Source organism: Zea mays, chromosome 1 (assembly GCF_902167145.1).
Source record: "Zea mays cultivar B73 chromosome 1, Zm-B73-REFERENCE-NAM-5.0, whole genome shotgun sequence".
In the NCBI taxonomy this organism is placed as follows: domain Eukaryota; kingdom Viridiplantae; phylum Streptophyta; class Magnoliopsida; order Poales; family Poaceae; genus Zea; species Zea mays.
Genome location: NC_050096.1, coordinates 23,668,693 through 23,740,781, shown reverse-complemented (window position 1 = coordinate 23,740,781; position 72,089 = coordinate 23,668,693). Strand labels below are relative to the sequence as shown.

General features: G+C 49.8%; 2 non-coding genes and 1 pseudogene across 2 annotated transcripts; all 3 read left to right on the top strand.

The window, feature by feature from the left end:
* Nucleotides 1-45,388: 45,388 nt before the first annotated feature.
* On the top strand, nucleotides 45,389-45,461 carry TRNAF-GAA (transfer RNA phenylalanine (anticodon GAA)). Its single transcript has one exon. It is a non-coding gene; the product is annotated as a tRNA-Phe (tRNA).
* Nucleotides 45,462-47,258: 1,797 nt separating this feature from the next.
* Nucleotides 47,259-47,331, top strand: TRNAF-GAA (transfer RNA phenylalanine (anticodon GAA)). The gene has a single exon. It is a non-coding gene; the product is annotated as a tRNA-Phe (tRNA).
* Nucleotides 47,332-50,961: 3,630 nt separating this feature from the next.
* On the top strand, nucleotides 50,962-51,612 carry LOC109943601 (uncharacterized; annotated as a pseudogene).
* The last annotated feature ends 20,477 nt before the right edge of the window (nucleotides 51,613-72,089 follow it).

Below are 72,089 nucleotides of genomic sequence, written 5' to 3'. Positions count from 1 at the left end.
GCTGCACGCCGCGCGGCCCAGCCGACGCGCCCAGCGCGCCCTGCGCGCTCGCGTGGGTGCCTGCCGCCCCTGCTACAGCCAGGGCCCGCGCGTCAGAGAGCTAGCGCGCACTGTACTTCTTCCCGAACCGGCTGCGCGAAATTTCAGAAAACCAACCGCCCGACGCGCAGTTTCTTCCGCCCGTCGCCCACTTTCTCGCCACGATCTCGCCCTCCGACTCGCCGAACCGCCGCCGGAGCCACGTCTCGCCCGGAGCGCCGCCGTTGTCGCCGTGCGCGCTCGCTGCGCCCGCTGCGCAGCGCCTCGCTGTCTCGCCACCGCGTCGCGTTGCCGAGGTGAGCTCGCCCTCCCTTCCTCTCTCCCCTTCCTCCCCTGCACTGTGCCGTCGCCGGAGCTCTGCAGCGTAGGTGAGAAACTCCCTTCTCTCTCTTCCCCAGCCTTCTTCCCCGTAGCAGCCGTGCCGGTGAGCCTCGCCCCTTCGCGCCGTGGCCTAGTCGTTGCGCGCTCGCCACACGCCCAGCACCGTCCCCAAGCCTCTGGCCGCCGGAGCGCTGCTGGCGCGGCCGACCGGGCTCAAGTCAGCAAGCCGCCGCGCGCCCAACAGCCCCGCGCGCTCTCGTCTGGCCAGCAGGAGCCACCTTCGCCTAGCGCCGACGTAGCAGCCACGCCCCTGCACGTCGCAGCCGAGTCGCTGCGCTCGCTGCATGCCCAGCTCGTCCCCGTGCCTCACTACTGTTACTTAGCGCGTCGCGTACTCGTCAAGTCTCACGCGCGCGGTTTCGCACGTGATCACGGGTATTGCGCGCGCCGTCGTCGTTGTTTGCAGAGTCCTCGCGCTGTTTCGCGCGTGTCGCGCGCGCAATCTGCGCGCATTAGTTAATCACTTCGCTATAATCGTCCGTACGCATTAGTCAATTAATTCTCGTATTAATCATCGATTAATTGATAATTCATTTTATCTAAAATATCCCACACAAGTAATTTATGTTAACTAAGTTGAACCTAGAAAAATATAGTTTTCGCGTTTAAGCGTAATATAGGTTGTCTGTTCGTCACGTCATTATTTAGCCGCGGATTGTTAACTATTTGATGTGTCGTGCGTCGCGCAACTAGTGCGCGCGCTTGCGTTCGCTTGCGCGCAGTGCGTCGACGGGACTTCGTCTACCCCCCGTCTACCCCCGTCTATCCCTCGTCTAACCCCCGTGTGCACTCGTGTCGCTCGCCATCGCCCGCGCGTCGCGCAATAATTTGTCGCGTGCTATTCGCGCGCGTTGCGCGTGCTGTTCGCACGTGTCGTCGTGCGTTCTACGTACGTTAATAATTCGCCTCACCTAGACTAGCTCGCGCTAATTAAATATATATTTAAACAACAGTTACGCGAGTAGCAAATTAATCGGGATTAAGTAGTGATTTTACTTAGCATACGATTTATGTCTGTCAATATGATTAAGCCGAATTAAATATTATAATTCATATTCGCTTAGTGTAAACGTGATATCCCTCGACCGTAGCGTCAGTCGTCTCAGTTCCGTTCTCGCGTAGTCGTAGATGCGAATTCTATGTCGCGTGCTTATTTATTCGATCTATATTGTTGTATGGTGTATTGTTTCCTTCCGTTTCAAGAATGTTGGATGTATGTTTGCACTCGCGTAGATATCGGACCGTTCGTGGAGTCTGAGGGAATTGCAGGAGAAGACCCTGAGCAGCAGCAGCTTGGTGAAGGCACGTGTCCTCTGTCCCATTATGTCCCATTTACTTTATAATACACTGTCCCGCATACTATGAACAATCTAAGGATTTACTAGCTTTCTATTTACCTTGTCCTTGATTTACCTTTTGGGTTACTATGGTTAACTACATGCTAGCGCTTTACTCTAATCAACGAACATGATGAGAATTACTTTATGATACGATGTTTTTATTCTGGATACGATGGTGATATACTTGTGGCATTTTAGGGGACTCGGGTTGTTTTCCGAGTACCTCTCCGTAAGGACCTGTTCGTTGAGAGACCACCCAGGATAACAGTGCAACCATGAGGGTGAAATGGGATGCCCTTAGCTAATTAATTAGAGGAACTGGAGGTGTAGTTGCTTCGCCGTCGTGCCGTCAATGGGGTTCAGGCACAGTGCTTGCTCTGCCGAGGCTGAGTGCCGAGGTTCTTCGTTTTGCTTTTGTTAGTCACCCTCCTGCGGGGAGAGGTACTATGTTTATCAAACTGGAGAAACCTAACGGGCGGTTATTACCTCTAGGGAATCTTTGTAACAGCTACGTAGTGATACCCTGCCGGACCACCTAGGAAGTGATCAATGGGGATTAGCTCTCCCCGGGCAGAAAGGGAATCATAGCTCATGGGTAAAGTGTGCGACCTCTGCAGAGGGTAGTGAAACTGATATATCAGTCGTGCTCACGGTTAAGAGCAGCCTTGGGATCCTCTTTGATTAGAGATACTCCGGATACACCTCAGATGACGACTTTAATGATGATGGTTAAGGATGGTGACTTTAATTATGTATTCTAGTATTTCCTCTCTGAGGAGGTATTTTTGGGACTATAACTTGGGCTTGATGATAAAATCTGGCTTCTACTAACAATAAATACATGACCAACTAAAAGCAACTGCTTGAGCCTCACCCCACATAAAAGCTAGTCCACTTCAGCCAAACGGGGCATTTGCTGAGTACGTTGATGTGTACTCATCCTTGCTTTACCACAAAACACCAGGTTGACCACATTGCAACTACTGCTCAGGAGAAGAAGAAGCCGTGGAAGGAGACTTCCAGGAGTTCCAAGACTACGATGAGTTCTAGGTGTGGGTTGGCGGCAACCCCCAGTCAGCTGCCTGTGAAGGCCTTATCTTTACTGTGTTTCGCTTAGCACTTTGATTTATCCGTTAAGTTGATGACTATGTGGATGTCTCTAACTCTATGATGTAATAAGTTAATACTCTTTTATGTTATTATTCGAGCACTGTGCGATGATGTTCATTTATGTAATCGCTGTGTACGTGAGTTCTGATCCTGGCACGTACATAGTTCGCATTCGGTTTGCCTTCTGAAACCGGGTGTGACATAAGTGGTATCAAAGCCGTGCTGACTGTAGGACTGCTGACCTAGAGTAGCACTGGTCGTACTAAGGACTATTGACCTTCATTCTCACCTTGACCTCTGGTGTCACTTCAAAAGTCGGTCACCTCGACCAACCCTATGTTTTACTACATATATATATTACATTATACCTTGCTAAAATTTTATTTTGTTATGTCTATGGTTTACTCACTTGTCATATTAGTTCTGTTCTTACTGAAAGGGAAATGTGCCCTTGGGCCATTTCTAAGTATTTTGGTGATTGAGTGCCAACACAAGTGCTTAAATGTGAATTTATGCTCATGGATGGACAAAGTGCAAATCAAGAGTAAAGGTATGTTTCTAAGCCTTAGTACATTGGTTTTGTGTACTAATATACTTGTCTAAGTGTTAGAAACAGAAAGAAGAAGAAAAGAAAAGAGTTGAAAAAAGCTTGGCTGTGTACAACCAAGACTCAGCTCAGTCTGGCACACCGGACTGTCCGGTGGTGCACCGGACAGTGTCCGGTGCGCCAGGCTGACTTGGCGCGAAGTGGCCGCTCTCGGGAATTCGCCGACGGCGTACGGCTAAAATTCACTGGACTGTCCGGTGTGCACCGGACTGTCCGGTGAGCCAACGGTCGGCCGGGCCAACGGTCGGCCGCGGAATCTGCGCGCGACACGTGGCCGGGCCAACGGTCGGAAGGGGGCACCGGACATGTCCGGTGCGCCAACAGCTCTCTGGCCGCCAACGGTCGGCTTCGCCATTTAAGGAAGGAAATCGGGCACCGGACACTGTCCGGTGTGCACCGGATTGTCCGGTGCGCCCGATGACAGAAGGCAAGAATGGCCTTCCAGATTTGCTCTCAACGGCTCCTAGCTGCCTTGGGGCTATAAAAGGGACCCCTAGGCGCATGGAGGATGACACCCAAGCATTCCTACAACATTCCTAAGCACCAAGACATCGATTCCGCGCATTTGGTTCATTGTGATAGCATCTAGAGCTCTTGTTGAGTTGTGAACTCATTGAGTTGTGTTGCGAGCTCTTGTTGCGACTTGTGTGCGTGCTGTTGCTCTGATTTTGAGTCTTGTGTGCATTGCTAGTTCCTCCCTTACTCCGTATTTCTTTGTGAATCTCAAGTGTAAGGGCGAGAGGCTCCAAGTTGTGGAGATTCCTCGCAAACGGGATATTGAAAGGCAAAGCAAAACACCGTGGTATTCAAGTTGGTCTTTGGACCGCTTGAGAGGGGTTGATTGCAACCCTCGTCCGTTGGGACGCCACAACGTGGAGTAGACAAGCGTTGGTCTTGGCCGAACCACGGGATAAACCACTGTGTCATCTCTGTGTTTGATCTCTTGTGGTATTGTGTTTTGTTGAGACTCATCTCTAGCCACTTGGCGATTATTGTGCTAACACTTAACAAGTTTTTGTGGCTATAAGTTTAAGTTTCACAGGATCACCTATTCACCCCCCTCTAGGTGCTCTCAATTGGTATCGGAGCCGTTCTCTTCACAAAGGGACTAACCGCCCGAAGAGATGGATCCTAAAGGGAAGGGAATCGTGATCAACGACAAGGAGAAGGAGTCCTTCGTCAACGAGCCAAGAGATGATAAGTCCAACGACTCAGGCTCGGGCCACAGACGCAAAGATGGGAAGAAGAAGAAGACAAGACACATCAAGGAGATCGTCTACTACGACAGCGATGAGTCTACTTCCTCCCAAAAGGACGACGACCACAACGAATACGAGAGAAAGAAACCGGTCAATTCGAACTTTTCTTTTGATTACTCTCGTATTCCTCAAAGTACTAATGCTCATTTATTATCTATTCCACTTGGTAAACCTCCTCATTTTGATGGAGAGGACTACAGATTTTGGAGTCACAAAATGCGTAGTCACTTGTTCTCTCTCCATCCTAGCATATGGGAGATTGTAGAAAGTGGAATGCACTTTGATAGTACGGATAGTCCCATGTTTATTAATGAACAGATTCATAAAAATGCACAAGCTACTACTGTATTGCTAGCCTCTTTGTGCAGGGACGAGTACCATAAGGTGAGCGGCTTGGACAATGCCAAGCAGATCTGGGACACCCTCAAGATCTCTCATGAGGGGAATGATGTCACCTTGCTCACCAAGATGGAGTTGGTGGAAGGCGAGCTTGGACGGTTCGCAATGATAAGGGGCGAGGAGCCAACTCAAACATACAACCGGCTCAAGACCCTTATCAACAAAATAAGGAGCTACGGAAGCACACGATGGACGGATCACGACGTCGTCCGCCTAATGCTAAGGTCCTTTACCGTTCTTGATCCTCATTTGGTGAACAATATTCGTGAAAATCCTAGGTACACCAAGATGTCGCCCGAAGAAGTTCTGGGGAAGTTCGTAAGCGGGCGAATGATGATCAAGGAGGCAAGATATGTGGACGACGCGTTGAACGGTCCTATTCATGAGCCTCAACCCAATGCTCTCAAGGCAACGAGGAGTAAGGAGGCACTACCGAGCAAGGTGGCGCAAGTTGAGGCGGCCGGGCTAAATAATGAGGAGATGGCCCTCATCATTAAGCGCTTCAAGACGGCGCTTAAAGGTCGCAAGGGACAGCCAAGCAAGACCAAGACAAAGGAGAAGCGCTCGTGCTTCAAATGTGGTAAGATTGGTCATTTCATTGCTAACTGTCCCGATAATGAAAGTGACCAGGAAAAGGGGAACAAAAGGGAGAAGAAGAAGCATTACAAGAAGGCCAAGGGCGAGGCACATATCAGAAAGGAGTGGGATTCGGATTGTTCTTCCTCCGACTCCGACAATGAAGGACTCGCCGCCACCGCCTTCAGCAAGTCATCCCTCTTCCCCAACGAGCGTCACACTTGCCTCATGGCAAGGGAGAAGAAAGTAAGCACTCATAATACTAGTACTTATGCTTCTTCAAGTGAGGATGAGTCTAGTGATGATGATGAGATAGATTACTCATGCTTATTCAAGGGATTAGATAGATCTAAAATTAATAAGTTTAATGAGTTGATTGATGCTTTGAATGACAAGAATAGATTACTAGAAAAACAAGAGGATCTTTTATATGAGGAGCATGATAAATTTGTTAGTGCACAAAATTCTCTTGCTCTAGAAATTAAAAGGAATGAAATGCTCTCTAGTGAATTATCTACTTGTCATGAATCCATCTCTAAATTAAAAAGTGTTAATGTTGATTTGAATGCTAAGTTAGAAATAGCCAGTAAATCAACATCTTGTGTAGAAATTGTTGAAACTTGCAATAGGTGTAAAGATTTTGACATTGATGGTTGTAGTGATCATTTAGTTTCAATTTCCAAATTAAATGAGGAATTGGCTAGTCTTAATGCCCAACTTAAGACTAGCAAGAATGAATTTGATAAGCTGAAATTTGCAAGGGATGCCTACACGATTGGTAGACACCCCTCAATTAAGGATGGACTTGGCTACAAGAGGGAAGCCAAGGACTTGACAAGCCATAAGGCTCCTATCTCCGCCAAGGAGAAAGGGAAGGCTCCTATGGCTAGTAGTACTAAAAGGAACCATGCTTTTATGTATCATGATAGGAGACAAACTAGAAATGCTTATAGGAGTTATAATGCTTATGATGATTTTGACTCTCATGCCATGTTTGCTTCTAGTTCTTCCTATATGCATGGTAGAAATATGTCTAGGAGAAATGCTATTCATCATGTGCCTAGAAAGAATATTATTCATGCTCCTAGGAAAATAGTGAATGAACCTTCTACAATTTATTGTGCTTTAAATGCTTCCTTTGCTATTTGTAGAAAGGATAGGAAAATAGTTGCTAGGAAGTTAGGGGCAAAATGCAAGGGAGACAAAACTTGCATTTGGGTCCCTAAGGATATTTGCACTAACCTTGTAGGACCCAACATGAGTTGGGTACCTAAGACCCAAGCCTAAATTTGCCTTGCAGGTTTATGCATCCGGGGGTTCAAGCTGGATTATCGACAGCGGATGCACAAACCATATGACGGGGGAGAAGAAGATGTTCACCTCCTACGTCAAGAATAAGGATTCCCAAGATTCAATTATATTCGGTGATGGGAATCAAGGCAAGGTAAAAGGGTTAGGTAAAATTGCAATTTCTAATGAGCACTCTATCTCCAATGTGTTTTTAGTTGAGTCTCTTGGTTACAATTTGCTATCTGTTAGTCAACTATGCAATATGGGATATAATTGTCTTTTTACAAATGTAGATGTGTCTGTCTTTAGAAGAAGTGATGGTTCACTAGCCTTTAAGGGTGTATTAGACGGCAAGCTTTACTTAGTTGATTTTGCAAAAGAAGAGGCCGGTCTAGATGCATGCTTAATTGCTAAGACTAGCATGGGCTGGCTGTGGCATCGCCGCTTAGCACATGTGGGGATGAAGAACCTTCACAAGCTTCTAAAGGGAGAACACGTGATAGGTTTGACTAACGTACAATTCAAAAAAGATAGACCTTGTGCAGCTTGTCAGGCAGGTAAACAGGTGGGAGGAGCGCATCACAGCAAGAATGTGATGACCACATCAAGACCCCTGGAGCTGCTACATATGGACCTCTTCGGACCCGTCGCCTATCTAAGCATAGGAGGAAGTAAGTATGGTTTAGTTATTGTTGATGACTTTTCCCGCTTCACTTGGGTGTTCTTTTTGCAGGATAAGTCTGAAACCCAAGGGACCCTCAAGCGCTTCCTCAGGAGAGCTCAAAATGAGTTTGAGCTCAAGGTGAAGAAGATAAGGAGCGACAACAGGTCCGAGTTCAAGAACCTTCAAGTGGAGGAGTTCCTTGAGGAGGAAGGGATCAAGCACGAGTTCTCCGCTCCCTACACACCACAGCAAAATGGTGTGGTAGAGAGGAAGAACAGGACGCTAATCGATATGGCGAGGACGATGCTTGGAGAATTCAAGACCCCCGAGCGTTTTTGGTCGGAAGCCGTGAACACGGCTTGCCACGCCATCAACAGGGTCTACCTTCATCGCCTCCTCAAGAAGACTTCGTATGAGCTACTAACCGGTAACAAACCCAATGTATCTTACTTTCGTGTATTTGGGAGCAGGTGCTACATTCTAGTAAAGAAGGGTAGAAATTCAAAATTTGCTCCCAAAGCTGTAGAAGGGTTTTTGTTAGGTTATGACTCAAATACAAAGGCGTATAGAGTTTTCAACAAATCATCGGGTTTGGTTGAAGTCTCTAGCGACGTTGTATTTGATGAGACTAATGGCTCTCCAAGAGAGCAAGTTGTTGATTATGATGATGTAGATGAAGAAGATGTTCCGACGGCTGCTATACGAACCATGGCGATTGGAGAAGTGCGGCCACAGGAACAAGATGAACGAGATCAACCTTCTTCCTCAACAACGGTGCATCCCCCAACTCAAGACGTTGAACAGGTTCTTCAAAAGGAGGCGTGTGATCAAGGGGGAGCACAAGATGATCACGTGATGGAGGAAGAAGTGCAACCGGCACCTCCAACCCAAGTTCGAGCGGTGATTCAAAGGGATCATCCCGTCGACCAAATTTTGGGTGACATTAGCAAGGGAGTAACTACTCGATCTCGATTAGTTAATTTTTGTGAGCATTACTCCTTTGTCTCTTCTATTGAGCCTTACAGGGTAGAGGAGGCCTTGCTAGATCCGGATTGGATATTGGCCATGCAGGAGGAACTCAACAACTTCAAGCGCAATGAAGTTTGGACACTGGTGCCTCGTCCCAAGCAAAATGTTGTGGGAACCAAGTGGGTGTTCCGCAACAAACAGGACGAGCACGGGGTGGTGACGAGGAACAAGGCTCGACTTGTGGCAAAAGGTTATGCCCAAGTCGCAGGTTTGGACTTTGAGGAGACTTTTGCTCCTGTGGCTAGGCTAGAATCAATTCGTATCTTGCTAGCATATGCCACTCACCATTCTTTCAGGTTGTACCAAATGGATGTGAAGAGCGCGTTCCTCAACGGGCCGATCAAGGAGGAGGTGTACGTAGAGCAACCCCCTGGCTTCGAGGATGAACGGTACCCCGACCATGTGTGTAAGCTCTCTAAGGCGCTCTATGGACTTAAGCAAGCCCCAAGAGCATGGTATGAATGCCTTAGAGACTTTTTAATTGCTAATGCTTTCAAGGTTGGGAAAGCCGATCCAACTCTTTTTACTAAGACTTGCAATGGTGATCTTTTTGTGTGCCAAATTTATGTCGATGACATAATATTTGGTTCTACTAATCAAAAGTCTTGTGAAGAGTTTAGCAGGCTGATGACACAGAAATTTGAGATGTCGATGATGGCCGAGTTGAACTACTTCCTTGGGTTTCAAGTGAAGCAACTCAAGGACGGCACCTTCATCTCCCAAACAAAGTACACGCAAGACTTGCTGAAGCGGTTTGGGATGAAGGACGCCAAGCCCGCAAAAACTCCGATGGGGACCGACGGACACACCGACCTCAACAAAGGAGGTAAGTCCGTTGATCAAAAAGCATACCGGTCAATGATAGGGTCTTTACTTTATTTATGTGCTAGTAGACCGGATATTATGCTTAGCGTATGCATGTGTGCTAGATTTCAATCCGATCCTAAGGAATGTCACTTAGTGGCGGTGAAGCGAATTCTTAGATATTTGGTTGCTACGCCTTGCTTCGGGCTCTGGTATCCAAAGGGGTCTACCTTTGACTTGGTTGGATACTCAGATTCCGACTATGCTGGATGTAAGGTCGATAGGAAGAGTACATCAGGGACGTGCCAATTCTTAGGAAGGTCCCTGGTGTCGTGGAACTCTAAGAAACAAACCTCTGTTGCTCTATCCACCGCTGAGGCCGAGTATGTTGCCGCAGGGCAGTGTTGCGCGCAACTACTTTGGATGAGGCAAACCCTTCGGGACTTTGGCTACAATCTGAGCAAAGTCCCACTCCTATGTGACAATGAGAGTGCTATCCGCATGGCGGAAAATCCTGTTGAACACAGCCGCACAAAGCACATAGACATCCGACATCACTTTTTGAGAGACCACCAGCAAAAGGGAGATATCGAAGTGTTTCATGTTAGCACCGAGAACCAGCTAGCCGATATCTTTACCAAGCCTCTAGACGAGAAGACCTTTTGCAGGTTGCGTAGTGAGCTAAATGTCTTAGATTCGCGGAACTTGGATTGATTTATAGCATACATGTGTTTATGCCCTTGATCATGTTCATTATGCATTTCGTTGCTTACTTATGGTGCTCAAGTTGTACAAACACTCCCCGGACCTCACAATTCCTTTGTGCAAGTGATGCACATATTTAGGGGGAGCTGTGCTACAACTTGACCCTTTGAGACTAACCATGTGCTTGAGTTTGCTTGTTTTAGTCTCAAAGGAGGTTTGGAAGGGAAAAGGTGGACTTGGACCATGAAAGACTTCCAGTGCACTCCGATGAGAGGGTAACTTATTCCAAGTTCATCTCATGTACTCTCATTACCTTTGTATTCTTATTGAAGATTTTGGTGAGGCAATGGGGTTAAAAGGGCCAACATTAATCCCGTTTTGGTGCTTGATGCCAAAGGGGGAGAAAATAAAGGCCAAAGTGATAAATGGATCAGCTACCACTTGAGAGATTTTGAAAATAGTAGAATAGAGTTTTTGTTTGTCAAAACTCTTTTATTGTCTCTCGTGTCAAAAGTTGGCTTCTTGTGGGGAGAAATGTTGATTATGGGATAAAGGGGGAGTTTTTGGAATCCTGAATCAAATTCTCCTGAAATGACTCTCTTTATGACTTAACATGTGTGTTTGACTTAGAGATAGAAATTGGAGTTTTGATTTGCAAAAACAAACCAAGTGGTGGCAAAGGATGATCCATATATGCCAAAATTGAATTAAAATAAATTTGAGTTTTATTTGAAGTGATATTGCACTTGTTCTAGTTGCTTTATGTTGTGTTGGCATAAATCACCAAAAAGGGGGAGATTGAAAGGGAAATGTGCCCTTGGGCCATTTCTAAGTATTTTGGTGATTGAGTGCCAACACAAGTGCTTAAATGTGAATTTATGCTCATGGATGGACAAAGTGCAAATCAAGAGTAAAGGTATGTTTCTAAGCCTTAGTACATTGGTTTTGTGTACTAATATACTTGTCTAAGTGTTAGAAACAGAAAGAAGAAGAAAAGAAAAGAGTTGAAAAAGGCTTGGCTGTGTACAACCAAGACTCAGCTCAGTCTGGCACACCAGACTGTCCGGTGGTGCACCGGACAGTGTCCGGTGCGCCAGACTGACTCGGCGCGAAGTGGCCGCTCTCGGGAATTCGCCGACGGCGTACGGCTAAAATTCACCGGACTGTCCGGTGTGCACCGGACTGTCCGGTGAGCCAACGGTCGGCCGGGCCAACGGTCGGCCGCGGAATCTGCGCGCGACACGTGGCCGGGCCAACGGTCGGAAGGGGGCACCGGACTGTCCGGTGTGCACTGGACATGTCCGGTGCGCCAACGGCTCTCTGGCCGCCAACGGTCGGCTTCGCCATTTAAGGAAGGAAATCGGGCACCGGACACTGTCCGGTGTGCACCGGACTGTCCGGTGCGCCCGATGACAGAAGGCAAGAATGGCCTTCCAGATTTGCTCTCAACGGCTCCTAGCTGCCTTGGGGCTATAAAAGGGACCCCTAGGCGCATGGAGGATGACACCCAAGCATTCCTACAACATTCCTAAGCACCAAGACATCGATTCCGCGCATTTGGTTCATTGTGATAGCATCTAGAGCTCTTGTTGAGTTGTGAACTCATTGAGTTGTGTTGCGAGCTCTTGTTGCGACTTGTGTGCGTGCTGTTGCTCTGATTTTGAGTCTTGTGTGCGTTGCTAGTTCCTCCCTTACTCCGTATTTCTTTGTGAATCTCAAGTGTAAGGGCGAGAGGCTCCAAGTTGTGGAGATTCCTCGCAAACGGGATATTGAAAGGCAAAGCAAAACACCGTGGTATTCAAGTTGGTCTTTGGACCGCTTGAGAGGAGTTGATTGCAACCCTCGTCCGTTGGGACGCCACAACGTGGAGTAGACAAGCGTTGGTCTTGGCCGAACCACGGGATAAACCACTATGTCATCTCTGTGTTTGATCTCTTGTGGTATTGTGTTTTGTTGAGACTCATCTCTAGCCACTTGGCGATTATTGTGCTAACACTTAACAAGTTTTTGTGGCTATAAGTTTAAGTTTCACAGGATCACCTATTCACCCCCCCTCTAGGTGCTCTCACATACTCTTATGCTTATGGTGTCTTTTGTAGATGGCTCGTCTTAGACACACTGCTCGTAAGTCGGTGATCCCTTTCCTGCCGTCTCGCCTTGCGGAGCGTCCTCTGCGCCGCACCGTGTCCGGTCAGTCGAGTCACCTGGAGAGGCTGCACCACCGCCTGCGTGAGGAGCAGGAGTGCCAGCGTCAGCACAGGGAGCAGCAGGGCTCTTCCTCTCCACCTGAGCAGGAGGTGGAGTCCGTGAGGCGCCGTTCCCCTGTTCCTCAGCTGGAGGCGCCCCCTGCACCACCGCAGGACGTCCCGGCTATTGGAGGAGCTACTGGAGGAGGTCTTGGAGGAGACCCCGACGACGACGGCTCAGACCACAGCACCGAGTCCTCTGAGCCGCAGGAGGCGGAAGGATGGGTCGCCCGACCCATCACCCGTGACGTCGCTCACGGTTGTCACTTCCACGACACACTCGACACCTTGTTGCGCCAGGCTTTCGACCGACACACCTGGTCGATCGAGTATTGTTGTGTAGTCTACCAGCACAGTCGCGGGAGGTACCCGGACCGCTGGGAGGCTACCTGCCTAGTTCGCCGTCCGGAGGATGATCTCCGGGGTGCAGAGGCCTTTTCGGAGCATTACTCCATCTCCGAGAGGGACACTGCAGAGGCGGCCATGCAGGACACAGCACGACGTGCACTCTCCCAGTACTGTTCCTTATTCGGTGGGGTGGCCGACGGTCTTAACCTTAGGTACTACCCCCGCCGTCCTACTGGTAGCACAGAGAGTGTGGTTGTCTCGCCTATTGGTGAGGATAACCCTAGGTTGAGCAGCACAGTCAACCTAGTCGATGTGCTTAACATTGAGTTGGACCACTCTCTGGACGAGCTGAGCAGGGCTCGAACGGAGATTGCTGAGTTGCGTGCTGAGCTGGCAGAGCGCCGCCACCAGGAGGGTGGTTCTCCCGCTCCTGTTGGGACTCAGCACCCTTACCGCTCGCCGCCACGTGGTCACCACACTTATGGTTCCCCTGCCTGTAAGACCAGGATAGATCTGGATCCTTAGATCGTTAGCGTCGGAGTTTGTAATAATTCTTAAGTCAGATGTCTCAGTCTTAGATAGTCAGTTTAGTTTGCTTATCAGTTGCTTCCATTCAGTTTAGTTTGCTTATCAGTTGCTTACATGCTTGTTATGATGAACTTGTGCTGGATTTGAATCTTTGTAATGACTGTTGCCAACATGTGGGTTTCCCCTGCAGTTTGGCTTAGCTAGTGATGTTAATGAAGTCAGTTATTTAGTTGGGAAACCATTTACTTCTACTTTCCTTTTTATCTGAGAAGCTGTATTGGATCATAATGAGGATCAGTGAAGTTCTTTGTTCACTCAGTGTCATGAAGAATTCTGTATTCCCTTTTCTTATGCTGAAGGATTGTAAGATCAATGCTGCTGTGTGAATGTCTTCCACAGATGTCTGACAACAGGCACCGATGTAACAGGCGTGCTCAACAAGAGCAGCGTGCCCAGCAGGAGGAACATCAGAGGCAGCCTCCCCCGCCACCCCCGATGACAGTGGAGCAGATGTTCTTGATGCAAACTCAGGCAGTGCAGGCTATTGGGCAGACTCTGGCAGCCATGCAGCAGGCTCAACAGCAACCTCAACCCCAGTTACAAGTGCAGATGCCCCAGATACCACGGGACAAGTGTGGCGAGTTCATGAGAGGGCACCCTCCTACCTTCGCCCATTCTGCTGACCCCATGGATGCAGAAGACTGGCTGCGTGCAGTGGAAAGGGAACTGCGCACCGCCCAATGTGACGACAGAGAGAAGGTTATGTATGGTCCCCGCCAGCTAAGGGGAGCAGCCCAGTCCTGGTGGGAGTCCTACCTCGCCACCCATGCTGACCCCGAAGCCATCACTTGGGAGGAATTCAGCGAGAGTTTTCGTCGGTACCATGTTCCAGAAGGACTGAGGATCGTGAAGAAGGAGTTTCTGGCTCTGAAGCAGGGACCCCTGTCTGTTAGTGAATACAGGGACAGGTTTCTGCAGCTATCTCGTTATGCACCTAAAGACGTCAACACTGATGCTAAAAGGCAGTACAGGTTCATGAGGGGTTTGGTGGATCCCCTGCATTACCAGCTGATGAACCACACCTTCCCCACCTTCCAGCACCTGATCGATAGGGCAATCATGACCGAGAGGAAGCGCAAGGATATGGAAGATCGGAAGCGCAAGATGAGTGGACCACAGTCCGGGAGCATCAGCCGCCCCCGCTTCTCAGGAAGTTCATCTCAGCAAGGCAAGCCTGGTCACCCACAGGGATATCAGCATCAGAGTCAACGCCCGTATCAGCAGCAGTCTCAGAGGCAGTACCCACAGCAGCAGCAGTATCGTCAGAACAGCCAGCAGGGAGGTAACCGGTATCAGAGGCAGAACAACCAGGCACCTCGCCTTCCTGCCCCAGCAGCAAATCAGAACAACCAAGCAGCCCCAGCACAAGGAGGAGGCAGAGGATGCTTCCACTGTGGAGAACAAGGCCACTGGGCGATGCATTGCCCAAAGAAGATGGCGCAGCAGCAGGCAAACCCCAATGCTCCGGCAAGGCAAGGTGTACCTCAACAGGCAGCAGGTAATCGTGGCCAAGCGTACAACCGTGGAAAAGTGAACCACTTGGAGGCCGAAGCGATCTAGGATGCACCAGATGTGGCAGTAGGTATGTTCTCAGTCGAATCTCATCCCGCAAAAGTGCTATTTGATACTGGTGCAACTCATTCATTTGTCACTACAACATGGGTAGAAATGCATAACATCTCAGTAGAGTCAATGATGCCGTCCATGAGGATTAATTCGGTCGTTGGTAAAGTGCAAGCAGATAAAATATGCTCAAATATAAGGGTGGAAATAAGGGGGATAGGGTTCCCCAACGACCTAATAGTAATAGACACCCCTGGGGTAGATGTCATCCTAGGGATGAATTGGTTAATGAAGTATGAAGCGAATGTTAGCTGTGACAAGAGGATCATAACATTGAAGTCCCCACTCGGAGAGAAGGTAGTGGCTGAGCTAAGGATGCCTAAAACAACGAAGGGAGATTGTCACCAGATTTCGGTTGATAGCAAGGAGGCCAACCCGCTCGAGGCTATCAAGGTTGTGTCGGACTTTCCGGATGTGTTTCCCGAGGAGCTAACGGGCATGCCACCCGAGAGAAAAGTCGAATTTGCCATAGAGCTTATTCCTGGCACCGCCCCCATTTCTAAAAGAGCCTATCGAGTGTCTGGACTAGAATTGGTGGAACTCAAGAAGCAGATAGATGAGCTGTTAGAGAAGGGTTACATCAGACCAAGTACCTCGCCTTGGGCCGCTCCAGTATTGTTTGTAGAGAAGAAAGATGGTACCAAAAGGATGTGCATAGATTACAGAGCCCTGAATGAAGTCACCGTTAAGAACAAGTACCCCCTGCCAAGGATAGAAGATCTGTTCGACCAGCTCAGAGGTGCCAGCGTATTCTCGAAGATAGATCTGAGATCAGGTTACCATCAACTCAGAATCCGACCCTCAGACATACCGAAGACAGCATTCATCACCAAGTATGGGTTATATGAGTATACAGTTATGTCCTTTGGTTTGACAAATGCGCCAGCCTTCTTTATGTATCTGATGAACAATGTGTTCATGGACTACCTAGACAAGTTTGTGGTAGTGTTCATAGACGATATCCTCATATATTCTCAAAGTGAGGAAGATCATGTGGAGCATTTGAAGATGATATTGCAAAGGCTACGAGAGCATCAGTTGTATGCCAAGCTGAGTAAATGCGAGTTCTGGATTCATGAAGTCTTGTTTCTGGGTCACATAATAAACCAAGATGGGTTAGCTGTGGATCCAAAGAAAGTAGCAGATATCCTGAACTGGAAAGCACCGAAGGATGTTCGTGGAATCAAGAGTTTCATTGGAATGGCCGGATACTATAGGCGTTTCATTGAAGGCTTTTCAAAGACTGCTAGACCAATGACAGCGTTACTAGCGAAGAAAGTTGAGTTTAAGTGGACCCAAAAGTGCCAAGAGGCATTTGAAGAACTGAAGAATAGATTGACTACATCACCTGTGTTAGTTCTGCCTGATGTTCACAAGCCATTCTCGGTATACTGCAATGCTTCCTACACCGGATTGGGATGCGTGCTAATGCAAGAAGGAAGAGTTGTAGCATACTCATCTCGACAGCTGAAGATCCATGAGAAAATTATCCCACACACGACCTGGAGTTGGCAGCAGTGGTTCATGCTTTAAAGACATGGAGACATTACCTGTATGGGCAGAAGTGCGATATCTACACAGATCACAAAAGTCTGAAATACATATTCACCCAGTCAGAGTTAAACATGAGGCAGCGAAGATGGTTGGAATTGATCAAGGACTACGAGTTGGAGATACATTACCATCCAGGCAAAGCCAATGTTGTTGCAGATGCTCTGAGCAGGAAGAGTCAAGTCAATATGATGACCACGTACCCAATGTCATATGAGTTAGCCAAGGAGTTCGACAGACTGAGTCTCGATTTTCTGAACAGTACACAAGGAGTAACAGTGGAATTAGAGCCCACCCTAGAGCGGGAGATCAAAGAAGGGCAGAAGGATGATGAAAACATCAACAAGATCCGGCAGCTGATCTTAGAAGGAAGAGGCAAAGACTTTCGAGAGGATGAAGAGGGAGTAATATGTTTCAAGGACCGATTGTGTGTTCCCGACATCAAACCTATTCGGGAGCTGATCCTCAAGGAAGCTCATGAGACAGCCTACTCCATACACCCTGGAAGTGAAAAGATGTATCAGGATTTAAAAAGGAGGTTTTGGTGGTATGACATGAAAAGAGAAATCGCAGAATATGTCGCCATCTGTGATAGCTGTCAAAGAACCAAAGCAGAGCATCAGAGGCCCACCGGACTGTTGCAGCCATTGCAGATTCCTCAGTGGAAGTGGGATGAGATCGGGATGGATTTTATAGTTGGCCTGCCTCGTACCCGGGCCGGCTATGATTCCATCTGGGTGGTTGTAGACCGCTTAACAAAGGTGGCCCATTTCATACCTGTGAAGACAACATACACCGGAGCAACATTAGCTGAGTTATACATGTCTCGGATAGTCTGCCTTCATGGTGTGCCGAAGAAGATAGTGTCAGATCGAGGAACACAGTTCACCTCTCATTTTTGGCAGCAGCTACAAGAAGCTTTGGGCACGCATCTGAACTTCAGTTCGGCTTATCACCCGCAGACAGACGGTCAAACTGAAAGAACTAATCAGATCCTAGAAGATATGTTGAGAGCCTGTGCGTTGCAAGACAAGACAATAGTTTCCAGGCCAGCTTGAAGATGTCACCGTTTCAGGCGCTCTATGGACGGAGTTGTAGGACTCCGCTGCATTGGGACCAGCCTGGAGAGAGACAGGTGTTTGGCCCCGACATTTTGCTTGAAGCCAAAGAGAATATCAAAATGGTTCGGGAGAATCTGAAGATAGCACAATCAAGGCAGCGAAGCTATGCTGACAGAAGGAGAAGAGAACTGAGTTTTGAAGTGGGAGATTACGTCTATCTGAAGGCGTCGTCAGAGGAGTCAGAAGGTTCGGAGTCAAGGGCAAGCTAGCACCCCGGTACATTGGACCATATCAGATTCAAGCAAAGCGTGGAGAAGTGGCCTACCAGCTCAACCTACCAGAAAGTCTGTCGGCAGTGCACAATGTGTTCCACGTGTCGCAATTGAAGAAGTGTCTGCGAGTACCAGAAGAACAGTTGCTAGTGGAGGATTTGGAAGTCCAAGAGGATCTGACATACATAGAGAAGCCAACGCAGATTCTGGAGTTTGCAGACAGAGTCACCCGGAGGAACACCATCAGAATGTGCAAAGTCAGATGGGGTCACCACTCTGAGGAAGAAGCAACTTGGGAACGAGAAGATGATCTGAAAGCCAAATACCTCGAACTCTTTGCTGACCAACCTTGAATCTCGGGGCGAGATTCTTTTAAGGGGGGTAGGTTTGTAACACCCTGAATTTGGGGTATAAAATTTCTTTGCTCATATTCACAAATTCAGGTGTTATTCCTCTCTTCACACCTTTCCCAATCTCCTCTTTCCCTTTTCTATAGAAGAAGAGTGGTTATTTTTTTATTTGTAATTATAATCTAGTAGGCTAAACTCTAAGGGAGTATGAATTGTTGCATCATGTTGAACCCTAAACTTCACTTTTGTTTGATGCATATGCTTGAGGGTGATAATTTGAATTTGTGGCATATTTGGAATTGAATCAAATGGAGTAAATAAAAGAAAAGGGAAAACATTTTCTGAAATAAAAGAAAAAGGTAAAGTGGCCTGCACCCCTGTTCCCCTCGGCCTTTCGGCCCAGCTGGCCCACCCCAGCCGCCCCCTTCCCCTCTCTTCTCCCCTCCCCACTCGGTCCACCACGCCGGCCCAGCTCCCAGCGCCGCGCCAGCCTCCTCCCCCCCGCGCGCGACAGCCGCGCGGCCCAGCCAGCGAGCGCCCGCCAGCCCAGCGCGCGTCGCGGCCCAGCTCCCCAGCCCAGCGCCGCGCCCCCAGCTGCACGCCGCGCGGCCCAGCCGACGCGCCCAGCGCGCCCTGCGCGCTCGCGTGGGCGCCTGCCGCCGCCGCTACAGCCAGGGCCCGCGCGTCAGAGAGCCAGCACGCACTGTACTTCTTCCTGAACCGGCTGCGCGAAATTTCAGAAAACCAACCGCCCGACGCGCAGTTTCTTCCGCCCATCACCCACTTTCTTGCCACGATCTCTCCCTCCGACTCGCCGAACCGCCGCCGGAGCCACGTCTCGCCCGTAGCGTCGCCGTCGTTGCCGTGCGCGCTCGCTGCGCCCACTGCGCAGCGCCTCGCTGTCTCGCCACCGCGTCGCGTTGCCGAGGTGAGCTCGCCCGCCCTTCCTCTCTCCCCTTCCTCCCCTGCACTGTGCCGTCGCCGGAGCTCTGCAGCGTAGGTGAGAAACTCCCTTCTCTCTCTTCCCCAGCCTTCTTCCCCGTAGCAGCCGTGCCGGCGAGCCTCGCCCCTTCACGCCGCGGCCTAGTCGCTGCGCGCTCGCCGCACGCCCAGCACCGTCCCCAGGCCTCTGGCCGCCGGAGCGCTGCTGGCGCGGCCGACCGGGCTCAAGTCAGCAAGCCGCCGCGCGCCCAGCAGCCCCGCGCGCTCTCGTCTGGCCAGCAGGAGCCACCTTCGCCTAGCGCCGACGTAGCAGCCACGCCCCTGCGCGTCGCAGCCGAGTCGCTGCGCTCGCTGCATGCCCAGCTCGTCCCCGTGCCTCGCTACTGTTACTTAGCGCGTCACGTACTCGTCAAGTCTCACGCGCGCGGTTTTGCACGTGATCACGGGTATTGCGCGCGCCGTCGTCGTTGTTTGCAGAGTCCTCGCGCTGTTTCGCGTGTGTCGCGCGCGCAATCTGCGCGCATTAGTTAATCACTTCGCTATAATCGTCCGTACGCATTAGTCAATTAATTCTCGTATTAATCATCGATTAATTGATAATTCATTTTATCTAAAATATCCCACACAAGTAATTTATGTTAACTAAGTTGAACCTAGAAAAATATAGTTTTCGCGTTTAAGCGTAATATAGGTTGTCCGTTCGTCACGTTATTATTTAGCCGCGGATTGTTAACTATTCGATGTGTCGTGCGTCGCGCAACTAGTGCGCGCGCTTGCGTTCGCTTGCGCGCAGTGCGTCGACAGGACTTCGTCTACCCCCCGTCTACCCCCGTCTATCCCTCGTCTAACCCCCGTGTGCACTCGTGTCGCTCGCCATCGCCCGCGCGTCGCGCAATAATTTGTCGCGTGCTATTCGCGCACGTTGCGCGTGCTGTTCGCACGTGTCGTCGTGCGTTCTACGCACGTTAATAATTCGCCTCACCTAGAATAGCTCACGCTAATTAAATATATATTTAAACAACAGTTACGCGAGTAGCAAATTAATCGGGATTAAGTAGTGATTTTACTTAGCATACGATTTATGTCTGTCAATATGATTAAGCCGAATTAAATATTATAATTCATATTCGCTTAGTGTAAACGTGATATCCCTCGACCGTAGCGTCAGTCGTCTCAGTTCCGTTCTCGCGTAGTCGTAGACGCGAATTCTATGTCGCGTGCTTATTTGGGTTACTATGGTTAACTACATGCTAGCGCTTTACTCTAATCAATGAACATGATGAGAATTACTTTATGATACGATGTTGTCGGGGACCATAATTAGGGGTACCCTCAAGACGCCTAATTCTTAGCTGGTAACCCCCATCAGCATAAAGCTGCAGAGGCCTGATGGGTGCGATTAAGTCAGGGATCAGTCCGTACGAGCGACTCGATCACGCCTCGCCCGAGCCTAGCCTCGGGCAAGGGCAGCCGACCCCGAGGGGTTTCCGTCTCGCCCGAGGCCCCCCTTTTTAACGGCGGACACATCTCCGGCTCGCCCGAGGCCTTGCCTTCGCTAAGAAGCAACCCTGACTAAATCGCCGCACCAACCGACCAAGCTGCAGGAGCATTTAACGCGAAGGCCCTGCCGAAGGCGCCATAAGAAACTCTGCTCCGCCCGACCCAGGGCTCGGACTCGGGCTAAGCCCCGGAAGACGGCGAACTCCGCTCCGCCCGACCCAGGGCTCGGACTCGGGCTAAGCCCCGGAAGACGGCGAACTCCGCTCCGCCCGACCCAGGGCTCGGACTCGGGCTAAGCCCCGGAAGACGGCGAACTCCGCTCCGCCCGACCCAGGGCTCGGACTCGGGCTAAGCCCCGGAAGACGGCGAACTCCGCTCCGCCCGACCCAGGGCTCGGACTTGGGCTAAGCCCCAGAAGACGACGAACTCCGCTTCGCCCGACCCCAGGGCTCGGACTCCGCCCTGGCCTCTGCCGAACAACCTTCGCCTCGCCCGACCCAGGAGCTCGGGCTTGGCCTCGGCCACGGAAGACAGACTCGACCTCGGCTTCGGAGGAGCCACCACGTCGCCCGACCTAGGGCACAGGCCCGCCACGTCAACAGGAAGCGCCATCATCACCCTACCCCGAGCCGACTCGGGCCGCAGAGAACAAGACCAGTGTCCCATCTGGCTAGCTCCGCCAGATAGGCAATGATGGCGCCCCGCTAGCCCTGTGACGACGGCGGCTCTCAGCTCCCTTACGGAAGCAGGGGGACGTCAGCAAGGATTCAACCGCTCCGACAGCTGTCCCTCCACCAGGCTCCGTTGCTCCTCCGACAGCCACGACATCACGCCAGCTAGGTGCCAAGATCTCTCCGGCTGCCACATTGGCATGTACTTAGGGCGCTAGCTCTCCCTCCGCTAGACACGTAGCACTCTGCTACACCCCCATTGTACACCTGGATCCTCTCCTTACGCCTATAAAAGGAAGGACCAGGGCCTTCTTAGAGAAGGTTGGCCGCGCGGGGACGAGGACGGGGCAGGCGCTCTCTTGGGGCCGCTCGCTTCCCTCACCCGCGTGGATGCTTGTAACCCCCTACTGCAAGCGCACCCGACCTGGGCGCGGGACGAACACGAAGGCCGCGGGATTTCCACCTCTCTCACGCCCGTCTCCGGCCGCCTCGCTTCCCCCCTTCGCGCTCGACCCATCTGGGCTGGGGCACGCGACACACTCACTCGTCGGCTCAGGGACCCCCCGGTCTCGAAACGCCGACAGTTGGCGCGCCAGGTAGGGGCCTGCTGCGTGTTGACGAACAGCTTCCCGTCAAGCTCCAGATGGGCAGTCTCCAACAACCTCTCCAACCCGGGACGGTGCTCCGTTTCGGGAGTCTCGAGTTCATGTCCCTCGACGGCAGCTACGACATGATACTCCTTCCACCGCCGCGCGACAACGACAATGGCGGTCGACAACCCGCCCGCCGGCGGCGAAATCGACGACATCTTCTCCGCGTGGTGGAAGAACGACATTCGAGCTCGCTTCGTCCTCTCCCCCGCCAACGGAGGAGGAGGCGGGGCAACCAAGGCCAGGCGGGAGGCCGCGCTTCGTCGGGCATCGACCTCGCGTTTGAGACGAAGGCGAGCGTCGTCCCCCCGCGACACGCCAATCCCGAGAAAGTGGACGACGCCAGCACGCTCGCGGAAAGCTTGCAGGACGTCGCCCTCGTACCTAGGACGACGACGCGATCAGCCCCCAACGTGACTACGTCGCTCCTCGTCGACCAAAAGGTACTGACTGATTCCCATCCTGCATCATTTTGACTCGGCCTCAACCTGCCTAGCGACCACGCTTTGGCGGGCGCTCTCGTTGAGGCGAGTGCAACCCCTCTGGGGTTTCGTATGCGGTCGCCTTGGGACCGATTGACGGACGTCTCGACCCACGGGCCCTCTGGGTCCGAGGAAGATGACGATCCCAGCATCTGCTGGGATTTCTCTAGATTTGGCAGCCCCAGTGCCATGCGGGACTTTATGGCCGCATGTGACTACTGCCTCTCCGACTGTTCAGACGGTAGCCGCAGCCTTGACGACAAGGACTGCGGCCCAAGCCGCGAATGTTTCCACGTCGAGCTAGGGGATCCCTCCGAAGACAACCGTCTCGGCATGCCGGAGGACGGTGATCTCCCTAGGCCGGCGCCTCGCGCCGACATCCCACGGGAGCTAGCTGTGGTCCCCGTTCCGGCGGGGGGTCACGACCCACAGCTCGAGCAAGTCCGCGGGGCGCAGGCCAGGCTCGACGAGGGAGCAGGAGCGCTTGAGCCGATCCGCCGGGACGTCGGGCAGGTATGGGCGGGCCAACCTCCGACCGGAGAAATACGTCACCTGCCCCAGGGTCTCCAGCGCCGCGTCGCCGATGTCGTCAGGGTCAGGCCACCACCTGCATCCAGCGGGGTCGGTCAGAACCTGGCCGCAGCGGCGATGCTCCTCCGCACGATGCCGGAGCCATCCACCACCGAGGGTCGGCGAATCCAGGGAGAGCTTAAAAATCTCCTAGAAGACGTCGCGGTCCGACGGGCCGAGAGCACTGCCTCCCGAAGGCAAGCGTACCCCTCGGAACCTCATGCCGCGACTTCCCGATTCACGCGGGAAGCCTCGGTCTACACCGGGCGCACGCGCAACACCGCGCCTGCGGCCCCGGGCCACCTCGGCAACGAGCACCATCGTCGCGACCGTCGGGCTCACCTCGACGAAAGGGTGCGCCGAGGCTACCACCCCAGGCGAGGGGGATGCTACGACAGCGGGGAGGATCGGAGTCCCTCGCCCGAACCACCCGGTCCGCAGGTCTTCAGTCGGGCCACCCGACGGGCGCCGTTCCCGACCCGATTCCGACCCCCGACTACTATCACAAAGTACTCGGGGGAAACGAGGCCGGAATTGTGGCTCGCGGACTACCGCCTGGCCTGCCAACTGGGTGGAACAGACGACGACAACCTCATCATCCGCAACCTCCCCCTGTTCCTCTCCGACACCGCTCGCGCCTGGTTGGAGCACCTGCCTCCGGGGCAGATCTCCAACTGGGATGACCTGGTCCAAGCCTTTGCCGATAATTTCCAGGGCACGTATGTGCGCCCTAGGAATTCCTGGGACCTCCGAAGCTGCCGACAGCAGCCGGGAGAGTCTCTTCGGGACTACATCCGGCGATTCTCGAAGCAGCGCACCGAGCTGCCCAACATCACCGACTCAGATGTCATCGGCGCGTTCCTTGCCGGCACCACCTGCCGCGACCTGGTGAGCAAGTTGGGTCGCAAGACCCCCACCAGGGCGAGCGAGCTAATGGACATCGCCACCAAGTTTGCCTCCGGCCAGGAGGCGGTCGAGGCCATCTTCCGAAAAGACAAGCAGCCCCAGGGCCGCCCGACGGAAGATGCTCCCGAGGCGTCTACTCCGCGCGGCGCCAAGAAGAAAGGCAAGAAGAAGTCGCAAGCGAAACGCGACGCCGCCGACGCGGACCTTGTCGCCGCCGCCGAGTACAAGAACCCTCGGAAGCCCCTCGGAGGTGCCAACCTCTTCGACAAGATGCTCAAAGATCCGTGCCCCTATCATCAGGGGCCCGTCAAGCACACTCTCGAGGAGTGCGTCATGCTTCGGCGCCACTTCCACAGGGCCGGGCCACTCGCGGAGGGTGGCAGGGCCCGCAACGACGACAAAAGGGAAGATCACCAAGCAGGAGAATTCCCCGAGGTCCGCGATTGCTTCATGATCTATGGAGGGCATGCGGCGAACGCCTCGGCTCGGCATCGCAAGCAAGAGCGCCGGGAGGTCTGCTCGGTGAAGGTGGCGGCGCCAGTCTACCTGGACTGGTCCAACAAGCCCATCACCTTCGACCAAGCTGACCACCCCGACTACGTGCCGAGCTCGGGGAAATACCCGCTCGTCGTCGACCCCATCATCGGCGACGTCAGGCTCACCAAGGTCCTGATGGATGGGGGCAGCTGCCTCAACATCATCTACGCCGAGACCCTCAGGCTCCTGCGCATCGATCTGTCCTCCGTCCGTGCGGGTGCTGCGCCCTTCCACGGGATCGTTCCTGGGAAGCGCGTCCAGTCCCTCGGACGGCTCGACCTTCCCGTCTGCTTCGGAACGCCCTCTAACTTCCGAAGGGAGTTTTTGACATTCGAGGTGGTCGGGTTCCGAGGAACCTACCACGCGGTATTGGGGAGGCCATGTTACGCGAAGTTCATGGCCGTCCCCAACTACACCTACCTGAAGCTCAAGATGCCGGGCCCCAATGGGGTCATCACCGTCGGCCCCACGTACAAACACGCGTTCGAATGCGACGTGGAGTGCGTGGAGTATGCCGAGGCCCTCGCCGAGTCCGAGGCCCTCATTGCCGACATGGAAACCCTCTGCAAAGGGGTGCCAGACGTGAAGCGACATGCCGGCAACTTCGAGCCAGCGGAGACGGTTAAGGCCGTCCCTCTCGACCCCAGTGGCGACACCTCCAAGCAGATCCGGATCGGTTCCGGGCTCGACCCCAAATAGGAAGCAGTGCTCGTCGACTTCCTCCGTGCAAACGCCGATATCTTTGCGTGGAGTCCCTCGGACATGCCCGGCATACCGAGGGATGTCGCCGAGCACTCGCTGGATATTCGGGCCGGAGCCCGACCGGTCAAGCAACCTCTGCGCCGGTTCGACGAGGAGAAGCGCAGAGCGATAGGCGAAGAGATCCACAAGCTAATGGCAGCCGGGTTCATCAGAGAGGTATTCCATCCCGAAAGGCTTGCCAACCCGGTGCTTGTGAGAAAGAAAGGGGGGAAATGGCGGATGTGTGTAGACTACACAGGTCTCAACAAAGCATGTCCGAAGGTTCCCTACCCTCTGCCTCGCATCGATCAAATCGTGGATTCCACCGCTGGGTGCGAAACCCTGTCTTTCCTTGATGCCTACTCAGGGTATCACCAAATCAAGATGAAAGAGTCCGACCAGCTCGCGACTTCTTTCATCACGCCCTTTGGCATGTACTGCTATGTCACCATGCCGTTCGGTTTGAGGAATGCGGGCGCGACGTACTAGCGGTGTATGAACCATGTGTTCGGCGAACACATCGGTCGTACGGTCGAGGCCTACGTCGATGACATCGTAGTCAAGACAAGGAAAGCCTCCGACCTCCTCCCCGACCTCGAAGTGACATTCCGGTGTCTCAAGGCAAAAGGCGTCAAGCTCAATCCCGAGAAGTGTGTCTTCGGGGTGCCCCGAGGCATGCTCTTGGGGTTCATCGTCTCCGAGCGGGGCATCGAAGCCAACCCGGAGAAGATCGCGGCCATCACCAGCATGGGGCCCATCAAGGACTTAAAAGGTGTACAGAGGGTAATGGGATGTCTCGCGGCCCTGAGCCGTTTCATCTCACGCCTCGGCGAAAGAGGCCTGCCTCTGTACCGCCTCTTAAGGAAGGCCGAAAGCTTCACTTGGACCTCTGAGGCCGAAGAAGCTCTCGGGGACCTGAAGGCGCTCCTCACCAAGGCGCCTATCTTGGTGCCCCCAGCTGATGGAGAAGCCCTCTTGGTCTACATCGCCGCGACCACTCAGGTGGTTAGCGCCGCGATTGTGGTCGAGAGGCAAGAAGAGGGGCATGCATTGCCCGTTCAGAGGCCAGTTTACTTCGTCAGCGAGGTACTGTCCGAAACCAAGATCCGCTACCCACAAGTTCAGAAGCTGCTGTACGCGGTGATCCTGACGAGGCGGAAGCTGCGACATTACTTTGAGTCTCACCCGGTAACTGTGGTGTCATCCTTCCCCCTGGGGGAGATCATCCAGTGCCGAGAGGCCTCGGGCAGGATTGCAAAGTGGGCGGTGGAAATCATGGGCGAGACAATCTCGTTCGCCCCTCGGGAGGCCATCAAATCCCAGGTCTTGGCGGACTTCGTAGCCGAATGGGTCGACACTCAGCTGCCGACGGCTCCGATCCAACCGGAGCTCTGGACCGTGTTTTTTGACGGGTCGCTGATGAAGACGGGGGCCGGCGCGGGCCTACTCTTCATCTCGCCCCTCGGGAAACACCTATGCTACATCCTACGCCTCCATTTCCCGGTGTCCAACAATGTGGCTGAGTACGAAGCTCTGATCAACGGATTGCGAATCGCCATCGAGCTAGGGGTCCGACGCCTCGACGCTCGCGGCGACTCGCAGCTCGTCATCGACCAAGTCATGAAGAACTCCCACTGCCGCGACCCGAAGATGGAGGCCTACTACGATGAGGTTCGGCGCCTGGAAGACAAGTTCTACGGGCTCGAGCTTAACCACATCGCTCGGCGCTACAACGAGACTGCAGACGAGCTGGCGAAGATAGCCTCGGGGCGAACGACGGTTCCCCCAGACGTCTTCTCCCGGGATCTGCACCAACCCTCCGTCAAGATCAACGACACGCCCGAGCCCGAGGCACCCTCGGTTCAGCCCGAGGCACCTTCGGTTCAGCCCGAGGCGTCCTCGGTTCAGTCCGAGGTACCCTCGGCCCCCGAGGGTGAGGCGCTGCGCATCGAGGAGGAGCGGAACGGGGCCACGCCTGACCGGGACTGGCAAACCCCGTACCTGCAATATCTCCGCCGAGGCGAGCTACCCCCCGACCAAGCCGAGGCTCGGCGGGTAGCCCGACGCGCCAAGTCATTCGTCTTGCTGGGGGATGAGAAGGAGCTCTACCACCGTAGTCCCTCGGGCATCCTCCAGCGATGCATCTCCATCGCCGAAGGTCAGGAACTCCTGCAAGAGATACACTCGGGGGCTTGCGGCCATCACGCAGCGCCTCGAGCCCTCGTCGGAAACGCTTTCCGGTAAGGTTTCTACTGGCCAACGGCGGTGGCCGACGCCACTAGAATTGTCCGCACCTGCGTAGGGTGTCAATTCTACGCGAAGCAGACCCACCTGCCCGCTCAGGCTCTGCAGACGATACCCATCACCTGGCCCTTTGCTGTGTGGGGTCTGGACCTCGTCGGTCCCCTGCAGAAGGCGCCCGGGGGCTACACGCACCTGCTGGTCGCCGTCGACAAATTCTCCAAGTGGATCGAGGTCCGACCCCTGAACAGCATCAGGTCCGAGAAGGCGGTGGTGTTCTTCACCAACATTATCCATCGCTTCGGGATCCCAAACTCCATCATCACCGACAACGGCACCCAGTTCACCGACAAAAAATTCTTGGATTTTTGCGAGGATCATCATATCCGGGTGGACTGGGCCGCCGTAGCTCATCCCATGTCGAATGGGCAAGTAGAGCGTGCCAACGGCATGATTCTACAAGGGCTCAAGCCTCGGATTTACAACAACCTCAACAGGTTCGGCAAGCGATGGATAAAGGAACTTCCCTCGGTGGTCTGGAGCCTGAGGACAACGCCGAGCCGAGCCACGGGTTTCACGCCGTTCTTCCTGGTCTACGGGGCCGAGGCCGTCTTGCCCACTGACCTAGAATACGGCTCCCCGAGGACGAGGGCCTACGATGATCAAAGCAACCAAGCTAGCCGAGAAGACTCGCTGGACCAGCTGGAGGAGGCTCGGGACAAGGCCTTACTACACTCGGCACGGTATCAGCAGTCCCTGCGACGCTACCACGCCCGAGGGGTCCGACCTCGAGACCTCCAGGTGGGCGACCTGGTGCTTCGACTGCGACAAGACGCCCGAGGGAGGCACAAGCTCACGCCCCCCCTGGGAGGGGCCATTCGTCGTCGCCAAAGTTCTGAAGCCCGGAACGTACAAGCTGGCCAACAGCCGAGGCGAGATCTACGGCAACGCTTGGAACATCCAACAGCTACGTCGCTTCTACCCTTAAGATGTTTTCAAGTCGTTCATATACCTCGCACCCACGCAAAGTTTAGTCATCAAGGAAGGGTCGGCCTCGCCTCGGCAAAGCCCGACCCTCCCTCGGGGGCTAAAAGGGGGGAAACCCTCTCTGCGTCAAAATTTTCCTCGAAAAAAGATCTCTTTTACCAGAATATCTTTCGTGCTTTTTGACTACTTCGAAAAGTGGGTCCTGGAAACGACAGAGTACACATAAGCAGCCAAGGCTGACCGAGCCGAGGGACTCCTACGCCTCCGGGATACGGATACCTCACTCATCACCTTCTGCGATAAGTAACTCGCGTTCGGATACAGTGGCTCCGCGGATCGAACGAGTCTTTACGTTCGGAAGCCCTTCTGCCAAAGCGATCTTTTGAGCCTTCTTGACCGAGTCGGTGACAGGGCCTCATGGACGGGTGAGAGTACGCGTAAGCGGCAAGGCTGACCGAGCCGAGGGACTCCCACGCCTCCGGGATACAGATACCTCACTCATCACCTTCCGCGAGAAACAACTTTCGCTCGCACAAACATCCCTGTTACCGACAAAAAGTCCAGATACTCGAAACGAGAGGAAAAGAGACGCAGCTTTACAACACAGCGAGGGTGTGTGTTCTGGCCTCGGCGGCTGCAGAAGGCACACGCTACAAGACGCTTTGACCCTGCAGGCTCAGGTCTTGACGCTGGAAGGGGGTAGCAACACCTTCGGCATCGACGACACCTTCGGCGAGGCCCGACCTAGCCTCGGACGGCGACGCGGTCCGAGGGTCTCCGCTCCGAAGGACAACGTCATCACCACGCCCGGGCCATCACTGCCAGGGACTTCTCCGGGAATCCGGCCCGAGCGGGCGGCTCGGCCGGTTACCCCTGGGGCCTTGGCCAGCCATCTTCCAAGGGCGCCGGCACGGTCCGAGGCCTCGGCTGATCAACTCCGGCATTGGTCCCGCCGACGGACGACCCGGTTAGGCTCCGGCCAACCAGGTTTCATTTTCGAGCCGACTCCGCCACTGTTCATACTGATACCGCTACCCCTGGCCTCGGCTCGTCGAAGAGCGGCCGAGGGGTCTCTTTAACTAAGCTAGAGGAGCCTCGGACAGCAAGGCCGACCGAGCCGAGGGACTCCTACGCCTCCGGGATACGGATACCTCACTCGTCACCTTGACACGGGGCGACTCATGCTTGGTGAAGCGGTTCAGATAATCGACAGACGAGTCTTAGCGCTCGAAAATGAGGAAAAAACACGGCTCCGTGCCGACGTTACGTACATGTTCAGGCCCCGAAAGCCGTAATGAACAAAAAACCCTGGCATTCGAAGTGCCATTACAAACGGAACTCTGGTTCCCCCCTCCGCAGGTACGAACAACCCCACTCCATGGGGGAAGGCCTGCGGAGCAACAGAAGGCTGACGAGCGGCTCACCGCCGCCCGCTCTGACTACGACGGCGACGGCCCCCACTCCGGATGGCCGAACTGCAGCAGCACAGGCCTCAGGGTAGGCACTGCTACAGTCTTGCCCTCGCCCACGCCGACGCTCGAGGGGCGAGGACAAGTACAAAGAGCCGGAGGCCTGAAGCGCGGGCGGTGGCGGTGACTCCGTCGGTGACGGGGACTTCTCGAGCCGCCTCCGCCTCGACATCGACGGCAGGGGTCATCAGCCCTCCGGCAGATCCCCACTCAAATCCTCCCGGGCGAGTGGGGCACCGGCCTCCGTGTGAAGGTGTCGTCCCGGTGCAAAGGCAGGGCCACCCCAGAACACGAACGCCGCCCTAGCGGCGCGCGGCATCTAGGGTGGTCCAATCGTGTGCACGGCGCGGCACCCGCCCTCTGGCAGGAGGGGCCGCCGGGAGCCAAGCCGACGAACCCAACACGCTGGAGGTGACGACGCCCGCCGTCGACCAGCCCCGCGTTGTCAAAGTCCGGGCCGCCCGCGGGGCCAGTGAGCGCCCTCTCCCTCGAATGCCATGGGAGAGGGTGACCCACGAACCCGCGCGGGAGGTAGAGCGCCGGCTCAGCCCGGCACCCACCCCAGCGAGGATGATGAACATCCTTGAAGCTGAGGGTGGGACCAAGATCGCAGCCCGGATTGCTCCTCCCCACCCAGGAGCTGGTGGTCACCGTCTTGGGTAACCACCAGCGGAGGGAAGCAACCGGGCTGCATGATGAAAATCCTTGAAGCCGAACGATGGCTGAAAGGTACCAACTCCCACGGAGTTGCGCTCCTCCAACGATGAGGCGAAAAGACGGCGGATACCCCCCATCCGGGGGCTTGGAAGGTGGAAAGACGCGACGCATAAGGGAGGAAGAAGACATGGTTGCCTTCCGAAAGGGGTCGCCCCCCTTTTAAAGGCAACTCTCCCTACGTGCGCCCCCAAACGCCACGGGCTGAGTCTTCTCCAACACGCTCCAAGGCCCTCCCCTGCGGCGCAGGGGCTGGGTCCCGCATGTCATGCAAACCGGCTCAGAGCAGAAGAAGCCAAAGCGCCGCGCGTGGTGCACACAACCGCCCAGCGGTTACAAGCGACCCCCCACTTTTGCCCAGACCAACGGGCGGAAGGAGTGGGCAACCATGCAGGCGGCATGCAACCGCGCCAAGTGGACACGCTTCTCCGACTCCCAACGCGCCAGCATGGAGGCCCAGGCCCACGCGTCACGCAACCGGCGCGCCGGATGCTGCATGCAGGCAACTGCACCGCCACTTGCGCCACCATCGCGCCTCTTCGGTTGCGAAACCAATGCCGCGACTCGAGGCGACCCAGCGCACGACCCAGCGGCGCCAGCCTGGCGCGACGGTCAATGCGGCCGAAAGTGGGCCGGCAGTAATGACGGTGGCAGGCGGGCGGCAGCAGTGGTCACGTCGTCAGCCAGGCTCACGTCCCATCTAGGGGCAGCAAGAGAGCCTCCTCTCACGGCGTGAAGACGGCGCGCCCGTGATCCGTCCCTCGAACGGCTCGCGCACGCACAACGGCCGCCCCGCCAACCACTCGCCCCGTCGCATTAACTCCGCGGCTGGACAGGCGGCGCTTCTGGCAGGCGCAGCGGGCGACGCTTCGCCTTCGCCGTAATAACCGCGCCAAAAAAGGTACGCCACGTCGTTCGATTTCGTATCCTTTTCCTTTTTTCCTCTTTCTCTACCTCTTGCAACAGGGACCGGGAAAGGGGGATACCCCGAAAAGGATCCTTCCCTGTGAAGGAACCGGGCTCCGAGCCCCCCCTACTGATCAGAGGTTCGAAGGCTGGCCCTCCGAGGGGTTCAACAGTCGCCTCAGATCGCGTGGGCCCTACACCCACTATTGGTCAGAGGTTCGAAGGCCGGCCCCCCGAAGGGCTCCACGGCCGCCTCAGGCTACTCAGGCTCCGCGCCCATTACTGATCAGGGGTTCGAAGGCTGGCCCCCGAAGGGTTCACAGTCGCCTCAAACGCCGAGCGAGGGATGACCAGGGGTACGTTCGATACATAACCAAGGCTCGGGATGCGCTCCCGAGGTACCCTAGGACATTTCCGAGACCAGCGGGAGCGATCTTGTAACGGAATCCCATCGGAGGGAGGCATCGAGCCCTCGGACCCCGTCGCCAGGGGACCGGGTCCGGCAGATCACCCGCAGGTACTTTTGGGCGTGCCTCTGGGCCCCTAGCCGACCCCCAACGAACGGGGCACAGACGTCCACTCGGATTACCCGCTTGCAGCTCACCGGAGACACCATGTTCGATGCCCATCGAGGGTAACATGGCGCTCTCCCCCCTCCTCCTTGCGGAAAGGCGACGTAGGGGCGTATGTAAAAAAGCCGAGTCTGTCCCTGATCGCCCTCTCGCCCTGTGCAGAGGCTCGGGGGCTGCTCTCGCAAACCCGGCTCCGGCCAAACCGTTGACAGTGTCAACATACCAGCCCGAGAACTTGGACCCCGACCGTGCACCCGGGCTACGGCCTGCTCGCATGAGGGAACAACCAGACCAGCCGAAGCATTACGCAAGGCATTAAGACCTCGAAGGAGTGAAACCACTCCTCCGAGGCCTCGGGGGCTACACCCGGCGGGTGCGCTCGCGCGCACCCACCGGAACAAAATGCAACCGAGAAAGGCTGGTCCCCTTGCAAAAAAGTGCGACGAAAGCCTCCAAGCGAGTGCTAACACTCCCTTCGAGGCTCGGGGGCTACTGTCGGGGACCATAATTAGGGGTACCCTCAAGACGCCTAATTCTCAGCTGGTAACCCCCATCAGCATAAAGCTGCAGAGGCCTGATGGGTGCGATTAAGTCAGGGATCAGTCCGTACGAGCGACTCGATCACGCCTCGCCCGAGCCTAGCCTCGGGCAAGGGCAGCCGACCCCGAGGGGTTTCCGTCTCGCCCGAGGCCCCCCTTTTTAACGGCGGACACATCTCCGGCTCGCCCGAGGCCTTGCCTTTGCTAAGAAGCAACCCTGACTAAATCGCCGCACCAACCGACCAAGCTCCAGGAGCATTTAACGCGAAGGCCCTGCCGAAGGCGCCATAAGAAACTCCGCTCCGCCCGACCCAGGGCTCGGACTCGGGCTAAGCCCCGGAAGACGGCGAACTCCGCTCCGCCCGACCCAGGGCTCGGACTCGGGCTAAGCCCCGGAAGACGGCGAACTCCGCTCCGCCCGACCCAGGGCTCGGACTCGGGCTAAGCCCCGGAAGACGGCGAACTCCGCTCCGCCCGACCCAGGGCTCGGACTCGGGCTAAGCCCCGGAAGACGGTGAACTCCGCTCCGCCCGACCCAGGGCTCGGACTCGGGCTAAGCCCCGGAAGTCGGCAAACTCCGCTCCGCCCGACCCAGGGCTCGGACTCGGGCTAAGCCCCGGAAGACGGCGAACTCCGCTCTGCCCGACCCAGGGCTCGGACTTGGGCTAAGCCCGAGAAGACGACGAACTCCGCTTCGCCCGACCCCAGGGCTCGGACTCCGCCCTGGCCTCTGCCGAACGACCTTCGCCTCGCCCGACCCAGGAGCTCGGGCTCGGCCTCGGCCACGGAAGACAGACTCGACCTCGGCTTCGGAGGAGCCACCACGTCGCCCGACCTAGGGCACAGGCCCGCCACGTCAACAGGAAGCGCCATCATCACCCTACCCCGAGCCGACTCGGGCCGCAGAGAACAAGACCGGTGTCCCATCTGGCCAGCTCCGCCAGATAGGCAATGATGGCGCCCCGCTAGCCCTGTGACGACGGCGGCTCTCAGCTCCCTTACGGAAGCAGGGGGACGTCAGCAAGGATTCAACCGCTCCGACGGCTGTCCCTCCACCAGGCTCCGTTGCTCCTCCGACAGCCATGACATCACGCCAGCTGGGTGCCAAGATCTCTCCGGCTGCCACATTGGCATGTACTTAGGGCGCTAGCTCTCCCTCCGCTAGACACGTAGCACTCTGCTACACCCCCATTGTACACCTGGATCCTCTCCTTACGCCTATAAAAGGAAGGACCAGGGCCTTCTTAGAGAAGGTTGGCCGCGCGGGGACGAGGACGGGGCAGGCGCTCTCTTGGGGCCGCTCGCTTCCCTCACCCGCGTGGACGCTTGTAACCCCCTACTGCAAGCGCACCCGACCTGGGCGCGGGACGAACACGAAGGCCGCGGGATTTCCACCTCTCTCACACCCGTCTCTGGCCGCCTCGCTTCCCCCCTTCGCGCTCGCCCACGCGCTCGACCCATCTGGGCTGGGGCACGCGGCACACTCACTCGTCGGCTCAGGGACCCCCCGGTCTCGAAACACCGACAGATGTTTTTATTCTGGATACGATGGTGATATACTTGTGGCATTTTAGGGGACTCGGGCTATTTCCCGAGTACCTCTCCGTAAGGACCTGTTCGTTGAGAGACCACCCGGGATAACAGTGCAACCATGAGGGTGAAATGGGATGCCCTTAGCTAATTAATTAGAGGAACTGGAGGTGTAGTTGCTTCGCCGTCGTGCCGTCAATGGGGTCCAGGCACAGTGCTTGCTCTGCCGAGGCTGAGTGCCGAGGTTCTTTCGTTTTGCTTTTGTTAGTCACCCTCCTGCGGGGAGAGGTACTGTGTTTATCAAACTGGAGAAACCTAACAGGCGGCTATTACCTCTAGGGAATCTTTGTAACAGCTACGTAGTGATACCCTGCCGGACCACCTAGGAAGTGATCAATGGGGATTAGCTCTCCCCGGGCAGAAAGGGAATCACAGCTCATGGGTAAAGTGTGCGACCTCTGCAGAGGGTAGTGAAACTGATATATCAGCCATGCTCACGGTTAAGAGCAGCCTTGGGATCCTCTTTGATTAGAGATGCTCCAAATACACCTCAGATGATGACTTTAATGATGATGGTTAAGGATGGTGACTTTAATTATGTATTCTAGTATTTCCTCTCTGAGGAGGTATTTTTGGGACTATAACTTGGGCTTGATGATAAAATCTGGCTTCTACTAACAATAAATACCTGACCAACTAAAAGCAACTGCTTGAGCCTAACCCCACAAAAAAGCTAGTCCACTTCAGCCAAACGGGGCATTTGCTGAGTACGTTGATGTGTACTCATCCTTGCTTTACCACAAAACACCAGGTTGTCCACATTGCAACCACTGCTCAGGAGAAGACGAAGCCGTGGAAGGAGACTTCCAGGAGTTCCAAGACTACGATGAGTTCTAGGTGTGGGTTGGCGGCAACCCCCAGTCAGCTGCCTGTGAAGGCCTTATCTTTACTGTGTTTCGCTTAGCACTTTGATTTATCCGTTAAGTTGATGACTATGTGGATGTCTCTGACTCTGTGATGTAATAAGTTAATACTCTTTTATGTTATTATTCGAGCACTGTGCGATGATGTTCATTTATGTAATCGCTGTGTACGTGAGTTCTGATCCTGGCACGTACATAGTTCGCATTCGGTTTGCCTTCTGAAACCGGGTGTGACACCTACATCAGTGAATAGACAGTTGTAGCCCATTTGACATAATTGAGATACAGAAAGCAAATTGTAATCTAAAGAATCTACAAGAAAAACATTGGAAATAGAATGGTCAGGAGATATAGCAATTTTACCCAATCCTTTGACCAAACCTTGATTTCCATCCCCAAATGTGATAGCTCGTTGGGGATCTTGGTTTTTCTCGTCGGAGGAGAACATTTTCTTCTCCCCTGTCATGTGGTTTGTGCACCCGCTGTCGATGATCCAACTTGAGCCCCCGGATGCATAAACCTATAAAACAAGTTTAGTTCTTTACTTTAGGTACCCAAATGGTTTTGGGTCCTTTTGCATTAGATACAAGAACTTTGGGTGCCCAAACACAAGTCTTTGACCCCTTGTGCTTGCCCCCAACATACTTGGAAACTATCTTGCCAGATTTGTTAGTTAAAACATATGATGCATCAAAAGTTTTAAATGAAATGCTATGTTCATTTGATGCACTAGGAGTTTTCTTCTTAGGCAACTTAGCATGGGTTGGTTGCCTAGAACTAGATGTCTCACCCTTATACATAAAAGCATGGTTAGGGCCATAGTGAGACTTCCTAGAGTGAATTCTCATAATTTTGCTCTCGGGATAACCGGCAGGGTACAAAATGTAACCCTCGTTATCCTGAGGCATGGAAGCCTTGCCCTTAACAAAATTAGACAATTTCTTAGGAGGGACATTAAGTTTGACATTGCCTCCCTGTTGGAAGCCAATGCCATCCTTAATGCCAGGGCGTCTCCCACTATAAAGCATACTACGAGCAAATTTAAATTTTTCATTTTCAAGTTCATGCTCGGAAATTTTAGCATCTAATTTTGCTATATGATCATTTTGTTGTTTAATTAGAGCCATGTGATCATGTATAGCATTAATGTCAACATCTCTACATCTAGTGCAAATAGAAGTATGTTCAACGGTAGATGTAGAGGATTTGCAAGATTTTAGTTCTACAACCTTAGCATGCAATATATCATTTTTAGTTCTAAGGTCGGAAATTGTAACATTGCAAACATCTAGTTCTTTAGCCTTAGCAAGCAATTTTTCATTTTCAATTCTAAGGCTAGCAATGGACATGTTCAATTCTTCAATCTTAGCAAGCAAATCATCTTTATCATTTTTAAGATTGGGAATTGAAACATTACAAGCAATAGAATCAACTTTAGCTAGCAAATTAACATTCTCATTTCTAAGGTTGTCTATAGTCTCATGGCAAGTACTTAGCTCACTAGATATTTTTTCACATTTTTCAACTTCTAGAGCATAAGCATTTTTAACTTTAACATGCTTTTTGTTTTCCTTGATTAGGAAGTCCTCTTGGGAGTCCAAGAGATCATCCTTCTCATGGATGACACTAATTAATTCATTTAATTTCTCTTTTTGTTGCATGTTTAAGTTGGCAAAAAGAGTACGCAAATTATCTTCCTCATCACTAGCATTATCATCGCTAGAAGACTTATATCTAGTGGAGGATTTGGATTTAACCTTCTTCTTTTTGCCGTCCTTTGCCATGAGGCACTTGTGGCCGACGTTGGGGAAGAGAAGTCCCTTGGTGACGGGCTGACGGCGATGTTGGCGGCGTCCTCGTCGGAGGAGGAGTCGCTAGAGCTTTCGTCGGAGTCCCACTCGCGACAAACGTGGGCATCGCCGCCCTTCTTCTTGTAGTACCTCTTCTTCTCCTTTCTTCTCCCCTTCTTGTCGTCGCCCCTGTCACTGTCACTAGAAATAGGACATTTTGCTATAAAGTGACCGAGCTTACCACAATTGTAGCAAACCTTCTTGGAGCGGGGCTTGTAATCTTTCCCCCTCCTTTGCTTGAGGATTTGGCGAAAGCTTTTGATGACGAGTGCCATTTCCTCGTTGTCGAGCTTGGAGGCGTCGATGGGTGTTCTACTTGGTGTAGACTCCTCCTTCTTCTCTTCCGTCGCTTTGAATGCGACCGGTTGAGCTTCGGACATAGAAGGACTGTCAAGCTCGTTGATCTTCCGTGAGCCCTTGATCATAAATTCAAAGCTCACAAAATTCCCGATTACTTCCTCGGGAGTCATTAGTGTATATTTGGATTGCCACGAATTAATTGTACATGAGTAGGGTTAAGGAAAATAAGTGATCTTAAAATAACCTTAACCACCTCGTGGTCATCCCACTTTTTGCTCCCGAGGTTGCGCACTTGATTCACCAAGGTTTTGAGCCGGTTGTACATGTCTTGTGGCTCCTCCCCTTGACGTAGACGGAAGCGACCGAGCTCCCCCTCGATCGTTTCCCGCTTGGTGATCTTGGTGAGTTCATCACCCTCGTGCGCGGTCTTGAGCACGTCCCAAACTTCCTTGGTGCTCTTTAATCCTTGCACCTTGTTGTACTCCTCCCTACTTAGAGAAGCGAGGAGTATGGTTGTGGCTTGGGAGTTGAAGTGCTCGATTTGGGCCACCTCGTCCTCATCATAATCCTCATCCCCTACGGATGGTACCTGTGCTCCAAACTCAACAACATTCCATATACTTTTGTGGAGTGAGGTTAGATGAAATTTCATTAAATCACTCCACCTAGCATAATCTTCACCGTCAAAGGTTGGCGGTTTGCCTAATGGAACGGAAAGTAATGGAGTATGTCTAGAAGTGCGAGGGTAGTGTAAGGGAATCTTACTAAACTTCTTGCGCTCATGGCGCTTAGAAGTTATGGAGGGCGCGTCGGAGCCAGAGGTAGATGGCGATGAGGTGTCGGTCTCGTAGTAGACCACCTTCCTCATTTTCTTTTTCTTGTCGCCACTCCGATGCGACTTGTGGGAGGAGGCTTTCTTCTCCTTCCCTTTCTTTTTGTTGCGGGACTCTTCCGATGAAGCCTTCCCGTGGCTTATAGCGGGCTTGTCGCTGGTCTCCATCTCCTTCTTGGCGTGTTCTCCCGACATCACTTCGAGCGGTTAGGCTCTAATGAAGCACCGGGCTCCGATACCAATTGAAAGTCGCCTAGAGGGGGGGGGTGAATAGGGCGAAACTGAAATTTACAAAGATAATCACAACTACAAGCCGGGTTAGCGTTAGAAATGTAATCGAGTCCGTGAGAGAGGATGCAAAACAAATCGCAAGCGAAATAAAGAGTGTGACACACGGATTTGTTTTACCGAGGTTCGGTTCTCGCAAACCTACTCCCCGTTGAGGAGGCCACAAAGGCCAGGTCTTTTTCAACCCCTTCCCTCTCTCAAACGGTCCCTCGGACCGAGTGAGCTTTCTCTTCTCAAATCAACCGGGAACAAAACTTCCCCGCAAGGACCACCAGACAATTGGTGTCTCTTGCCTTGGTTACAATTGAGTATTGATCACAAGAAAGAATGAGAAAGAAGAAAGCGATCCAAGCGCAAGAGCTCAAGAGAACACAACAAATCACTCTCACTTAACACTAAAGCTTTTGTGGAATTTGGGAGAGGATTTGATCACTTGGGTGTGTCTTGTATTGAATGCCTAGCTCTTGTAAGTGGTTGGAAGGCTGAAAACTTGGATCTCTTGAATGTGGGGTGGTTGGGGGTATTTATAGCCCCAACCACCAAACTAGCCGTTTGGTGGGGCTGTCTGTCGCATGGTGCACCGGATAGTCCGGTGCACACCGGACAGTGTCCGGTGCGCCAGCCACGTCACCAGGCCGTTGGATTCCGACCGTTGGAGCTCTGACTGCTGGGCCCGCTGGGATGTCCGGTGGCACACCGGACATGCACTGTAGAGTGTCCGGTGCGCCACTTCGTGCGTGCCTGACTTCTGCGCGCTCTGGCGCGCATTTAATGCTTCTGCAGGTGACCGTTGGCGCGAAGTAGCCGTTGCCCCGCTGGCTCACCGGACAGTCCGGTGAATTATAGCGGAGCGAATTCCCGAAGCTGGCGAGTTCCAGAGTTCCTCTTCCCTGGGGCACCGGACAGTCCGGTGAATTATAGCGGAGCGTCTCTGGATTTTCCCGAAGGTGAAGAGTTCAGCGTGAAGTCCCCTGGTGCACCGGACACTGTCCGGTGGTGCACCGGACAGTCCGGTGCGCCAGACCAGGGCACACTTCGGTTATCCCTTTGCTCTCTTTGTTGAACCCAATTCTTGGTCTTTTTATTGGCTAGGTGTGAACCTTTCGCACCTGTATAACTTATACACTAGAGTAAACTAGTTAGTCCAATTATTTGTGTTGGGCAATTCAACCACCAAAATCAATTAGGAAAATAGGTGTAAGCCTAATTCCCTTTCACTTATTAATGATTAGTCCTATGGTTGTATTTGATGGTATCCTTTTCCATTTAAGGCCAGAGCAGGAGTGGAGATGGCGCTGATTGACGCGGTTGCTAATAGCATTCGCATACCTCTATGGAGATTATTTGGAGGAGCATCGGATAGTGTGACAACTGACATCACGGTACGATTACCTCACTGCACTGACTCCTGCTCTTGAAGGCTTTTAAATGCCATAACCAAAATTTTATCCTGATATTTCACTATTCAGATTCCAATCGTGACCCCAAGAAGCTGCTCAATTGGCTGCCGAATACCGTGGACAAGGGTTTCAAACTCTGAAGCTCAAGGTTGGGAAGAACTTGAATTCAGATATAGAAATTTAGAAAGCTATACGACCTGTCCATCCAGATTGCTCATTTATTTTGGATGCGAATGAGGGATACACAGCAAATCAAGCAATTGAAGTTCTCGATAGACTAAATGGTCTGTTTTATTTGGTAATTTTTCTATCTGATCAGTTTTCAATTTTGTATCGCATTTCAAAATTTTCAGAACATAGGGAGCAACAGTTGTAAAGTAAAACTGAATGCTACTAAAAACATTAGTTCTATTTTTATGTATTTTGATTGTTCCAAGCAGCATAATTAATTACATAGTGATTTTGAAGTGTTCTTTTCAGTTAGTCAGTACTTTGATGTATATCAGGATTAATCTCTGGTGTTTAATACAGTGTTTTGTAGCGATTAATGGTGTTGTCTCAATGAACTCATACATGCGTTTTCTTCGATCGTACCAGGAATCGAATGTTGTTGGTTAGATTCATTTATGTTTTGTTCGTGGTCATGGTGTCTTGTAGAATAGATAGAGTGTATGCCTGTGTTCTCTTCGGAAAGTGTATTTTGGTGCAACAACCTCTATTTTTGAACTCAGGTTGATGCTTCTGTTTTTTAATGTTTCTCCACATATAATGAATATGGGTTGGGTTTAGAAGGTGTTAGACAGAGACCGATTTTTTAAGGTTGACAGCCTAATTATGAGGCATACAATTTTTTGGCTCTCCTATATGACATTTCATGGAAACAATAATTTTCTCTGTATCGGTGTTTGAAAGACCGTAACTATTTGTTGATAAGCTCTAGATGGTGTTGGTTGACCTCTTACTGATGCTATTTTATTTTAGAATATTTTTTGTGGAAGTGGAAGGGTTCTAGCAGGGATTCTCTTCCCTTCCGCCGAAAATCACCAAGGATCTATTCAGGGTGGAACTAACTGACATCGAGGTTTGCTCGAGCTCGCTCAACACATAGCTGAACAAGGTCCCGATGACCGCTGTTATCTGCGTACACTGGTCCAAATCATCTGCACTGACCAGAAGAGGCTCAGCTACGACACTTGAGGATGATGACAGTGAACTGAATATATTTTCACAATTAGTCTAGATTTATGGATGTGTGCCTTCATTAATGGTGACAGTAGTACTCATGTGGCTCCATTGCTCATTGAGATATGGTGGCATGTTGAATTGTTGACCCCCCTACGTTGTATCACATATTCACATCTACTAGCACTGGTTGTTATGAACTAGGACAACAACTCTTTTTATTTTTCGTATTAGCCTTCTTTGAAATGATCATGCGAATATTGATATTTTCACATTGTTTTTTTGCGATTTTAGCCTTAATTTTCATATAACTAGCTCATATCGTCACTGAATATAAGTCTTTAGGTTGTTATGTTTAGGCTGTCTCTAGCATCCTTTGTATCCCACGCCTTATGTCATTCCCTATATCAAACTTCACTGTAGTCTACAATGCAAAACAGTATTTTTGCACGGTCATATGCATGCTCTGCTGAGCACGGTCTTAGGGCATCATGCTTCCCAAGTTAACAGTACTCTCATGGCTATATCTTAAATATGAACATGAAGCTCATTCCAATGTAGAGGTTATCAATGAGTAGAGTTCGGTTACTTAAATCATACAGATTAGTAGTACTCTGCTTTGTAAACTCTGCTTCAAAGCCTTGTAATCCTTTGTGCATGGAGCTTTTACGTCTGAGAAACTGAGCCTACAAAGACTTGACTTCATTTGGCATGTTATGCTTGTTGCTAGCTGAATGAATTAGAATCCAGCCTTTTATGGTTTATGAGCAAGCAGTAGCTTAAGCACATAGCTGTATATCTTCCTGTTATTTTAAACTGAAGATGTTTGATGTGCTACACTTGGTGTTGGCATATATTTTCGGGTGCTAACATTTGTGATTCTGCTGCAGTAAGACATGTGGTATGGGAGCTGGGCGCAAGCTCAAGACCCACATAAGGAACTAGAGGTGGGCTGACAAAGCCTACAAGAAGAGCCATCTCGACAACGAGTGGAAGGAACCCTTTGCTGGGTCATCTCACGCAAAGGGAATCGTCCTTGAGAAGATGTGAGCTCACGGAACAGTAGATTCCGTTTCTTCTGAACAACAGGCGAGTTAAGCAATACCTGACATGCACTACTTCGTTTCATTTGCAGCGACATTGAGGCTAAGCAGCCTAACTCTACTATCCGTAAGTGCACTCGTGTCCAGCTGGTGAAGAACGGGAAGAAGATTGCTGCCTTTGTGCCAAACGATGGTTGCCTGAACTACATCGAGGAGAACGTAAGTTCTATTTCTCCAGCTCATAGGACTCTTTGACTATGGGCAACTCTATTTATCCAGATCATATGACTTTTCACCTTGGGTAACTGATGGTTGTTCATGCCTGCTGTTCGCTGCTAATTGCCGCCACACTCCGTCTCTCTGCATAGGCATATATGTTAACCACGATGTTGTTCACTAAAGAAAGAAGGATAACTAATGAAACATATAAATGGTATGCCACGGGCACTAATAGTTTCATATATGCCTATGCATTTTTTACAGACTTTGTGTGAGAATATTATTCTCACTTTCTTTGCTTTCTGTTTTTACTCATATATATATGCAAACTGGAGTGGAATCTTTGATACACACCTCTTTCGCCTCAGATTTAAAAATCCCTATTTCTGCAGCATGGGGTGCGAGAGCGGGGAAGGGAGCGACGGTGGTGCATGGTGAATAAGCAGGTGAGAGCTGAGAGACGATAGAGATGAGCAAACTAGCAGGAACAAGAATGAACAAAGAACTTAATGACTGTGAATTCAATCAGAGAAAAAATTTCTTTTTATGGCCATTGTTCCTTTGGAACGACATGCATGTCTCATTACACTTATTTTTCTATTCTTTTTCAGGTATCTTCCTATAGAATGCTTTGACCTCAGCAAAACATAATTTATTTCATCTAAGGTAATTATATCAAGCAATTGTTCTACCTGTTAATGGGCTAACTGATGAAAATATATATGGCTAGAGTGTTGGTCGGACATCGGTGCTGGACCAACACAAAGGTGATAATCCTTTTTAATATAGATTTGTGTATGCGTGTTTTGGATCCGGATCCTGGAATGAGAAGATGAGCCGGTCCGCGTGGGCCGTGTCGCCGAACTTGGTGACGCGGCGGAAGAAGAGCACCAGGAGGCCCGAGAGGAGGTGACTATCATCGAATAGGCCATAGTTCCGGTAGAGCTACCGCTTAAACAAATTTCAGTGAAATTTTTATACTCCCTGATCCACAGCATGCATTTCAAAGAAATTCACAATTCTGGTGAAATCCCTACGTTTCAAAGACCGCTGAAACTAAAATCAGGAGTGTGCCAACTGCATGTGTCATGTGAATTTCTCAATGTTTCAGTCAGTGATATGCTTATTGGTTGGGTTCGTATCATTTTCAGAAAATGACTGACATATTTTCCTACCACCCCTGTTCTCTGCTGCTGTAACTGTCATTTGATTTTGTATTTCGGGATTGCGATCTGGGGTGCAGAAACCTTTGCATTGCTGGGTGATAAGACGACGGTGATGTCCCCTGAAGTGCTCGTGGATTTAGGGGTTCCCTGCTGCAGGTGGTTTTCTACTGCTTCCTTCCTTTACCGAATGACTTCCTTTGGTACCTTCGGTGGTTGATGAGCGGTTGGTTCTTATGTGTCCAAACAGATTAGTTCAGAATGTAGGGGAGTTTGTGGTTACTTTCCCTGGAGCGTATCACAGCATGTTCAGTCATGGTGAGTGGTCTCAAAAGATAGCCTCCATGAAAATCTTCCCTTTTATGTTGCTGAGATGAGAGCAATGTAGAACAATGCCTGCCTCATTTACTACCTTCATTCTTTTTTTTTCAAAAGTGCTTAGTGCATCAACGTTGTTTTTAGTAAATGTCTTTGACTGTTGCCTTTTATTGCTATATGCCAGGCTGTTTTGTTGTGCTGTTGTGCACGCGGTTGTAGGGAGGGCGTATTGTGGCGGCTACGAGGGATCGATGTTCCTGTGTGGCGGTGACAACGACACCGTGGAGCCAATGCAATGTCAGCAAGCTGATTTTTCAGATTGGAATCTATGGTTCTTTTTAAAGATCGAATATGTTCTAGCATCTTAAAAAGATTTGTCAGAATGTAAACATTTGTTATGAGGTCATTTAGGTCTCAAACAAAATTTTTTGGACTTATTTCGTTGGAGGGAATTGGACATCTCGAGATCTAAACGTGTATAAAAGATCCAAATGTGTATAGAACATATATTTTTTATGGGTATCAAATATGATTGTGTGCAAAGCACGAATATTTTACTACAACAATAAAACACACATTTGTACATAATTCATCATGGTATTATATGTTGCCGTTGCAACGCACGGACACTCACCTAGTATAATATATGGTAGCTAAACTGTACAAGCTCGAAGTAGTATATCGTTTTTCTAGTGTACATATGTGGGAAAAAATATTGAAAAGCTTGATACACATTGGATTGCTTTTAATTAGACGTAATACATATACTGAGTTTGTTTCGATCATTGGAGCGGGAGCACATTGAGAAATGATAATTATAGTCAATAATATAAAAACACACTTTGATGTACAACAAAAAAATCAAATAATTATGCTATTTATGCAGAATTGTATTATATATATATATATATATATATATATATATATATATATATATATATATATATATGATAGTTTAAAAAATATAACCATTGTGGGGATAGCTTAGTTGGGAGAGCGTCAGACTGAAGATCTGAACGGATTGTTTTTAATTAGACGTGATACGTATACTGAGTTTGTTTCGATCATTGGAGCGGGAGCACATTGAGAAATGATAATCACAGTCAATAAAATAAAAAACACACTTTAATGTACAACAAAGCAAGCAAATAATTATGCTATTTATGCAGAATTGTATAATATATATATGATAGTTTAAAAAATATAACCATTGCGGGGATAGCTCAGTTGGGAGAGCGTCAGACTGAAGATCTGAACGGATTGTTTTTAATTAGACATGATACATATACTGAGTTTGTTTTGATCATTGGAGCGGGAGCACATTGAGAAATGATAATCACAGTCAATAAAATAAAAACACACTTTGATGTACAACAAAGCAAGCCAATAATTATGCTATTTATGCAGAATTATATATATATATGATAGTTTAAAAAATGTAACCATTGCGAGGATAGCTCAGTTGGGAGAGCGTGAACGGATTGTTTTTAATTAGACGTGATACGTATACTGAGTTTGTTTTGATCATTGGAGCGGGAGCACATTGAGAAATGATAATCACAGTTAATAAAATAAAAACACACTTTGATGTACAACAAAGTAAGCAAATAATTATGCTATTTATGCAGAATTATATAATTTATATATGATAGTTTGAAAAATATAACCATTGCGGGGATAGCTCAGTTGGGAGAGCGTCAGACTGAAGATCTGAAGGTCACGTGTTCGATCCACGTTCACCGCATTTATTTTTTTTTATTTCTATTTTTTGCGATAGAGCCCAACAGCAACTTCGATATTTTTTTTTTTTTTTTTTGCGATAGAGTCCACTAGCAACTTCGACATTTTGTGGGTTTTCTTCGCCTATTGCATTGTTGCAGGCTTGCAGCCCAAGGATTTCCTTCCCCGTCTCAAGCACATCACCGGTGCTCCTGTTTGCCGCTTGATTGCCGCTCGCCAATCACACTTCGCCGGTGCTCCTGTTTGCCGTTATTTATCCCCAGTGCCGATTCCAGCGTTGGTTCCTCTTATACCCAGAGTACAGATGTTCTTCGATTCCATTGATTCATCCGGTGATTGCCGCATTTAGTCGGAGCACGCAAGCGAATTCCGGCGCCATATTTATATATATGTGCCTTCGGTTTAGACATCTCATAATCATGGACTATGTGACATTCAGGAAACAAATATAAATACCATTCTGAATTTCATAAGTATAGCCACAACTCTTTTTTTTAATGGAAATGGGAAGGTACTCGCAGCCGAGATTTCGAAAACTACAACATACAAAAGTACTATTTGTTGTTAATTGAGTCGTTCATACAACTATACTAATTTCTTACAGGCTTACAGCCTTGACCTCCTTGATTCTCTGCATTTTCACTAGTTTTAGAAGCTACATCCAACTGGTAGACAGAAATTGCAGAAACCTTTTATGTAAAGAAGTCATTTAAATCAATGAAAATAGTGGCATTGACAAAAGTTTGCCTATCATGCTACCAAAGGCAGCCATTCTGCGAGCACGAAAAACAATTCAGGTATTGAACTATGCAGCTACTTACTTTCTAAGTTCCCCAGTTAGCTGACAAGCCATTATTTGGATTCTCCTCCTCCACTTACTTTTTCCCCACCATGTTCAGTAGCATCTTGAAGTTAATGTGAACATCAAAACTGTTTCTAAGATAATTTTACCATACAAAAGAAACTACAAATCATGAATGCTTCAAGGAAATTATCTCAAAATACTTTAAGCTAAGTGACACATCTTAATATTGCTCCTTAAGGGTGATCCTAGTTTTTAGAATGCAGGAGTGATCCTTACTGAGCATGTCAGAGGTGATGAGACCGGAAGCAAATGGGATTGGGAAAAGCGAAGACATATGCCAAAATGATATATTTTTATCATGTAGCTTTTTCGATAAACAGCAGCTGAGGAAGCTTCATCATAATTTTAAGCTTCACCATGCGGAATCTCTGTCGAAAGGTATAACCCACCAGAATCCATTGCTTGCCATCTCAACAGTCGTCTTAACCAGTCAATAGATTTCCTTGTTTGCATCATCTGGCACAAACTCTCCTTGCCTCCATCCCATCAATCACCTCTAGGCTCTCTGAACTTTATAGTTTATACCCCTACAAAAAGGGTGGTCTATCGAGTAAAGAAGTATCAATGGTGACCAAACACAAAACGTGTGGACTGCAACAATATCCATAGTGGTGGCTAGCAGGAGCAAAAGGTTCAAGCAGCCCATGCTATGAAAAAAAAACATATTGCCATTTCATATCTTACAATTAGTATATCGAGTTTCTAGTCTACATATGCGAAAAAGTTAGTGAGAAGCGTGGTGCACATCAGATTGTTTTTTAATTAGACGTGATAGGTATACTGAGTTTGTTTTGATCACCACATTGATAAATGATGATTACAGTCAATAAAATAAAGGCACACTTTTGATGTACAACAAAGCAAAGAAGAAGAAAATGTGCTATTTATGAAAACTAGTTTTGTATATATGATTGATGGTAATAAAATTTAATCATTGCGGGGATAGCTCAGTTGGGAGAGCGTCAGACTGAAGATCTGAAGGTCGCGTGTTCGATCCACGCTCACCGCATTTTGATTTTTTTTATATTTTTATTTTCTTCGACAGCATTGTTGCAGCCTGAAAATGCCCAAGGTTGACCAGTCCGCATTTTGTTTTTTTTATATTTTTATTTTCTTCGACAGCATTGTTGCAGCCTGAAAATGCCCAAGGTTGACCAGTGGTTTAGCAGACTGCAATTAGTCAAAGGAAGCACTGCTTGCTTATAAGGTTCAATGAAACAGCAAAAGTACACGTTTTCTCTGATTATGCCTCATCTAGGGAAAGAATGGCATCCCAAAAGTCGGCTGCAGAAACTTGTAACCTCTCATTGGTTGAATGCAACACTGACATGAATACAACGTAACGAGATAACAGATCACTGGTCTAAACAGAGTACAGAAACCAATAACCGCAGCTCATAGGCACACCAAGCAGGCGACGAACTCAGTGGTAAAATGCCAATTGTTTCCTTCCTCAAAACCACATACACGGACCAAATTAAGAAGCCATACATCCAACATAATGCATTCGAGGAACCCCTCTCCTGCACACACAAAAAGAGGACACTGAAATTTACTTCAAGGGACTAAGCAAAAACCTGGAATAGGTGAATGAATAGAGGCAGATGACACCCATTAATGTTGACTAACAAATATAACTATATGATGCAGTGAAAGAAAGCAAAAGTCTGAACCAATTCAAACACTGACGAGTTTTATTTTGAGTTAAAAATCAGAATATTTTACAGTGGGAAGTGGGAACAGAAGGAACCTTGATGCATCTTTAGATCAAAACCTAGATATTCAATCGTGGATTTGTGGTGAAGCCTCCTGTCATCTGGTCGTTGGCTAACGGCCGTTGTGCAATGAAGCCTTAGATCCAAGCGTGCAAAGCAAGTTATTTTGGTCTTATCATGATCTAATCCTAATTGCACATTTAGCACTTTAATCTTCACCGGCTCACGTAGCTTTAATTAAATCGAGGAATTTAAGTGCTAAATGTGCAAGTATGGTTTTTTTTTTTGGTAAAGTTGCACGAGCTGATGCGAGGTTTGAGTGCTAAGGGCTAGTTTGGGAACCTCATCTTTATAAGAAATTTCTATTTTCTCTTTTCCTTGGAAAATTAGAAATCGTTTGAGTTTGAAAAAATGAGGCTTTCAAACTAGCACTAAATAAGCAATAACAGTTGGACAACGACCTCAAGGCTCACATGCTTGTACCTAAGATTTACTTGCACAACGGTCCTTGCCGACTGAACTAATTTAAATCATCCTTTATTGAATATTGAGTAGATAAATATGTATGCTTCATCTAACTCGAAACGTTAGCGATAAGCATGAAGAATAGTCCTATTCGCAATCACAGGTGTTTTAAATTTCTCGAATACATAAAAATTTGCATATCACTATAATTAAGATGAAAAATAGTTTAACCATAGCTTCGAAAGTTGGTCGTGCTTCAAAGGCTTGCTTATTTAAAGATTGTTCGGTTATTTTCAGTCTATATAGATTTGAGGGGATTGATATGGATCGAGAAAAATTTTGACTTATTAGTGATTGAAACTCCTCAATCCATATGGATTGGAGTAGAACCGAATAAAACATACCTTTGTGACTTGTTCGGTTACGCCAATCTAGAAGAGGATGCAATTTTCTAAGACCATGCGAAATCTCTGTCGAAAGTGATAACTCACCAGAGCCCATTTCTTGCCATCTGAACAATCGTCGTGACTAGTCAATAGATTTTACTTGTTTGCATCATCTGGCACAAAGGCCCTGTTTTGTTCACGGCTCGTTTTCAGAATCTGATTTTAGAATCTCATTCTTAGCCAAACAGATTGGATTCTCTATCGGATTTTGTGCCGAGAATCTCACAATCTCCCCATATGCTGATATCTGATTTCCCAGAAACCGTAGAAACCAAACGCCGCCAAACTCTCCTGGCCTCCATCCCATCAGTCACCTCTGGCTCTCTGAACTTTACAGTTTATACCCCCACAACAAGGGTGGTCTATCTGACAAAGCATCTGTATAAAGTTCCAAGCAGGTGTCACCTGTCTTGTAGCAAAGAATATATAGAGGTAAATTTTATAAGGTCGCAGCATCCAGTTTAGCACCTTCTTTTTTTCATTTTCACAATTCACAAAGAAGCTCAGAGGATTTCTATTAGCATAACCTCTCTTTACTTTTTTGTGTGTACATGCTCATCAAGACAGAACAAGAGTAGACACTGAGTGAGATGCCAAACTCTTCGTGTTGTCAAATAAACTCCTTGCATAAGTGTTTTTCGTTAACTAAACCCTTGAGCATTAAGCTGCACAGACACAGTTCAGGACAGACCTTCTTAGCCTCAGTGTCCCACCTAAATTGTTTACAAACATAGGCACCGACTTAAACAACTCTACCCCAGCACCACAGTAATCAAAATCCGAAAATGCTCTGAATTACACCGGGTCTCTTATCTCCACGGCAAGAATGGCCGACAGAGAAAGTCATGGCACGTGCTCCGTGAGTCTGGTCCCTTTCCACATCTGACCTACTCCTGTTTCAAGTCAAGGGATAGGGAAATAGCTAGAGGTGAAAACGGTCGGAAACGATCGGTAAACATTAAAACCATTTTCGTTTTCATATTTTTCCTCGGAAACGAGATCGAAAACGGTAACTCCGGAAACGAAAACGACATCGGTAATTCGGAAACATCGGAAATGAAAGTTCGGTACGAAAATTACATCGGTTACGATCGGAATCTAAAATTCGATCGGTAAAAACTTTAACATGTACCCTCAATTGACTTCAAAAAATCACGCAAGTCATACATTCATATAAAATTAGTAGTAATATATAAGGTAGGAGGTCACAATAAATATATAAGGTAAGAAGTATAAAATAATAAAATCATTATTATGCATTTAAATAAAGTAGAATCAAGATATGTATAATAATATGACACTGACATTCTATTTGTACCCACACTACTTGGCATAGTCAATATAGTTAGTGTCCTCTTAGTCCTTCTTAAGTTCTTGTGCAAATTATGAATATATGTATCAAGAGTAATAATAGATAAGAAAACATAAATAAGATTTATAAAAATTTCAAATGATTCTAAACTATATATCGTTAGATAGATCTTGATTTTCGAAAAATAATAAAATTAGTTTCACATTTTTCTAAGCTAAGATGAATTTATTATGAATTTATAAAGGTCAGTCCAGATTTAATATTTTTCTGAAAAATACCGAATTTATTACCGACGGTAAAATACCGGATAAAAACGGTAATTTCCGGAAACGGTCGGAAAAGGACTAAACCGTTTCCGTTTCCGATTCCGAATTTTTCTACCGATTCCGTTTCCGGATTTTCGGTAACCGTTTCCGTTTCCGTTTAGACCTAAATTTCGGTAAAACTTCGAAAACGATTCCAGGTATCCGAAAATTACCGTTTCCGTTTTCATCCCTAGAAATAGCCACATACATAACTGCACTGATCGGATGCCGCTCGTAGTCGGAGACCAATCTATTCTCCTGGACTTCTCTTGTTGCTAAATCCATTCTCTTGGACGTTGCAAAAAGGGGAAAAAAGAAAGAATATCACGTTCCTCCTTTCACGAGGGAAGGGAGGATTAGCGAGGTCCATGTCAGCGGCATGCTGGGCCAGAATACATGCAGCAACCACGACCCCCTTCGTGGGCTTTCTTCCCCCGCAGAAAAGGCCCAACCCAGACTGACGAGCAGTTTCGCAGTGATCAGTTGGTCAAAAGTATATACGAAACAAACGAAGAGACGCCTGTCCAACCCGCCGACTCCGATGCAATGCGAACCTGTCCAACCCGCCGACGCTCGGACGCCTCACGCAGTCACGCACAAGCCCACACCCACCACCGGCAAACGGCAAACCGCGCGCGCGCGGCACAGATGCAGAGCAGAATGCAGATGCACCACGTTGTAGCAGACCGCCGGCGGCGTTACGTGGAAGCGGTCCCACGAGGCCTTCTCGTGGTGCTGCCCGCGACAGCGGCAGCGGCGACCATGGCGAATGGCCACGGACACGGACACGGCAGGCGCAGGGCGCTCGTTGCCACCCTTGGCGGCTCCCGGAGACGTGGTGGCCTTCCGCTACACCCCGAGGCAGCGCATGCGGTTGCGAGACTCGCTTCTGCGTTCCTCTGCTACTGGCTTTGCGCCATAGTGGGCGTGTTTGTATCACATGCCGATACTGCTCTGTGAGGCCAGAACAGAGCGAACGGTGTAAGACGACCTCATCATGTGAATAGTGGATCCGACATGTGTGGTGTACTGTGGCATTCTGCAATGTATGAGACTCGACGACTTGATTCACGAAAAAGTAATGCCATACGGCTATGTTGATTCCTCACCGCCCCACTCATCCCCACCCCACTACCGCAATCAGAGGCTTTGCCGAGTGTTGGCTTCTTTGCCGAGTGCCTTTTGTCGGGCACTCGGCAAAAAAGCTTTGTCGAGTGCCGCACTCGGTAACGTTAGGCACTCGACAAAGACAACTTTGTCGAGCGCTGAACACTCGGCACAGAACGGCACTCGGCAAAGACAACTTTGCCGAGTGTCAAACACTCGGCAAAGTGGGCTCTCGGCAAACGGCCGTCAGCGGCCGTCCCAAAGCTGACGGCCGTTAGTCTTTGCCGAGTGTCATCCTTTGGCTCTCGGCAAAGAGATTCTCTACCGAGTGCCACATAGTAGGCACTCGGCAAAGCATACTTTGCCGAGTGTCGTTCCTGGACACTCGGCAAAGTATATTTTTATTTTTTTTATTTTGTCTCTCGAAATTTTTGTGGTATGTTCCTACACTATGTAGACCTACATGTATCATTTGTGGACAATTTTAACAGAGTTTTCAATCGTTAGTAGATTTAGTTCGTTTATTTGAATTTCTTCGGAAAATTTAGATTTGAACTGTAGGTCACTCGAAACTTGGAAAACCGTGCATGCAAAAATGATATTCATGTTACTTAGCATTAGTTACGACCGATTCCAGGAGCGGACCAGAAACTTCGAGCAACATGCTCACTAAACATGGCCGTGAACTTGCCATACACATGTTTAAAAATTGTATAAAACACAAACAAAGTCAAAAAATCCTGAAACTTGTCCACGTGTCATGATATCATATGTACAGGCTGCGATAAAAATTTTAGAATATTTGGAGAAAGTTGTGGGACACTATTTGTAGAAACCTAGGAGAACTACACATTGAAACTCTATGATTTCATGTGTAGTTCTCCTAGGTTTCTACACATAGTGTCCCACAACTTTCTCCAAACATTCTAAATTTTTTATCGCAGCCTGTACATATGATATCATGACAAGTGGACAAGTTTCAAGATTTTCTGACTTTGTTTGTGTTTTATACAATTTTTAAACATGTGTATGGCAAGTTCACGGTCATGTTTAGTGAGCATGTTGCTCGAAGTTTCCGCTCCGCTCCTGAAATCGGTCGTAACTTATGCTAAGTAACATGAATATCATTTTTGCATGCACGGTTTTCCAAGTTTCGAGTGACCTACAGTTCAAATCTAAATTTTCCGAAGAAATTCAAATAAACGAACTAAATCTACTAACGATTGAAAACTCTGTTAAAATTGTCCACAAATGATACATGTAGGTCTATATAGTGTAGGAACACACCACAAAAAGTTTGGTTGCAAAAAATAAAAAAAAATAAAAATATACTTTGTCGAGTGCTGTCCAGTTAACACTCGGCAAAGACAACTTTGCCGAGTGCCTGTCCTTGGGTACTCGGCAAAGTGTGTACAACACATCTTTGCCGAGTGCTCTACAGCTAGCACTCGGCAAAGGATACTTTGCCGAGTGCCTAAGATCCAGCACTCGGCAAAGACGACTTTGCCGAGTGCCCGAGATCCAGCACTCGGCAAAGTTTATTTTTTAATTTTTAAAAAATCTTTGCCGAGTGCCGGATCGCGGGCACTCGGCAAAGAACGTTTTAATACCGTTACATCGCCCGCACTCCCTGTCTCTCTCTCACTCTCACTTTCTCTCTTGCGCCAACCCGCCGTCGCCCGCCGGAGCGCCGCCGTCGCCCGCCGGAGCCCGCCCTCGCGCCCGCCTTCGAGCCCGCCGTCGCCCGCCGTCGCCCGCCCTCGCGCCCGCCTTCGAGCCCGCCGTCGCCCGCCGGAGCCCGCCGTCGCGCCCGCCATCGCGCCCGCCTTCGAGCCCGCCGTCGCGCCCGCCGTTCTTGCGCCACCCGCCGTCGCCCGCCGTCGCGCCGCTACGTACACGGTGACGCCCGCCGTCGCGCCCTCATGCATTTTATACATACCGTAACGTATTTCCCATCCATAAACGTGACGCTGCCGCATTGTTGCCTAGTGGCTTACACAAGAAATTAACTTGGGGGTGCTGAGAGCATGCATGGCGACGTCGCCGTCACTCATAGGACAGTAGATAGACGATGAAACAAACAACACTCCTAACTCCATCGATCAACCGGGGGCTAGGCTAGCTGATGGGGCGTCAATTCTGCTGTGCCATTAGGTTAGCAAGCAAACAGAAACAAGGGAGGAGGAGGAGGCGTAAGCGTGAATGGCGTCTCACATCCGGTGTGCGCGCGGTACGTCGCTGATGCCAACGCTCCACCTCCCCCTAACAGCGACGTAATAATCCCGTAGTTTATGCGGGGGCAGGTGCCCCTCTCGCGCACACGCACGTCACATTATCTGAGTATCATATTGTTTTGCACAAAGTGCTGGATCCCCTTTCACGTCTCGGTGGTTAGCCAGTCCCATGTGCCTTCCAGAACAATTTACTTGTTTGTTTTTTATATTTCACGGCTCGGTCTCTCTCTTTCTCTATTAAATGTGATTGTCGGCCATCGTGCCGTTGATATATGTGTGAATGTCAGCCATCGTGCTGTTAATTTTATTTGCAGGTTTTGGAAACCTCCCCCTGCAGGGGAGGTGCTGCCGAATTTTTTGTTGACATACTTGTTTATTTTTTTTTGCAGAGGTCTTCCTAGCCGCTGCGGGTCTGCCTCGCGTCGCCACTGCACCGACCCGCCACAGCCCCACTAGCCTGACTCCACCGCCACCCTAGGTATAACCTCTACATCCGCATCATGGTCGTAGATCACGTAACCCTGTTAGGCGTCTCCCGTTCGAAAGAGATACGGTGTAGATATGCAGATCTTTGCATATCTACAAATGTATCAGTTTCGAATTGTCCACGTTTTTTGGACAGCCTGCGGTTGCGTAGATGGTGTTAGTTTCCATGCTCTACTCCGGTCCGAGATAGAGTTTCGGCGTCACCTCCCTGTTGTTCTCCGGACAGTACACTCTCCCTGTCAGGACGTGTATCCGGAGAACAGCGGGTAGGTGCTGCCGAAATTTTATCTCGGATCGGAGTAGAGCATGAAAACTAACTCCATCTACGCAACCGCGGGTGGGATTAGGACCTATCATCACCTATTAGAAGGTAGGAACGTAGTGTACATGCATTACATGTCTATATTAAACTATACTCGGTTATATATGTTAGAGGATGGAGGACCGTGAGTGGATGTACACGGGCCGCGTTCGACGTAATGATGTCACCCCAGAATGGATTAGGAAGACCGATGCTTTCGTGGAACGGGCATATGGCGAAGCTGCTAAAGGAGCTAGCCTAGTCCCTTGTCCGTGCAGCAAATGTGACAACCGGAAAAGAAAACCAAAGAAGGTCATGGTAGAACATATTTGGAAGAATGGATTTACGCCGAACTATACTCAGTGGATCTTCCATGGTGAAGCGCATCGCACGAGAGAGGAGGTGGTGAGACAACGCGTCGAGGATTACGATGCTGATGCCGGGGTAGCGGACATGTTGAACGACTATCACGAGGCACAGTTCGCCGAAGGATGTACGGAGGACGAGCCAGAGGCGACCGCAAAGGCATTCTATGACATGTTTGACGCGGCACAGAAACCCCTTCATGGCAAGACAAAGGTTTCTCAACTGGATGCCATTGGGCGTATAATGGCGTTCAAGTCGCAGTATAGCATGAGTCGAGACGCCTTCGATGGTTTGTTGACAGTTATTGGCAGCCTGCTTCCGGAGGATCACGTTCTCCCAAAGAGCATGTACGAGGCACAGAAACTCCTTCGTGCACTCAAGATGACGTATGAGCAGATACATGCTTGTCCGAAGGGCTGCATCCTATTTAGGAAAGAACACACTGAGGCAAAGTACTGTCCGAAGTGTAAATCGTCTAGGTTCATGGAGGTAGACTCTGGTGATGGACATAAGAGGCAGCTCGACATCCCCGTGACAATCCTACGCCACCTTCCGTTCATACCGAGGATCCAGCGTCTATACATGACAGAGGAATCCGCGAAACAGATGACATGGCACAAAAAAGGCAAACGATACAATCCTGACAAGATGGTTCACGCATCCGATGGTGAAGCATGGACCCACTTTGATGTCATTCACCATGAGAAAGCTAAAGAGGCTCGTAATGTTCGTGTTGCGCTGGCCACAGATGGGTTCAATCCCTATGGAATGACCGCTGCCCCATACACATGTTGGCCTATGTTCGTTATCCCCATCAATCTCCCCCCCGGCGTATGCTTTCAAAGACAGAACATATTCGTGTCGTTGATAATTCCTGGACACCCGGGGAATAAAATGGGCGTGTACATGGAGCCTTTGATTGATGAATTGGTCCGTGCTTGGGAGGAAGGGGTATGGACGTACGACCGAGCTACGAAGACAAACTTCAAAATGCATGTTTGGTACCAGTACTCCATGCATGACTTTCCGGCGTACGGGCTATTTTGCGCCTGGTGTGTTCACGGTAAGTTCCCATGCCCAGTTTGCAAGGAAGCTCTTAGGTTCATTTGGTTGAAGAAGGGTGGCAAATATTCGTCATTCGATAAACATCGACAATTTCTCCCTCCTGACCATGCATTCCGACTAGACATCAAGAACTTTACGAAAGGTGTCGTGGTGACAGACCGCCCACCTGCAATGATGACTGGTGCCGAAGTTCGCGAAGAGATAGATGGTCTCGTGGCCAACCCAGAAGGTGGTTTTGTGGGATATGGTGAGCAACATATGTGGACACATAAGTCGGGACTGACTCGGCTCCCCTATTATGATGACCTGCTCCTTCCACACAACATTGACGTGATGCACACTGAAAAGAATGTCGCCGAGGCACTTTGGGCAACAATTATGGAGATTCCTGATAAGTCAAAGGATAACGTAAAGGCAAGAGTGGATCTGGCAGAGTTATGTGATAGACCAAACCAAGAGATGAAGCCGCCTAGTGGTGGTAAGACATGGAGAAGGCCTAAGGCCGATTTCGTCCAGAGCAGGGCCCAGAGGAAGGAAGTACTAGAGTGGATCAAGATGTTAATGTTCCCTGATGGGTATGCAGCTAACCTTAGTAGGGGGGTGAACTTATCTACTCTGCGAGTCTTAGGGATGAAGAGTCATGACTTCCACATATGGATTGAACGAATTCTTCCGGCGATGGTTCGAGGCTATGTCCCTGAGCATGTCTGGCTAGCGCTTGCAGAGTTGAGCTATTTCTTCCGCCAGCTTTGTGCAAAAGAGTTAGCTCGAACCATGATTGCAGACTTGGAAAGGATGGCACCCGTGTTACTATGTAAGCTGGAGAAGATCTTTCCACCTGGCTTCTTCAATCCGATGCAGCATTTGATTATTCATCTCCCGTATGAGGCACAAATGGGGGGGCCCGTGCAGGGACGTTGGTGCTATCCAATCGAGAGATGTCTAAAGACTATCCGAAAGAAATGTAGAAATAAATGCAAAATCGAGGCTTCCATTGCAGAGGCATACATACTGGAGGAGGTGTCAAACTTCACAACAACTTACTATGGTGACAAACTGCCGAGCGTGCATAATCCACCCCCTCGTTACAATGATGGCGACAATGAATCGAACCTCAGCATTTTTCGAGGGCAACTCGGAAGCGCAAGTGGTTCGACCACCAAGACCCTGAGACATGAAGAGTGGCGCCATATCATGCTATATGTATTGACCAACCTTGAAGAGGTGACGCCATACATGGAGCAATTTATTCATGAATTCTGGCGTCGATCAAGGGACCCAACTCCACAGGAATATGATACCCTTCTTCGAAAGGGTGCGGGAAATGGATTGCCCGATTTCATTTCCTGGTTTAAACGTAAGGTACGTGCTTAGTTTGTCATTTGAAGTTGCTCTTACGTGCGAATAATATAACAATATAGCGTGTTTGAACTTGCAGGGCCAAAGAGAGCCGTCTATGAGTGCCGAGTTGAGACAAGTAGCCAATGGCTTTGCCTATAGGGTCAGGAAATTTTCTGGGTATGACGTCAATGGATACCGTTTTCGCACAACAAGCTACGACCAAAGCCGGCCCAATCGAAAAACCACGTGTTCTGGAGTCTATACGCCCGGGCTTGATGAGGTCGAGTATTATGGAAGAATTGAAGATATATATGAACTCAATTTTTATGGTTCCAAACCTCTTACTCCAGTGATATTCAAATGTCATTGGTTTGACCCTGAAGTTACGAGACGGACACATTCTAATCTTGGGCTAGTCGAAATTCGACAGGATTCCACCTTACCAGGAGACGATGTCTATATTGTGGCCCAACAGGCCACACAAGTGTATTATCTTCCATATGCGTGCCAAACGAAACAACATCTTAAGGGTTGGGATGTTGTGTATAAGGTATCACCGCACGCTAAATTACCTGTTCCAAACGATGAAGATTATAACTTAGACCCGGACACATATGACGGAGAGTTCTTCCAAGAAGATGGGCTCGAAGGGCAATTTGAGATAGACTTAACCGAAGCGATCAGAATGGAAGTAGATATTGAAATGGTTGTTGATGACGAGGATGATGAGGTGCAAAATGAGAATGACTTAGAAATACTTGAAGGCAATGCCAATGACGAAATTGCGCCTTCAGATGATGTCGACTATGAAATGGTTGATAGTGATGATGACACTTATGATCCGGCTAACCCGGACACATATGAAGATTATTTTTAATCGATGTAATGCTATATTTCATTTATTTTGCATATGTTTCTAAATACATATTTTTTATCTGTGCTTAATTGTTTACTCTTAATTGCAGGTTGTTGGACAAAGATGGTGGGCGGTGGGACGAGGACGAGGAGGGGGAGGGGGAGGAGGAGCACCCGTAGGACGGAGGAGCAGGCGCAGCAGGACGACGCTGTACAGCAGCAGGTGGAGCAGCAAGCCGCTGTCGATGCGGCACAGCAGGACGACGACGATGCGGCGCAGCAGGACGACGACGACGACGCCCCTCAGCAGGACGTCTCAGGTTCTGGCTCCTCAGGTTCGAGGAGTATCTACCTGCGAGGTCCCGCGAGCCTCCCTAAGCGACCCATACTTCGTGACAGACGTCCGCTGATACGACCCGATGGAGAGAGGTAGGTAACTTTAGATATTGTTGCTGCCTTTTCATATTATATGTTCAAATTAATAATAGAAACTAATACTTCATCTTAATCACTTGGACAGGTCTTGGATCGTTTTGGAGACTGCAGGGGGTCACGGCCGCAACCCCAATGGCATCCTGGGCCTTCTATGCCGGGAACACTTTCCTGGACTTGTCGAGTACGCCGGAGTGACGAGCCCAGCATACACCTTCGACCACTACGCCGTCGCCCCCGATGCAGTAGATCGGGACGGCAGACAATTCAACAACAAGGCAGAGCGGGTGAAGCAAGAGCTGTGGGTAAGTCTTCCTCGCACTATATTGTTTAATAAGTCGCATTTGTTGCATATTCTTGAAATAATGTATGGATACATCGTCTTTGTATGTAGGATTTCTTCAGGTGCGATGCTGGATACGAGGCCAGGGCGGATGTGGTGTCTACGACATGCTGTAAGAAGCTCGTCGTGGACATGCACTACGAGGCACGCATCCAGGCCATCGTCACTTACCATGGCTCCGTCCTTGGGGAGAAGGTGACCAAGAAGGACGCCCGAACCATGTCGTTGACTCCGGACCAGTACTTGCAGGTAAATACAAAACTTTATTATTGGTACTAAATATGGTTATTTTTTTCTTCTGATACGCTGTGTACTTATATTTTTTTAGATGATTCCTCATTGGTGCGCCGCGCATCCTGAGTGCTGGGAGCAGATGGTGCAGAGGTGGTGCTCGGCTGAGTGGGATGAGGCGCACAACGCTAGCCGGGAACGGCGTTTGCTGATGCAAGGTCCCTCCCACCATCAAGGCAGCCGCAGCCTGGGCAAATACGCGGAAGCATGGGTACGCGCTCTTTTTTATTTGGGTATATAACTTTCGATTAGACATGATTTCTAACCATCTCGTTGGTTTTCTCGCAGTCGGCGGCACATGGTGGCGCGCCTTGCTCCACGTTCTCGGCATATGCCATGGCCCACAAGGGGAAGGCGACGTCCGACGTCACCTACAACCCGGATGACGGGCCCGAGGCGTACACCAACCCCGCCATCCACAGCCGACTCAGTGAGTACACCGCCATGGCCAAGGAGGTCCATGGGCCAGATTACGATCCGAGGACCGAGGACATCGACGGAGATGTCCTCATGAGGGTCGGAGGAGGCAAGAGGCATGAGCGGTACTGGATTGCCGACGGGGCAATCGACTCGTCCTCCACTCCCACTCTCTCTCAGGTGCGAGCAAGGAGCACGAGCGCGAGCCCAGCCATACGACCTCGGCAGGACACCTCACAGCATCGTATCCAGCAACTCCAGGTTATTCCTTATCTATTCATCGTTCATTGATTTTTATATATCTTCTCTTTGCATTATCGTAACATTAGGGCGAAATATTACAGACTCAGCTAGATGATGAGAGGAGGCAACGTGAGGAGCTAGAGAAGAGGATGGCGGAGATGTTCGCGTACATGCAGAGCCTTGGCGCCGCACAGGGTCATGCTCCACCACCTCCGTTGTTCCCTGCAGCTGACCCTACAGAGTTCACTACTCCTGTGAGTATCAAAATTTTAGTACTGCATGATATATATTCATATGTTCTCACACATACAATCTGTTCTCTGTGCAGGGTCAATCGGCGGCGTCGAACAACCCTCATGCTTCGTCCAGCCCTTCGCCGAACCAGTCCAGATGCCCACCTCGTTGATGATTTGTTTTGTGATGATCCAGACTTACCTTTATGAGTGTTGGTGATGTTTGTTACACTTTATCTTGTGAGATACTTGGTGATTTTAGTGATGATACAGACTTATATCTGTTTTGTGATGATCCTGACTTTAGTGAGACTTGTGATCTGTTTTGTGAGACTTTGTGATATATATGGTGTTGATGATAAATGTGTTCATTCTGTGATGTGCTTGATATATAATGTGATGTGAATGATATATATCTTTTGTTTGTTTGGATGGAACAACAAAAGCAAATAAAAAAGGGACATTCTGGTCACTTTGCCGAGTGTAACACTCGGCAAAGGGTTGCTTTGCCGAGTGCTATGACCATGGCACTCGGCAAAGAAGGAAACCTGGGAACCGGTAAAGACATCTTTGCCGAGTGCTGACCGTGGCACTCGGCAAAGAAGGAAACCTGGGAACCGGCAAAGATGTCTTTGCCGAGTGCTTTTGCCAAGGCACTCGGCAAAGATACTGGCAAAGGGGCCCACTGGAGGGTTCTTTGCCGAGTGCCAGTCCACCAGACACTCGGCAAAGAAACCTCCTTTGCCGAGTGCCTACTAGGGCTCTCGGCACAGGGACTGGCTGTGGGGTCCACTAGACCAGTCTTTGCCGAGTGTCGTCGTTGGCACTCGGTAAAGGATCCGTCACCGTCACTTGGCGCCGTGACGGTGACTTTTCTTTGCCGAGTGCCAAATGGCACTCGGCAAAGTCTTTGCCGAGTGCCCGACAAAAAGTACTCGGCAAAGAAGCCGTTGCCGATGTACAGTTCGCCGAGCGTTCTTTGCCGAGTGTTACACTCGGCAAAGGGTTTGCCGAGTGTAAAATAGCCTTTGCCGTGTGTTTAGAACACACGGCAAAGAAGCTGATTCCGGTAGTGCCCCCAACCATAAAACGGTCATAAGTCCAAATATCAGTTCTCCCGAAGTATAGAGACACACACATGGTCCTGTTATAGGTGAGCGATTATAGGATGACTAGGAGTCTACTAATCAAACATATCGACGACTAATTACGATTAGTCACCTTATCGGTGCTCAGACGACTAGAGTCGAATTGTCGACTTTAAAACCTTTGAGCGGCTCCATTCCAGTTTTTAAGAATGTAGCCATTTTATTATGTGTTTGGTAAATAGAACAGATCCGCTCCAATTTTTGTTTGGTTGAATAGTATAATAGCACGAAGCCGCTTAATTCTTTGTTTGGTTGGAGAGCTATATGAGAGTAGAGGGAGAAAATGAATGAGAGCACTCGCGGCCGAGAGAGCGCTCGCATCCGGTCGTTTTTTATACCGGGAGCATTGCAACTATTTACGATAAACTTTTATATGAAGACTTCAGGAGACGTTCCACTCATATTTTATTAGAAATTAAACATAAAAAAATAGTAATGAAGCAACTATATTCTTATCCACTCCTCACCTAAACACACTTAGTCATCGCAACGCCATCCATGTTAGGACATTTTCATTTTTCGGTGGGAGTCTCACTTTAACGAAAGTTTTATCGGTTTTTTGTTGCAGTTAATAGAGTACCGTATAAGCGGACGTAGCAATGGTTTTTAAAAGAGAGAAAAAATTGAGTTTTCTGCTCGATTACCAAAAGTCATAAAATTAGAATTAATTATCTATGAAACTAAAAAACTATACATTAAAACTAATGATTTTATCTGTGTTTTATTGTATTATATGTTCTTTAAAAACTAAGACAATGAAACTCCATTGGCGATGACCGTAACACTCCAACGAAATGAAACAAGAGCTGCACCGGTGAGAATCTTTGACACGGAAGAGAAGAGGAAGCATAGGAAGACCATGGCACCATAGAAGCTACGGGAAGAGAAGACTATGCAGGCACGGTTCACCGATAGTCCGTTCCACCAGGTTTGCGGCGCCTCTGTCACGCTCATATTCAGCCGCGTCGTGCCGCTCCCTATGCTTGTTTGACCGATTTTTTTGTTTTTAGCCCCTTTGTGACAAAAAATTACATTTAGATCTTCAGAAATTTTAAATGCATTTTTGGACCCTTTGCTCGGCGCCATAGGCTATGGCGCCGAGGTAACACAGGCGCCGAGCTCTGACGTGGCGACGACAGTTAGGGTCGACGTGGAGGCTGACGTGTCCCTAGCTCGGCGCCATAGATCTTGGCGTCGAGCTAGGGGTTTTGACTCGCGTCGTGCTCCTCTTGCTCATTCTCTTCTCACGCCGTGTCGCCATCGTCCCTTAGCTCTTCGCTGCCCCTCCGCCGAGCCGCCGCACACCGAGCCGCCGCACCACGCCGCGCGCTCCTCCCAGCCGCACGCCGCCCCTCCTCCGAGAATCACGCCGAGCAGATGCCCGCCGCCGCGGTCGCCGCCCAACGCCGCGGCCTCCTCCACCGCCGCGCCAGCGCGCAACGCCGCGGCCCCCTCCACCGTCGTCGTCCAAGCCGCGACCCCCTCCACCGCTCCAAGCCCGACGTCCCCACGCCGCTGCCCTTGCCGTTCTCCGTCGCCGTCAAGACCCTCTTCTCCACGGTCGACCCTCCTCCCCACGGTAATGATTTTACTTAGTTTTTAGTAATTAGTTAGCTAATTTACTTGGTATAATCTATAGATTGATAGTTATTCACTTGTTAGTATAAATAGTTAGCTAGGTATTTATTTGTTAGTATATATATTTAGTGATTATATATTTAGTAAATTGGTAGCATATTGTTAGTGTATTGGTAGCACATTGATATCACATGGTTAGCATATTGTTTATTATGTAGCTATCGTGCAGTATTCTGTGTTCGCAACTATCGTGTTGTCGTTTATTTGCAGGTTTTAGAAACATCACTTTATAGGGGAGGTGCTGCCGAATTTTTTATTGACAATAGTATTTTTTGTACATAGGTGTTCTTCCGACTTGACCTTCTCCAACGTTAGCTGGTCTCGTACACGATCTCAGGTATATATTGATTTCGTACATTATTCATAAATTATGTAATTTAGGTTAATGTGGTCATTTATTATTTACTATATAGTTATTAGTTAACAGGTAGTTACTATTTATTTATTATTTAGTAAGTTTTTAGGCTTAAGTACCTAGCCATTATTAAGTTAGTAATCTATTTTTGCAATAGATGGACACCCTAGTGATATTATACCATGGAGGAAGCGTGGGGATAGATGCTTATGGGAATGTTAGTTTTGATGGTATGAAGATCGTGACCATGTTGTTCGATGAAAGACCATGTTTTGACAAGATTTTCGCTCGAGCTTGTGAGGAGATTAGTTGCAACATAAACGACCCTAGAATATCAATTCAGGGTTTGTTGTCCCATATTACATATGGAACAGTTGTCCGACGGTTGATCTCCATTGCCTCAGAAGATGATTGGGTGAGATATGTAAGAATTGTGAAGACGATGCTTCCACCATGTTTGTAAGATTATCCAACATCTGTTTCTCGGCTTGAGCCGCTTCCCATTCCCTTGCATCATGTGCTCTCTTCTCATCTGCCGCCTTCAACCTCCTATACTCTGCACGCTTCGGGCTATCATAAAAGGCAGATTTTGCGTCCCTACGCATGTCGCGTATGCGATCGTTAATGTACAAATCGACGAGCTGAGATCCACAACACATCTTCTGTCCCTTTAGTCTCTTGGACTCTATTGTGCGCATCACCTCTCTTTTGTCGTCGTAACTCTCCCAACTGCATTTCCTCGTCTCCTACAAAAAAAGTAGTAAGTATCGCTATAACATTACAACTGGTGCAAAAAAATAAATAAATACCAACCTCATCGTAATCGACCATATGTCCACAAAAATATCCAACACCAAGCTCGGAAGGAACTAATCCATACTTAGCTTCAATACCACATTTGCAGAGTACTGGATCAAATTTCAACTCTTCCGCCCACTGATTTTTTTCTTTTCCTTTACCTCTGGCTCTGGCCAATGGGACAAAGGACCATACAACCACTCTCTGAAATGACACTTACGCCACCCGTATGGCTGCAGGAGAATAAATTAGTAATTTACTGTAAAAAATAACTAGTTCATACATTTAGCGTATCGATGGGCTCACATAATCAATGTTCGGACAACAGAACTGCTTCTCATGGTCTTCGTCGATGATAGCACGGTCTCCACAATCGCATCGAGGCGGTGAGTCCATCCGTCTTTCTGTTGCTACCTCCTTCTCCGCATCCGTCATTGGTGGAGGATTCGGGGGAGGAGGTACCCAACACTTAAAACGCTCATGACTAGTCCTTCCACTCAACCAATTAGCGAAAAGAAGATATCGAGGGTCAAATTTATCAGGACCGTCGATCCACTGGAAAAAGAAACACCTCAGGTGCCCCTAAAACAATGGAACGAAGCACTATTACACATCTACAAAATAATAAATGCGAACCAAATTAAGTCACAAGTCATAAGCTACGTACGTCAAAACCGCCACAAAGGTAGAAGCAGCGAGCAGCCGTGTCTGGATGTTTGGATTGACATACCCAAGCCAGTCTACCACAGACACACAGTTAGGCACGGGGAGTTCAGGAGGAACAAGAGCATCCTTACTAGATACGTCCGGATATAACTCCCGAGGACGACCTCTCTTCTGCCACAACGCCTCTCGATACATGTCTTTCATCTAATAAACGATTATAATTATCACTTGTACCTAATATGTTTTATAACAGGTTTACACAAACTATTAAATAAAATATACTCATCATATTAATGATACTATATATATTATGAGCAACTATGAAACTAATAATCGAAATGATAATATAATAGGTTTACACAAACTATCAAACTATGAAACTATGAGCAACTATGAAACTAACAACCCAATATACAAAACAAATCAGTTGGGCACCATACCTTGGTCTACGAAGTGAACCAACTCGAATCTTTGAATCCAACAAATTTTGACGAGGTTTTGAAATGAGAGGAAATGTGCTGCTCTCGGCCAGCAGCGCGACTGTTTTATAGGCCTCCGTAGCTCGGCGCCAAGATCTGTGGCGCCGAGATACGAGGCCGCATCGGCGCGGCGTCAGTGCCATGTCAGCCCTAGGCGCAGGTAGCCGATGCTCCCACGTCACACCTCGGCTGTAACATCCCAAAATTCTAACCCAGGTTTGAAACCCTAATCTACCCCCCCTTCTTATTTTCTATCCCAAAACTCCCTTAGATTTTCCCATCATATGCATACACTTCGTTTGATCATAAGCACCTCACTTAGATTTTATTTTCCAACACCTAGATTATCTACTAAATGATTTGTTCAAAAAGAAAAGGAACAAAAATGGAAATGAGTTATAGAAAATAAAAAGAAAAAGAAAAAGCTTCCCCCCTGCTGGGCCAAATCTGGCCCATGCCGCGGCCGCCTCCCCTCTCCCTCGCGCCCACGCGTCCTCCTTTCGGGCCAATAGCCGGCCCACTCCCGCGCGTGAAGCCGCCCGCGCGCTCCCCTCCTTCTCTCTCTCTAGCAAGCCAGCCCCACCTGCCAGCCCCTCCCTCTCGCGCGCTCCCTCACGCTGGCAGGCCGGCCCCACCGATCAGCCACGTCGTCGTCTTCCTTGCGTACGACGCACCGCCGTCCCCTCCATCGTTGTCCCCTCGCCCACCCCCTTGCCGCACAGGAAGAGTTCGGCACCGCCCCGTCCTTGCCGCTTGACCACGTCCTTGCCCAGTACCGCCCCGCCGTGGAGTCTCATCGTCGCCGCTGTGCGACATTAATGCCGGCGCTGTGCACCTCACCGGCGCCCGCCGAGCTCCGCCGCTCCCCTCCCCTCGGGCGCCTATAAAAAGGTCGCCCCGGGCACCTCCTTCCCCGCACCGGCCTTGGCCACCACCCTCCTCCCCTCGCCCGAGCCCAATTCGCGAAGCGCCGCCGTCTTCTCCCTCTCCGGTGAGTTCTTCCCCCTCTTCTCTCTCCCTCTCCGTTGGTCCAGCGAGCGATTAAGTTAGCCTAGCAGCTTCCTCACATTGTCGCGAACTCAAAACACCACTTCCTCGCCCCAATCCCTCGCCCAAAGACCACCGGCGGCGATCCCCGCCGCGGAGCTCCGCCACCTCCCCGCGGACAGCCCCTTCCGATCCCCTTTAACCAAATCAAGCCTAACCCTAGGTTCACCAGCCCCTTCCCGTGCTAAGGCACCTCCCCGTGGCCCAAGAACCGGGTCACCGGCGGCAAATTGCCGCCGAGCCCACCGGTGGCCGGGTTTTCTCCCCCGCGGACGACCGGTTCGCCCGCGCCGTCGAACCGTGGCGCCGTTTCCCCCCTCCGCTCTCGCTGACGTGTGGGCCCGCAGTGACGCCGTCGCTCCCGCGCCATCTCCCTCGCCCTTGGGCCACAGCTGGGCCGGCGCCCTCGCGCGCGCGTGCCCCGCGCCTGGCTGAGCCGAACCCCCCCGGCCCACCTGAGAAGGAATTCCTTTTCTTTTTCTTTTCTTCAACCTTTTCTCATTTAAATAGTATTTCCTCAATATTTTATGCACCAAAAATTATCCAAATAATTTCTAAAAGTCACAAGTAATAAAAATGTTAGCATATGACACACTGCAATTGGAAAACCTATGTTGATGTATTGTTTTATTAAATGTTTTTATTAGAGGAAGCGGGGACCACTGATCCGGAACCTGTAACCCCGGAAGAAGGGCCGGAGCCCGATCTCCCGGAAGTAGATCTTTTGTGCTAGGAAAGCTTCGACGAAGGCAAGTACATCCTTCCCTTGATGCATAAATTACCTATTCTTTCTACCACTGCCTAGGCCGGGAATTCAGGGTGGGATATTTGCATTGTGAGCAAAGAGATGGCCTGCATTAACATACATTTTTCGGATACGAAATGTGGGTTGGGTGAAAAGGGGAATATGATATTTCAAATAAGTTCTCCCTAAAGAAAAGGTTGTGTGATGAAGGGTACTCACCTTCATCACCTTGGGAGTGGGATGATCAGGGACTCCCTGGTTTAGGGGAGGGCCTAAGGTGTTGGCTCAGCTGGTTTAGGCGTGAGCAGAAGGATTGTCCCCTCACATAAGGACCGGCTTGTCATTTTCTCTACCTGTACTCCTTAATAGTACAACCACTCGAGACTGTGTGGGCAGTCACTCAATTTGAACCCGTGCGGTCCAACCCCAGGGTTATGAAGGCTGGGGAGCACCGGGAGGATAAGGAGGGGGAAAGTTTTGTCCGGTTTGGACATGGTGGTGGCCTGACTCCTACCGGATAACCATTAAGGTTAGGACGTATGGGGAAGGAAAGAGATCCGGCATTCGGGTCTCGCGACGGTGAGATCGCAGAAACCAGGCTAGTGGGTAAAGTGTACCCCTCTGCGCAGAGTTGAAAACATATTCGAATAGTCCGTGTCCACTGGTATGGACGAGTCTGGTATGGTATGACAATTAGAGATTTTCTATAACCTCCGTAAACAGGGAAACATGTGTAAGTGCGTTTTGGAAAGAGAAAACAAGGCCACGGGAGCGGGAAGCTCAGTGGCGGTTGAGTATTCATGCTACTTTTAAGTCTTTGGGAAAAACCTTACAACAACTGCCTTTCTCTAAGAAAATGTGAGTGACTCCAGCTCCACCAAATAAAGCATGTATGATATAGGTCTCTTTCTCTTTACGGGAGCGGCGTGGGCTTGCGGAATACCTAGTGTATTCACCCAGATTTATTTATGTTTTTCAGCAGCCGAAGACTTCTTTTCTGCTATGCTTGATTGAAAGGGCTGTGTCTGCACCCAGTTCTGCCTGTGGCTTGGGCTAGTATATTTTCCTACTGCGCTTCTTATTTTGGCTCTCTCGAGCTTGTACCCCGGTATTGTAATAACCTTTATCTTAACTTTGTACTATTTGAAGTAAGAAATGTGTTTACTAGCCTCCTGGGACTAGTAATTGTATCACATTTGAGTCCCAAAGGATCGGGACGCTTCAGGTGGTATCAGAGCCCATAGGACTGGCCGTAGGTCGCAGGCCTGACCCTAAAAACTTGCCCTAAGAGAAAATACCTCTTACCCCAAGAAAAGTCTTCTCTCCTCTTCCCCGATATTAACAGACCCTTCTTTTCCTATTCCATATGGAAGACTCTCTGGCCATTAGGACATCCTACTGCTCAGAGGTGGAAGGGTTCCCATATCTGTTGCGAAGTTGTGCGCTTCGCATGGGAATCCACAAAAAGCCGGAATACGTCTGGAAGGAGTATCTCGAAAACGGAATGGAAAAATGCTCTATGGCAGTCTACCTGGGAGAAAGCCGAAACTATCCGAACCACCCTTCTTTCCAAGTCACCTTTACTGGATACCGCTTCCCAGATACTTGCCAGAATGTTGCCCGAACAGCCCTCCGACAACTATGCCAGAACTACAACAAGGTGATCTTTGAAACTCCCCTTCGCTACTTTCCACCCAGCAACAAGAATACCCCCACCTGGAGGAAAAGACTTTTAGGCCCTGTCAGGAGGAGATCCTATCGAGGATGACCCCACCATCGTCTACATGGCTGGATACTTTCACACCCTTGATAACCAATATGATGACCTCACCCTCCATTGCACCCACCTAACGTCCCGGGTGGAAAGCCTGGAGCAAAAAGTCAGGGAACTTTCAAGGGAAAAGGCGTCCCTTCAAGAGAGCCTCGCAATAGCAGAAGGCGAGGAAACCAATACCCGTGAGGCCTACCGCACCCTAAAGATGGATTACGACAAGAAACTGAAGAAGCTCGCCCCCGCAAGAAAAATCCGCAAGAAGACCAAAAGCCAAGGATGTCAGACTGAGCAGAAGGAGGAAGCCCCTCCAGCCCTACCCCCTGCCGGGATAAGAAACTCGTCCGACACCAAGGAGATGTCCCTAGCCAGCCTTGATGACCTTCTCAAGGAATTTGGGGACACTTTAGAGAAAGAGTTCGGAAGTACCCTCGATAGCACTCGCGTGTAATGAGTTTATGGTAGTTGTGTGCTGCATTATGTAATGACCTGATGTAATGAATAAAGTAACTAGTTGAATTTTTTTTTGGCATGTGCATGATAGTAACCCTTCTCCCATGGCAGATGGCTTCGGATAAAACCACGCCTACCGCCTCCGGGATTGGAGCAGGTTTTCCTCTGAGAGCCGAAGGAGAGGCTGGCGGAGAAGGGAGTGAGACCCACCTCCCCGCACCTCAGGAACTACCACTAGACCTAGCCCAAGTTCTAGCCAATCAAACCCGACTCATTGAAGTCCTCACTAGAAGTCTAGAAAACCAGCGCCCAGGTGGTGGAAGGCCACAGGACATGATGGGAGAATTTTTGAGACTCAAGCCTCCCATGTTCGCGGGGTCCAGCAATCCCCTCGATGCCGATGACTAGCTACGCACGATCAAGAGGAAACTGGAAGCCATCGGATGCCCTGAAAATCAGCGTGTTCAACTAGCTGCTCATCAACATTCTGGAATGGCCCTAGCATGGTGGGACACCTTCAGCGAGGCCGTCAGATATGCTACCTGGGCAGAATTCAAAACAGCTTTCCGTGAGCACCATGTACCCCAGGGGATAGTTCAACTCAAGGAAGACGAGTTCCGGGAACTAACTCAAGGTGGAAGGACCGTCAGCGAATATGTGCACAAGTTCACAGAGTTGGCCCGTTACGCGCCTGACGATGTCAGCACCGAGTCCAGGAAGATGGCTCGTTTTCTGAAAGGGCTAAGACCTGAGCTTAAGACCATCCTCGCCAGCCAAGACTTCCTCAACTTTTCTCACCTCTCCAACAAAGCCATCCAAGTGGAAAGGGCAAAAGAGGAAGAAAAAGGGCACCTCAAGAGGAAATTCCAAGTTCTCCGAGCTCAGCAGCAAGATCGTCACCAGAGAGCTCGACCCTTTGGGCTCCCCCCAGGGGACCAAGCTTCAATAGACCATCTGGACCCACTCCATCGCGCTACAGTCAGCAGAGTCAGAGCTCCCTTCAGGCCCCCTCCGTTGCAAGCAACCAACCACCAGCAAATGTCTGTTGGCACTGCGGAGACCCCAGTCACTTCAAGAATAACTGCCCCCAGTTAAAGGCACCCGGACCTACCTACTCCAACTCGGTGAATGGCCCCAAGATTCCCTTGGCACCTACCTCCAAGGCACCTCCTTCCAACAGTCAGCAGAGCAGGACTCAGTATCAGGGCAGAGCACGAGTCAACCACGTCGACGCTCAAGAAGCCCAGCAAGCTCCGAGAGTAGTGCTCGGTGAGTTCCTTGTTGAATTTACTCCCGCTACTGTGTTTTTTTATTCAGGAGCACCCCATTCATTTAAAGCCACTAAGTTTGTGGAAAAGCATGGCATCCCCTCTACACCCCTAGCTATCCCTTTGGTCACCCGAACCCCGGGATCAGACCTCCTATGCCAACTCAGGTGCTCCCAAGTCAGAATTCTCTTAAGTGGGGTAGTGTTCCTGGCAGACTTAACCGTCTTGCCATCCCAAGGGATTGATGTGATCCTAGGAATGGATTGGCTAACTAAGCACAAGGGTATCATAAGCTGCGCAAGTAAGACCGTCCTTCTCACCGACAACCAAGGAAAAGCAGTTTCCTGTCAAGCCCAACCGCCCGCCAATGACCCAATGATGTTTAATCTGGCAGCAGAAAACATGTCCGTAATAGAGGAGTTCGTGGATGTATTCCCGGAAGAGTTGCCGGGAATGCCACCAGAAAAAGAGGAGTGGAGTTCTATATAGATCTCATTCCTGGCACTGTGCCCATCGCAAAGAGATCATACCGCATGGCCCCCACAGAGTTAGCAGAATTAAAACTCCAGATTGCAGAGCTGCAACAAAAAGGGCACATCCGTCCCAGTTCGTCTCCCTGGGGAGCACCCGTCCTTTTCGTTACCAAAAAGGATGGAAGTATGAGAATGTGTATTGATTACCGATCCTTGAATGAAGTTACAATCAAGAATAAGTACCCTCTCCCTCGGATCGACGACCTCTTCGACCAGCTGCAGGGAGCCAAATATTTCTCCAAGATAGACCTCAGGTCAGGATATCACCAACTGAGGATCAAGGAAGCAGATATTCAGAAGACTGCATTCGTCACCAGATACGGACAATATGAATTCACAGTGATGTCGTTTGGGCTAACAAACACACCCGCCTTTTTCATGAACCTCATGAATAAGGTATTTATGGAAGAATTGGATAAGTTTGTCGTGGTCTTCATCGACAACATCCTCATCTATTCCAAGAATCGCAAGGACCATGAGCGGCACCTTCGAATCGTCCTCGGAAGACTCAGGGCACATCAACTCTATGCTAAGCTCAGCAAGTGTGAGTTCTGGTTAGAAAAGATAGCCTTCCTGGGGCATATCTTGACTGCAGAAGGGATAGAAGTGGACCCATCCAAGGTGGAAGCCGTCTCAAAATGGAAACAACCATCCAACGTCAGTGAAGTACGAAGCTTTCTGGGAATGGCAGGGTATTACCGCCGCTTTATCAAAGGATTTTCCACTATAGCGAAACCTATGACCGAACTTCTCAAAAAGGACAATAAGTTTGTGTGGACTCCAAAATGTGAGGAAAGTTTTGAGAGCACCTAGAGGGGGGGGGTGAATAGGTGATCCTGTAAAACTTAAACTTAAAGCCACAAAAAACTTGGTTAAGCGTTAGCACAATAATTTCCAAGTGGCTAGAGA